At 34.6% G+C, this 70,783-nt stretch overlaps 6 protein-coding genes across 13 annotated transcripts; 3 read left to right on the top strand and 3 right to left on the bottom strand.

Moving 5' to 3' along the window:
* Window positions 1-6,763: 6,763 nt before the first annotated feature.
* Window positions 6,764-9,094, bottom strand: LOC132066077 (uncharacterized). The gene is made up of 3 exons (XM_059459466.1): window positions 8,784-9,094; window positions 7,575-8,733; window positions 6,764-7,417 (listed from the first exon to the last, which is right to left on the bottom strand). Exons 1-3 carry the CDS (start codon window positions 9,092-9,094, stop codon window positions 6,764-6,766), a joined length of 2,124 nt encoding a protein of 707 aa, XP_059315449.1.
* Window positions 9,095-14,736: 5,642 nt separating this feature from the next.
* On the top strand, window positions 14,737-23,378 carry LOC132067395 (DNA polymerase lambda). The gene is made up of 14 exons (XM_059460611.1): window positions 14,737-14,906; window positions 15,922-16,059; window positions 17,323-17,655; window positions 18,020-18,113; window positions 18,225-18,355; window positions 18,617-18,679; window positions 19,538-19,717; window positions 19,796-19,849; window positions 20,633-20,721; window positions 21,388-21,478; window positions 22,121-22,201; window positions 22,705-22,772; window positions 22,864-22,948; window positions 23,051-23,378. Exons 1-14 carry the CDS (start codon window positions 14,802-14,804, stop codon window positions 23,144-23,146), a joined length of 1,608 nt encoding a protein of 535 aa, XP_059316594.1. The 5' UTR covers window positions 14,737-14,801; the 3' UTR covers window positions 23,147-23,378.
* Window positions 23,379-25,964: 2,586 nt separating this feature from the next.
* Window positions 25,965-33,765, top strand: LOC132066076 (probable FBD-associated F-box protein At1g32375). Its single transcript, XM_059459465.1, has 5 exons — window positions 25,965-26,172; window positions 31,747-31,862; window positions 32,329-32,469; window positions 33,021-33,206; window positions 33,700-33,765. Exons 1-5 carry the CDS (start codon window positions 25,965-25,967, stop codon window positions 33,763-33,765), a joined length of 717 nt encoding a protein of 238 aa, XP_059315448.1.
* Window positions 33,766-42,635: 8,870 nt separating this feature from the next.
* Window positions 42,636-44,762, top strand: LOC132067394 (protein PLASTID REDOX INSENSITIVE 2, chloroplastic). The gene is made up of 3 exons (XM_059460610.1): window positions 42,636-42,913; window positions 43,023-43,121; window positions 44,304-44,762. The coding sequence occupies exons 1-3, from the start codon at window positions 42,683-42,685 to the stop codon at window positions 44,496-44,498; spliced, it is 525 nt and encodes a 174-aa protein (XP_059316593.1). The 5' UTR covers window positions 42,636-42,682; the 3' UTR covers window positions 44,499-44,762.
* A 966-nt stretch (window positions 44,763-45,728) lies between these two features.
* Window positions 45,729-50,058, bottom strand: LOC132067393 (uncharacterized). The gene is made up of 3 exons (XM_059460609.1): window positions 49,674-50,058; window positions 47,762-47,929; window positions 45,729-46,445 (listed from the first exon to the last, which is right to left on the bottom strand). The coding sequence occupies exons 1-3, from the start codon at window positions 49,963-49,965 to the stop codon at window positions 46,222-46,224; spliced, it is 684 nt and encodes a 227-aa protein (XP_059316592.1). The 5' UTR covers window positions 49,966-50,058; the 3' UTR covers window positions 45,729-46,221.
* Window positions 50,059-57,985: 7,927 nt separating this feature from the next.
* Window positions 57,986-65,452, bottom strand: LOC132067392 (uncharacterized). 8 transcript variants are annotated; one of them, XM_059460608.1, is made up of 12 exons: window positions 65,287-65,441; window positions 64,455-64,530; window positions 63,840-64,035; window positions 63,672-63,803; window positions 62,797-62,955; window positions 61,868-61,948; window positions 60,344-60,442; window positions 60,017-60,112; window positions 59,796-59,939; window positions 58,728-58,835; window positions 58,449-58,500; window positions 57,986-58,365 (listed from the first exon to the last, which is right to left on the bottom strand). In XM_059460608.1, exons 4-12 carry the CDS (start codon window positions 63,765-63,767, stop codon window positions 58,334-58,336), a joined length of 867 nt encoding a protein of 288 aa, XP_059316591.1. In that variant the 5' UTR covers window positions 63,768-63,803; window positions 63,840-64,035; window positions 64,455-64,530; window positions 65,287-65,441; the 3' UTR covers window positions 57,986-58,333. The 8 variants fall into 8 exon arrangements, with proteins under 8 accessions (XP_059316591.1, XP_059316587.1, XP_059316585.1 ...); XM_059460604.1 differs by having other exon boundaries at window positions 63,672-64,095; window positions 65,287-65,442; XM_059460602.1 differs by having other exon boundaries at window positions 63,672-64,074; window positions 65,287-65,442.
* Window positions 65,453-70,783: the final 5,331 nt, after the last annotated feature.

Genomic DNA, 70,783 nt, shown 5'->3' with positions numbered 1-70,783 from the left:
ATTTTCTACTGCTTCCAACGTTATTTCACTCTACAGTTGTGTGTGGAGACAAGCCTGTTGACTTGAGATTGGCTTTGGGTGTTCTTCTGTAGTTTTTTTGCCAAGGCTGTTTTTTCTTGTTAGCTTCAGTAAACTGGTTAGCTGATCTTTTAGCGATCGATGATTATCGTCATTTGAAACTGATCTTGTGAATACTAAGTTGATTGTATAAAGTTGAAGTTTATCAACACTATAAGTTGCAATCTTCAATACATGGGCCTACTTCTCCTAATGTGAAAAGGGTTGGAGTTTGTATCATGCAACTTCAAATCTCACTTATAATACCTGGGTTAGCATTCAATGTTTTTTAGTAGGAGGAAGGAAAGTTTAGTTTTCATGTTTCACTTTGTCTTCTTCCTTTCCATTGTAGCTCACTCCGTTATCTCGAATTTGGTTTTGATTGAGGCAGGATTTGCTGCGGACAACAGATCTGATGTTGAGCTATATTATGGTGCACAGAATATGAAGAGAATGGCATACCAAGTTTTGTTTGTGTAATCCTCTGTTTCAAGCTTCTTCATAATCATAAAATGTTACAATACTTTGCAGTGACCTCTTCTGCTTGGATTTGAGGGTGGTATTCTACGTTTGACCAGAAGATGACGACAATTACTATTACTCATATTGCTCCCACTTCTTGCACATTTGCAGCCATTAATATGACCATCATGACAACAATGGAGGAGGATACACAGTTTATGAACTAAGCTGGCCATGCAATATATTTAGCAATGTGTGTAGCAGAGAAAATGTTTGTGACACTGATGGAGAGTGTGTGCTTAATTGTTTTGTCTTTCGGTATGTGGAAGAAAAACATTTATATGTAGTCGTGTTTAATTTGTATATATAATGATGATAAAGTTTTCAAAGGATTTATGTAATCTAAGTGTAATAATTTCACCAATCCATATGTCCCACGTCCCCAATTCAGCGTGATCTCTTCCCCCTCTTTTTTCATTTTTAAAATTAAACTATTACAGATAGGGGCAAGTCTTGAAGGATAGCTGATTGTGTCTTTTAGTCTTTGCACAGGTATTGATCTTTCTTCAACTAAAGCAAAAGCAACAAGCAAAAAGACATATTTTGGCTCTCATCCTATTCTTATGGTATCATATTTTTAATTTATTGTAGTTTCATAATTCGCTCTTTCTAAATTATCATATCGTGAAGCGCATTTAAGCCGGAATGTCGGGAGCGCAGGCAACACTATCTAGTCTTAGAAAATAGAAATGACAGTTTTGGGGGACGAACACTGCAATCATTAATTGTACTATAAAGTTGGACCATCTTTTCCCTCCGGATAAGCACGTGTACTTTGTTTCAGCAAACCAGGTGTACATTTTATTTCCTTCTTTTGCCTACAACTGTTTTTTTTTATGGGAAAATAATCCTATGACTATTTAGGAAAAATAATTACCCGAAATAGCTCATGTTTATATTATCCAAAATGACCCAATTTGTATCCTCACTTCAAAAACCTGTTGTATATTTATACCCTCATTATAATAAAAAAAAAATATTATATAGTTTTGTATACAATTGAATTTTCTTGAACATAAACACCTTTTATACATTATTATACACTTTTATATAAGGTTGATAAAAACGACAGCTTTTGAACGCCTTTATGCGGAACTAGAGGAAAAAGGCGGGGATAAGAAATTGTTCAGGCTAGCCAGGGCGAGGGAGAGGAGGGCGCGTGATTTGGATCAAGTGAAGTGCATCAAGGACGAGCATGGCAAAGTATTGGTAGAAGAGGCTCACATTAGACGGAGATGACAGTCATATTTTCACAAACTCTTGAATGAAGAAGGGGACAGGGACACTGTGTTGGGAGATTTAGAACATACAGGGAGGCGTCGCGATTTTGGGTATTGCAGGAGTATTAAGGTTGATGAGGTTAAGGGTGTTGTTCGTAGGATGCGCAAGGGAAGAGCGACAGGACCTGACGAGATTCCTGGAGAATTTTGGAAGATTGCGGGCTCGGCGGGTTTGGAGTGGGCGACTAGGTTGTTTAATGTCATCTTTAAGACGGCAATGATGCCCGAAGAATGGAGGTCGAGTGTAATGATCCCTCTATACAAGAACAAGGGAGATATCCAGAGCTGCAACAACTATAGAGGTATAAAGCTGCTAAGCCATACTATGAAAGTGTGGGAAAGGGTGGTGGAGATGAGAGTGAGGAGAGGCGTATCTATTTCAGAAAACCAGTTTGGATTCATGCCGGGACTCTCAACTACAGAAGCCATCCATCTTGTAAGGAGGCGGTGGAGCGATATAGGGAGAGAAGAGGGACTTACACATGGTATTCATCGACCTAGAAAAGGCTTACGACAAAGTTCCAAGGAGATCTGTGGAGATGCTTGGAGGCTAAAGGTGTGCACCGTGGCGTACATTAGGGTGATCGAGGACATGTATGAGGAGCCAAGACCGAGGTAAGGACAGTAGGAGGAGACTCAGAGCACTTCCCAGTTATGATGGGGTTGCATCAAGGATCAGCTCTTAGTCCGTTTTTATTTGCCTTGGCGATGGATGAATTGACGCGACATATTCAAGGTGAGGTGCCATGGTGTATGCTTTTCGCGGATGACATAGTCTTGATCGACGAGACTCGTAGCGGAGTCAACGCTAAGCTGGAAGGTTGGCGTCAAACTTTGGAGTCTAAAGGATTCAAGTTGAGTAGGACCAAGACAGAGTACTTGGAGTGCAAGTTCAGTGAACCACCTCAAGAGGCTGGTGTGGAAGTGAGGCTTGGTACCCAGGTCATTCAGAAGACAAGTAGTTTCAAGTATCTTGGGTCTATTATACAAGGTAGTGGGGAGATTGACGATGATGTCACACATCGTATTAGGGCAGGGTGGATGAAATGGAGGCTCGCTTCCGGAGTGCTATGTGATAAAAAGGTGCCACCACAACTTAAGGGCAAGTTCTACAAAGTGGTGGTTAGACCGACTATGTTGTATGGGGCGGAGTGTTGGCCAGTTAAGATCTCTCACATTCAAAAGATGAAAGTTGCCGAGATGAGAATGTTCAGATGGATGTGTGGGCACACCAGGAGTGACAGGATTAGGAATAAGGCTATCCGGGATAAGGTGGGAGTGGCCTCGGTGGAAGACAAGATGCGGAAAACGAGATTGAGATGGTTTGGACATGTGAAGATGAGAGACACAGATGCCCCAGTGCGGAGGTGTGAGAGGTTGGCCATGGATGGTTTCAGGAGAGGTAGGGGTAGGCGAAGAAGTATTGGGGGGAGAGGTGATTAGACGGATATAGCGCGATTCTGACTTACCGAGGACATGACCTTAGATAGGAGGGTATGGAGGACTCGGATTAAGGTAGAAGGCTAGTAGATAGTAACGTTTATCCTTTCATATTAGTAGTCACATTATCGCGATATAAGTTCTTGTGCTTTGATTTCTGCTACTATTTGTTATCCTGTACTTTGATTATCTTATTTTATCTGTGATAGCTACTGCTCCTTTATAAACTGCTTCATCATGGCTTAGTCTCTTTAGTTATTTGCATTTTCATATCGCATTAATACCACGTCGTTTTCGTGGTGAATAGTAAAACAGCAGAGTTGTTTGACGATATGCCTGAAATGTGATAAATAATTTGTTTATTCCATAGTGTTCACATTACTTAAAAGATCTATCACCTAACAATCCCAAAGGTTCATTACTACTAACAGACAGAATCATTGAACAATATACTATGTATCATATTATTTCGTACTTTGTTAAATTAATATTTGCTTCCATGTATGTCTATTGCGGTATTTTTTTGCATTACATTTTAAATAAACACACAAAATGTTAGATGCATTCCCAAACTGGGGGGAAACAACATTGTTTAATGATATTTCTTTGATATGAAATGTCAAAATAATCTTGTTCTTAGAATTTTCAAAATTCATTTATATTCCTCCTGAATCCTGGTTCATACAAAAAGTTAACAAAATTGAAGTTTTTAAATTAAAAATTGGCTTCAATGTTGTTGTACAAATGAATCAAGATCCTACTTTTGCATTTTGAAAAGTTTTACAAAGTTCTTCTTAGTCTTCACAGATTTTTGGAGGTGATGGTAAGACAGCTATACATTATTTTGCAAAGACATGACAATCTATAAGTAATTAGTTTAAAAAGAAGACGTCTGTAATGTAATTCAATTGTGAATTCGTAATTTGCGGAACTGGAAAGGGAATTTTATTGATTTAGGGCAATTACAATTCTAACTACTACAATCAACGATCTACAGTAGTAACTAAGGTAAAGGAAGCCGAGTTGATGGATTCTTCACTTGTACTGAGCTAGAATTGCACCTGTAATGGTGAAATTAGGGTTAGAAGAGAGTAATTGGGGAAGAAGAAGAAGGATAGAGAGAGAATTAGAGAGAGGAAATTCAGTTATGAAATTACCAAATTTGCGTTGAATGCCACTGTCCAGCTGTGGTGTGCACTATATTCATGTAAGAATTAATCTCCACCGTTAGATCATATTTAAGTGGGTTAATCTTGGCCTTCCATGTAATCCACTAACTCCTTAATCTCTACCTTTCTTTTATCCACGTCGGCATTTCAGATCCTTCCACGTGTCTAACCCCTCCTACACTATACTTTCGCCTTTATTCTCTAATTTATTCCCCATTCCCAATTCAATGTAACCCTAGTATCCTTACAATACCCCGCCGTTGAAGACTGACCTTGTCCTCAAGGTCAATTAGAGGATAACCCAGCCACAAATTCGGGAAATTGACTGCGTATGTAACCCCAATCCTCCCACGTGGCCTCATCGACCCCCAAATTCGACCACTGAACCAGCACTTTGACAGACACGGCGTTGTTCGATTTGACCATGCGACGCTATAAGATAGCCTGGGGTTGAGCCAAGATCGATCCATCCGCACTACAAGCTGGTGGTTGGGACTGCACCTGGATAGCTGGCCCGATACAACGCTTCAGTTGGGAGACATGGAAGACGGGGTGGATCTGCGACCCCACCGGCAACTTTAAACGGTAAGCCACCTCACCTATGCGCTGTAGAACTTTGTAGTGTCCATAGAATTTTGCACTAAGCTTCAAATTCTGCCTAGCTGAGACCGATGACTGGCGATAGGGTTGCAACTTTTAGATAAACGAAGTCCCCAACTGTTAGAACACGATATGAGCGGTTTTTGTCGGTAAAATACTTCATCCGAGCTTGTGCTTGATGCAAGTTGTCCTTAAGTTGTTGCAAGTGTGCCTGTCGTTGGGCTAAAAAGGACCCCACAGTAGAGGTAGTTGGGAAGGGCAAGGAGCCCAGTGGCACTTAGGGAGGGGGAAACCCATACAGGGCCTGAAATGGTGTGATTTGAAGTGAGCTGTGTTGGTTGGTGTTGTACCACCATTCCGCTAGTGGCAGCCACTTCAACCACTGTTTGGGGTTGGTGAAAGTCATGGCCCTCAAATAAGTTTCCAAACACCTATTAAGTCTCTCTGTTTGTCCATCTGTCTGGGGGTGGTAGGAAGTAGATAGATTGAGCTTAGTTCCCATTGCCTTGAAAAGGTGTTGCCAAAACTGACTTGTAAAGATAGCATCCCTGTCAGTAACAATAGAAGTAGGAAGACCATGCAATTTATACACTTCCTTCAAGAAAAGCTCAGCCACATCAATGGCAGTATATGGATGTTTCAACGCCAAGATATGTCCATACTTCATAAGTCTGTCAACTACCACTAAGATAACATCCTTTTGACCAGACCTAGGTAAGCCTTCAATGAAGTCCATGGCAATATCAAGCCATGGCTGACTTGGGATGGGCAGAGGCTGAAGCAACCCTGGGGACAACACATTCTCAGTCTTCACCCTTTGGCATACATCACATTCAAAGAACCATTTTAATGATGTCCTCCTTCATTTTGGGCCAATAAAAAACTCCTTTAATTCTCCTGTAGGATACCATTTGGCCAGAATGGCCCCCAACTGGTGATTGATGTAAGGCCTCAAAGATTTTGTTCCTTAAGTTAGCACCCCTACCCACAAAGATTCTATTTTTGTACCTGATAACACCCTGTTGTAGAGTGCAGTGCATTTTGCTGCCAGGATTAATAATCAGCTCAGTCACCAGTTGGCTAGTAGTTGGATCATGTTCATAACTGCTAACCACCTCCTGCTTCCAAGTAGGTTCAGATGTAGTAAGAGCACTTAGGGAAAAATCCTTCACGTCCCTTCTAGATAGTGCATCAGCCACCCTGTTGTCAACTCCCTTCTTGTACTGCACCTTATAATCTAACCCCATTAGTTTGGCTAGCCCTTTCTATTGTAGTGCAGTTGTAACCTTCTGTTCCAGCAGGTATTTTAGGCTGTGGTGATCAGTTTTAATCACAAAATGAACACTTTGTAGGTAGTGCCCCTATCTTTCTACTGCAGCTAGCACTGCCATGTACTCCTTCTCATAAGTAGACAAACCCCAATGCTTGGGTGCTAAAGCCTTACTAAAGAATGCCAGCGGTCTGCCCTCTTGCATCAAAACTGCCCCCATCCTTTTGGAACAGGCATCAGTTTCCACCACAAAAGGTTTAGTAAAGTCAGCTAAAGCCAAAACAGGTGCACTTGACATGGCACCTTAAGCTTATTAAAGGCCTCTTCAGCTTCCGGGCCCCACTGATAGGAATTTTTCTTCAATAAATTTGTCAGTGGTTTGCTAATTATCCCATAGGACTGAATGAATCTCCTGTAGTAACTAGTTAAATACCCAGAAATCCCCTTAAGGACCTAATAGATTTAGGAATTGGCCATTCCACCATAGCAACAATCTTAGAGGGATCAGTTGCCACTCCTTCTCCCTTGATGATGTGCCCTAAGTATTCCACTTGAGGTTGGCAGAATGAGCACTTAGATCTTTTAGCAAATAATGTCTCTTTTCGCAGTACCTCTAGAACCTTTTGAAGGTACCAGGCGTGGGTTTGAATGTCAGGGCTGTATACTAGAATATCGTCAAAGAAGACTAGTACAAACTGCCTTAAATACTCTTGAAACACATGGTTCATTAAACTTTGGAAGGTAGCAGGTGCATTAGTCAACCCAAAAGGCATGACCTTAAACTCATAGTGACCTAAATGGGTTCTAAATGTTGTTTTATAGATGTCACCTTCATGCATCCTTATCTGGTGATACCCCGCCCTTAAATCAATTTTGGAAAACACGGATGAACCATGTAATTCATCCAATAGATCATCTACCAATGGTATAGGGAACTTGTCTTTGATAGTCATGCTGTTAAGTGCCCTATAGTCAATACAAAACCTCCAGCTCCCATCCTTTTTTTTGACCAGCAGAACAGGGGAAGAGAAGGGTGAGTGACTAGATTGAATTGTGCCACTGCTTAACATGTCCTTGATCTGCTTTTTAATCTCATATTTTTGATAAAAATTATATCTATAAGGCCTGATACTTACTGGTGTTGTGCCAGGCTTGAGGGGAATGAAATAGTCATGTTGTCTTTGAGGAGGTAAGGTGGTGGGTTCTTCGAAACACATCTGAATACTGAAGAAGTACCTCTTGGATGTTAGCAGGTAAATTCTCCTGTTTATCCCCTATTTCTTTTGCAGATATAATGAACAGTTGTCCCCAAATATCTTTCCTTTTTCTGATTAATTGTTTGATGTGGCTGCCCGACATGCTTTGGAGCACTGATTGATGGTAGATACCTTTCAACTCCACTCTCCTACCATTGTGTGTCACCTTTGCCTTGTAGGCTATAAAATCCAACAACACTGGATTGTGTGCTCTCATCCAATCTCCACCTAGAACCATATCAGACCCCACTAATCTAATCAGCCTAACGGAGTCTTCAAATTCCACCCCTTGAATCTTCCACTTCAACCTAGGGAATGAAAAGAGACTCATGAGTATCCCTCCATTAGCTACAATGACCCTCATGGGTCTATCTTCTTTTATTACACACCCAATTGCTTTAGCAATTTCCATGTCAAGGAAGCTGTGTGTGCTTCCTGAGTCAAGTAGTATAGTTAGGACCTGCTTTTTGGCTGTGCCATTAAGCCTAATGGTATTTAGTACTTCACACCCTGAGAGTGCATTAAGGCTGATAGCCTCTTCTATCACTTCCTCATTCAAATAGTTCTCCATGATGGGTGCATCTTCTGTTGTAAGCTCCATAGGCCCCATTTCTTCCTGTTCCATAGCAGCTGACATTGCATTTAATTGCTTATTTTGGCACTGGTGGCCTTGAAACCATTTGTCACCACACTTATAGCACAAATTGTGAGTCTTCTTTTGTACTGTCCCACCTGCACTAGGTTGTCCTTCCTTAGACCAATTCCCTGCTGGTCTGGTAGTGTTGGTGTTGTGATTGTCGCTGTAACTATAGGGCTGATTGTTCACTCTCATCCCACTCCATGGAGCTTTGTTCTTCTTATTCCACCCATTGATAACCTTCTCCTGATGTCTTGCCTTCTCCACAGCTTGAGCAAAGTTGTAAGGATTAAGCAACCTCACGGTATTCCTGATGTCATCCACCAGTCCTTCGATGAAGAACTCTAGAAAGAATTCCTCTGGTATGGTGGGATTTCTGATTAGGACCCAGGTTTTCAAGTCCTCAAATTTCTCCAAATACTCATTTACTGTTCCTGTTTGCTCTAACTTTTTAAATTCTCTCACCAAATTGAGCCTACTGTTATCTGCATCCTCGAATCTCCTGCATATCTCTTCACAAAATTCTTTCCAACTAACATTGCCTTTACTCACTTGGTAGGAGAAGAACCAGGCTTCTGCCTTGCCTGAGAGATGGAGCACTGCTGCCTCAAGTTTTTGGAAATTATCCTTGATGCCATTGTACTGAAAGTACCGGTCACTTTTCTCAACCAGGAGCATGGATCTACTCCCTCAAAGTATGGTATCTCAAACCTTGCCCCATGATGGTTCCTTCCCAACGGTGCTTCTGGTCGCTCCTGAGTTGAAGAGCGGTTACCAGTACCCTCTGAGCTATTCGAATCATCAAAATTTGCTTGTGGTGCACTCCCCAAGATCCCGTTCTGAGGAGGAATTAATTTCTCCATTATTAAGTCCAATTTCTTGTTAAGTTTATCAAATTTTGCATTCGAATCTGTAATGTGGGACTGTAACTGTGTATCTAGTTTTTTCATGCTTTCCTATGTAGTTTTCGATCGAGTCTCTGTAATCGTCATCTCGTCCAAGGAAAGTGCTCTGATACCAAGTTGTAATGTAATTCAATTGTGAATTCGTAATTTGCGGAACTGGAAAGGGAATTTTATTGATTTAGGGCAATTACAATTCTAACTACTACAATCAACGATCTACAGTAGTAACTAAGGTAAAGGAAGCGGAGTTGATGGATTCTTCACTTGTACTGAGCTAGAATTGCACCTGTAATGGTGAAATTAGGGTTAGAAGAGAGTAATTGGGGAAGAAGAAGAAGGATAGAGAGAGAATTAGAGAGAGAGGAAATTCAGTTATGAAATTACCAGATTTGCGTTGAATGCCACCGTCCGGTCAAATGTGTGCAATATATTCATGTAAGAATTAATCTCCACCGTTAGATCATATTTAAGTGGGTTAATCTTGGCCTTCAATGTAATCCACTAACTCCTTAATCTCTACCTTTCTTTTATCCACGTCTGCATTTCAGATCCTTCCACGTGTCTAACCCCTCCTACACTACACTTCCGCCTTTATTCTCCAATTTATTCCCCATTCCCAATTCAATGTAACCCTAGTATCCTTACAACGTCTGAGAGTTGATTAGTGTCCTTAAAGTGATAGTAATCTATGAAATGGAAAAGAGGTTAAAAGAATTTACCCAGGCATGGGATAAAGGGCAAGAGGAGCCGAGATCAGAGGCGGATGGAGCACTATAACCGGGGTTCAATTGAACACCAAACTTTTGATGCGGAGTATAAATTTATGTGTAAAAATTTATTAAATTACAATAAATTGTAGATATGAAACCATAACTTTAGAAATGTAATTGTTTGATGCTAAAAAATTTAAAATGTTGAACCCCTAGAGTTTAAATCCTATATCCGCCTCTGGCCAAGATGGGAAATAGAGCACCCTGAACCACCATGTAACATAATTTATGGTTTAAGAGTGAGCTATAACAGTACTGCTACGTACTAAATAAATAAATCTAACTTGCACATAAGTCAAAAATGCCATGATAGTGATGTAAGGAGGGAAGAATGCCCGAGCGCTCTTTTAAGTATGCTAATTGCTTATATTGACGCTCTCAAAGATCATTTTCCACTCAAAAAGGACTTGTTATTGTTCCTATCCCGTTGTAATATTATTCTACATATTCAAAGCTATGCCGGAATAATAGAAATTTGGTCGTTCTCTTTCTCTGTGCAATAATAATGGTAACAAAAAATAAGCATGAATAGGTTGAGGATGTGGGTAAGCAAATGCCGTATTTATTTATATGGACGGATAAAACACCGAAGAGCTATCCTCTAATTACTCCATACGTTTCTGAGATTCTTGGGTTTCTTATGTTCACTTGGTAAAATTGTTCACCTTCCCAGTTTGTTTCAGTCTTAATTTATAGTTTCGATCCTATTGATACTCATTTTCTGTGTAGGTGCTCAAATTGTTGCTGGGCTAACAGGTGCCCTACGTAGTGCAGAGGTATATCTTTGATTGACTATCTAAACAACTTACTGGAATAAAATTTCTGATGCAGTTCACTAAACTTGATGTCTTTGATATAATGGTACTTGGTACTGAGGTATATCTTTAATGGATATATTTATCCATATCTTGTGGTACAGTAATTGCGTTATCTATACTTGAAAAAAAAAAAAGCGGTAGACTTTGAGAAGCAATTGAAGCATGGTTTGAAGAATTCTGAAATTGTAAATTTTAGATGATATCTGAGCTTTAAATAGTTTTGAGGCACTTATTTAACGTACAGATGTTAGAGGTATTAAACATTTAATATTTGGGGAACTATGCTATGTGTACTACGTAGGCGATGTGAACTCTTCAAGAAAAGGCAGAATATGAAGAATCTAAGCAGCCTGAAGAACGTTTCATTGGAAAAACTAAGTTACTACATATTTAGTTCACTGCTTAACGAAATGAAACAGAAAAAAGATTTTGAAGGATGTCGGAAATACTTTCGAGAGTGAGAAGTCTTATTTTTGGTTCAAACCAAAGAATGTGAAAAACAAATGTTGATGTAAGACATACACGATGATCTTGCCGCATGAATTTTCTTAAGTTTTACATTTTCTTTTCTAATCTTCATATATTATTAAATCTGCATGTGAGAAGACATTGTGGCATTGTGTTCCCTTTGAATTCATCTATTGCTTATGAGTGGTTAGGTATATTATGGTCATAGTACTTCTTAGGACTATGTAAATAATTTTTCATCTACCTATTATTTTATAATATGTATCGTGTTGTTGGGCTTATTTGCTTTTTGAAGGTATTGTAAATCTTTGAAACTTCCCAACTCTGTTGTTTTCGGGATAGGGAAGACTCAGGCTCACTACCAAATTGGTGACTAAGCTGATATAGTTGAAGATTTAACATGATGTTTGAACAGTTTATGGAAACTTTTGGGCTTTAGCCTGTATAATTTTTAATGGCACAACTCACATGTCTTGGTAAGAATAGTAATTTAAACGTTGCGAGAGGTGATTATTTTCACTGCCTTTCTCTTGACGTTTCTCGAGGTACCATTTTTTACCATGGATCTTACTAATGTGATTGTTGCTTGCTAATATGACTTCGAAAGAAAATAAAGTTTTAGAGATTTGTTCAGTACTCTATAGTTTTTTTTTTTTTTTTTTTTACAATAAACGTATATGATAAGTCCATTTTGCATCTTTGTGATTTAGGTTCAAATTCTAGCAACATATGCTCTCTTAGAATATATACTTTTTTAGTATGTGATAGAGTTTTGTAGAATTTTGGTAAGATGCTAATCTGAGAAATGATGCAGTGATCAACCAATCACCAGCTTTGGTTGAGACACAGGCAGAGATAAGCAAACAAGTTTACCAAGGTTTGTTGTTTGATGATTACGTAATTTTGTATGTTGAATTTTCAGGCCAAGGTTTGCAGGCATGAAGGCCATGGCAATTGCACCTGCTTCCAATTCAAGAGGAAGAGAATGGAGTTCTAGAAGAAAATGAAATTTGTTATGAAGTTTTAGGAAGTTAGCTGAACAAATTATTTGTTTTCCTTTTGTGCTATAAAACAAGCTATTCACAAAGATTGTGTCTTTGTTGTATATAGTAAATAGTTCTAAGATTGGAGTCTGTCCTAATGTTAGTCCGTGCTGTGCAGGGATAACACCATGCTAAGGGGTGCCATGCAAATATTTTCATTACTTTTGAGTATGATCGTACCTATTTCAATATGGATCAGTTTGGCTGCTATTATCCACTTAAGGATGCGATGATGGAGATCAATGTTATTCAAAGGGCATAGAAAAGCCTATTTATTTTGTAATTTATGCTATTCATAACAGGAAAAGTTCAAACTCCCATTGCACAATTTATCATAGAACTAATTTCATAGTGACTAGATCATAAGTGTTGGGCCTGTGCTCACATCTAGTCTAGTCTCTTCTTAAATGAAGAGAGGGGAGAGGGTGGAAAAGAGAACTTTTTGTACCCATTTGATTCTGATTTTCATTTGGAAGGATGAGTATGACGATGAACTACACCTTTCATAGATGCTTGCAGTTAAGGTTCTTAACACATCAATCTTAAATCTTTAATTCTCAAAATTATTAAAAATAATGATTCAGTTAAGTTTTTAACATCCATTAGTTAGAGGGATCGATATTGCACGTATATGTTGATTGATGGTTAAATGTGCTTAGTCGAATTACATGAGGACCAAAACTGGAATAAATCTATAACACAGGAACTAAATCGCTATTTCCCACATTGGAAAACAAAAAGAAACCCTAGAATAAGAAAATTGTTCTTCCTCAACTTCTTAACACTTTTGTATGATTTAGGAGTTATCGAGCTACTCTTTCAATAATTTTAATGCCACAAAAAACGGGCTTAAAAAAAATCAAAAATTTAACTTAGTTGTATAAGCTTCAAGCAATTGAATGGTTGGAATTTAGTAATTTCAATATCTTGAATTCCGTAGCCTTTCTTTCTTTCAGTAGATTTTAATAGAATTCATATTATTTAAATACATAGTACAAAAGTTTATATTCATACTACTCTCTCAAAAGTTTATATTCATACTACTCTCTCCGTCTTAAATTATCTGTCACGCTTCTTAAAAAATACTTAAATCAGAAGATATTTGCCTACTTTACTCTTATTTATGTTTACTAAGTTATAATCTCTCTCGGTTAAATATTCAATTTATTTATGTATCATCTCTATTAATGAAAAAATCTACTAATAATAAAATGAAAATAATATTAATTAATTGCTTCTCAAATGTTAATAATATGAGACAACTATTTTTACTAACCAAAATGAGATAATTTGAGACAGAGTGAGCAGTAGGTGTGTACATGGATCGGTTCGGTTCGAATTTTTTAAACACCAAACCAAACCAATTGCGTCGGGTTTTTAAATTTATACACCAAACCAAACCAATAAAATTCGAATTTTTTGGAATAGTCTTGATACAAAACATGCAACTTTTACTTCAAATATTTCTTTACTCCTAGTAAGATACAACTATGTAATTAAGGTGTTTGATAAGAAAATAACACAAAATGTGAGAAGAGTGATGACATTGTATTAAAATATTCAACAAAAGGTAATAAATCGATTAAAATAAATATTGCTAATTAATAATCCATAAAGAAAATGACAATAATCTAAAAATACTAAGTCATGCTAACATAAGTACGGCTAATAAGTATTAATTACATGACAAGAAAAAAAAAACTTAAGTTGTGTCATTCCTAATGGTAAATTGAATTTTTTTTTGTTAGTATTAGTATTGAGTTGGTTTTAGTTTGGACTTTATATGAACGACTAACATCATAGGACATAAAACTTATTCACATTCAAAATTCTAAGTTCAAGCTTGAATAATATGATAATAGATAAAAAAACTACTAAAAAATTTAATATATATTTATAAATTACATTGCAAATAAATATTTTTATGTAAAAAATATTTTAAAAATTAAATACATATAATGTGGGGTTAATTTAATTTGGCTTAATTTTTTTTAGCTAAAGCCAAACTAACCAATTATGATCGAGTTTTTTATAACATCAAACTAAGTCAAACCAAATCACTAATTGAATTTTTTTCAATTTGACTCGATTTATGAGTTTGGCGCGGTTTATCGGTTTACTTCCTACACCCGTAGTAAGCAGTAATAGTGGGTGTTTATTACTTTTTGCCCTTTTCGACCGTTTGTTATTTATACAGTTATGGGTCGTTTGGTGCATGGTATAGGCTGAAATATCCCAGCATTAATTTTTTATACCATATTTGATAGGAGTTATAAATTTATCCTGGGATAAATTTATACCTCAAGATCAAATACGGTACAAAATGAAGCCTTATGCTATAGGTGGGATATCTTACTTATCCCACTTATGCTGGAATTATTTTATCTCATCTCTCAAATGGGATAAAATAATCCCAAGAAGTGGGATAAATTAGTCCGGGGATTATAATCCCGGGATAATTTTGGCTAACTACCAAACGGCCACTTAATGTATATACTAGAGCATTCCTTTCCATTTCCAGCGTCGACATCAAAACTGAAACCTTAAAGAAGAAGATTGTTATGTAATGGCGCCAAAGAAGGATAAATCTCCACCGTCGGATCCTAATGGAATATTTTGTGGTATGATTGTCTTCTTGATCCAAACAGGAGTTCAATCCAGACGGTTACAGGTTTCAACATACCTTAACTATCAACCACTTCTCTTCTCTTCAAACTTTCCTTTTTTCTTTATTTCTATTTGTTTCAAAATTACGCTCTATGTCTATTTTTTTAAAAATATTTACACCACGTAGCCCATATTTTGAGTTTGTTACCCAGTTTAGCCCCTATTTGTGCATAAGCACCTTTTATACATTAAGGGGTCGTTTGGTAGAAGGTATAAGCTGGGATATCCCAGCTTATACCTTCTTATCCCACTTATACTGGGATTATTTTATACATCCCACTTATACTGGGATTATTTTATACCATCTAAAAGATGGTATAAAATAACCCCAATAGATGGGATAAATTAGTCCCGGGATTATAATCCCGGGATAATTTCGACTATCTACCAAACGACCCCTAAGCGTAATGCTTTCCCAGGTATAGTGTTGTATAGTATTTTATATTAGGCTAAGTGGGGTGATATTTTATGTTGGGCTGTATATTCTTGAAAATTTCCCGTATTTTTTATTTATTGGGAAAATTACGCTCTAGGTCTACTAGGAGAAAATATTTACGCGTGTAGCCCATATTTTTTAGTTTGTTTCCCGGTTTAGCTCATCTTTGTGTATAAACACCTTTTATACACTTATACAAGGTTGTTGATACATTATGTATAATGCTTTCTCCCCAGGTATAATGTTGTATAATATTGTATATTGGGCTACGTGGCGTAATTTTCTTAAAAAGTTGTATATTTTTTAAAATATTACGCTCTATGTCTACTGGGAGAAAATATGTACACCCGTAGAACATACTTTGAGTTTGTTACCGGGTTTAGCCCATATTTGTGTATAAACACCTTTTATACACTTTTATACAAGCTTGATACATTATGTATAATGCTTTCCCCGTAGGTATAATGTTGTATAGTTTTGTATATTGGGCTACATATGTTGGGCTGTATATTTTTTAAGATTCCCCCCCCCCCCCCCCTTTTTTTTTTTTTTTTAATTGTTTGAATATTTCTTTTTGTTGTAGATATGGAAGCAGAAATTGGTGCAAATGGGGGCTAAAATAGAGGATCGGTTTACCAAAAATGTTACTCATGTTTTTGCAATGGATGCAAATTCGCTTCTTCAGAAACTTGATAAAGAACGTCTGATTCGCTCCAAAGCTGTGAGCTTTATTGACTCTTATGCTATGTGGACTCTTTAAATTGAGACTTTCAATGTTGGTTTTGGGTTATATGGTTAAACGGGTCTACTAGGAGATTTTTTAGTTTGTTTGGACTTTGGAGCTATGTTACTCGGACTCTTCACAAATATCGACGGGTGCGTGTCGGATCCTCCAAAAGTAGTGTATTTTTGGAGGATCCGACATGGGTGCGGCAGCATTTTTGGAGAGTCCGAGCAACTTAGGTTTGGAGCATTACAAAAAAGAATAAATGTGTCCAAATGGAACCGGAATTGATATTTGTGGATTCATATAGCCATTCAAGCTAGTCCCGGTTTGATCAGTTGTAGTTATAGCAGTAGCAGCAGTAGTAGTAGTTGTTGTTGTTGTTGTGTTGAATTTGTGTTAGTAATTTTCCATAAAATGGATATTAAGGATTCATATAATCACACACAACTAGTTTGGGACTGAAGTGTACTAGTAGTAGTAGATGTTGTTGTTATAGTTGAATTTGTGTTAGTTATATTTCATAAAATTGATATTGAGTGTTCCTATAACCACACACAACTAGTTTGGGATTGAGGTGTACTAGTAGTAGTTGTTGATTTAGTTAAATTAGTCTTAGTATTCCTTCGTTATGACTTCTATGAGTCGTATTTTAAAACTTTCAAATCTTTGACCTGCACCTACGGTTAAGATGGAGGTGTTAGGTGAGATACCATTGAAGTGATTATCTATAACGAAGAGAAATCATTTTAGAATTTCTGGTGATAGGCAGTTCCACTTTGCTAGTAAGATGTGCAGTTCCATCTGTGAATATGCCTTCCTCTGTCGGTCAGTTGGATTCTAGTTTATCATTATTCTTGATTCACTGACTTCGTTCGTTCTTCAAATGTCAATGTTTTCCACATATAGGGTTCTGTTTGTCAGACTTATGATCTTGCTTGCTGCTGTCGTTCTTGTCCTGCTGCATTAAAGTATTAATCTTTTGAACAAGTTGCTTAAGGTGATATTTTGTTATATCAGGACAATTGAGGATTCTTAAGTTCCTCTACATTACTGCTAACCTTTTAGGAGCGGCTTGTGATTTTCGTATATCTAAGAATTTCTGAAATCCTTTCGGATTTGGGCCTCGGTGACCTGAATATGTTGTTTTACACAAAATGTCCAAATTGTCTGTTTCGCCAGATGATGCATTCAAATGATTGATCCAAAATATGCTTTTTTCTAACTACCTTGGTGATTTTTTTTTGGGGATTTCTACAGAAACTTCTCGCTTATCAGTGGCTAGAGGACAGCTTGATAGATGGACAAAAAGCATCTGAGGATCCGTATGTCTTGTCCCTGCAATCGGAAGGAGGAGACTCCCTTAGTCCTAAAGCTGATAATGATGGTCATTCTAATAGCAGCGGAGTTACACTAAAGAAAAGTCGAATCTCTGCTGAAGATGCCAAGAATTCAAGCCCAAGACACATGAATGACACTAAAGACCTTGCTGTAGATGATTCACGAGATACTAAAAGTGCCTCTTTACCCGCATCACGTTCTTCAAGCCCAGAAATGGCAAGTCCTGAGGCCATTGATTCTCATAATAAGCCTGTAAGTTCCTGTTCAGCAGCAAATTTCCCTTGCTCAATCCTTCCTCCGTCCCAATTTGTGCGAAGGTGTTTGACTGGGCACAAAGTTTAAGAAAGAAAGGAATACTTTTGAAACTTGTGGTCTAAAATAAGCTATAGATTTTTGTATGGCTATAAATCATCTCATTAAGGGTAAAATGAATATTTTAAAGCTAAATTGTTACTAAATATAAAAAGATGTCATCCTTGCTGGGACTGACTAAAAAAGAAAGAGTGTCACATAAATTGGGACGGAGGGAGTCTGTTTTTCTGAGCCAGAGGTACATGTGTTACCATCTGGAGGATTCTCACCTGATTCCTCTATGTTTCTACCATTCTTTGACCAGGTTGAAACACCAGACTCATCTTCACTATATAAGCCTCCAGATTTAAACCGAAATATCACTCAGATATTTGGGAAGCTTATCAACATATATAGAGGTAGAGTACTTTTTCATATGATCTATTTTTGTAGCTTCTCTCTTGTGAATGCCTTTGACTTAGAAGTTTGAGCTTTCAAAGTAAGATATGATGACTGATAGTTGATTATAGCACTGGGTGATGACCGGAGATCATTCAGCTATTATAAAGCTATAGCAGTTATTGAAAAATTGCCATTTAAAATTGAGAGCGTGGACCAGGTTAAGCACCTACCTTCTATTGGAAAGTCGATGCAAGATCATGTAAGTGAATTCCTCTATTTAAAGCTTTACTAGAAAGTTATTTATTTCACACCATTTCAGGTTGATTTTTACTTGAATGAGGTTAACAGAGGTTGGCTTCTAGCTATTGGAACCTTGTGTGGTGAATGAGATTGATACGACAAGCAGAACCAATTATCCATTAAATCACTTTCTTGGATTTTTATCTCCAGGCCATGATACCTTGGCCTGCAGTTTACAGTTAAAGCTACCAGATAAGAGAATAGTGTTTTTTGACTGCAGATTCAGGAGATAGTGACAACGGGGAAGCTGTCGAAATTGGAACACTTTGAGAAGGATGAAAAGGTGATGTTATGGGGATCTTTCTGGTCAGAAGCTCTCAATATGTTATCAGTAGCTCAGGGCACTAGTTAATAATCATTATGAGATGTGTACCTGATTTGCATTTTTGTAGTGAACTGTGAAGACGCAATCTGTCAATCATCTCTGAATTTGCTCTATTTTTTGTGTGTGTGTGTGTGTATGTGTTTGTGTGTTTACGTGTTGCTCCTACATATTATTGGACTCTGGCTCAATAATCAATCTTTGCCAACATGTTGACAGAAGTCAAAAGCTTTCAAAATCCTGCTATTATGGTTCATTTTTTCTCTCTGTATCCTTGTGCTGATTTACATATGGAAGGAATTGAACTGGACACTGTTTAGTATTCTAGGAGTATTTAATATAGGGAAGAAAAAAATAGCATAAGCTTCATTTGCATTCAGACATTTTGTTTGGCTATTCTAAAGTAATTTGAGCTGAAGAGCTAATTTTTACCATAAGTCATTTTATTTATGGTTGCCAAACCTGCATTATGCTGCTCTCTGGAAAGCTTATTGGCTTAATTTCCCTGTAGTGAGAGTTTAACCTAGGTGTTGCAAGTTTTTGTCTGTATAATTTTTTGGAGCACATTCAAGTGCTTTATAACTTTCATTAGGAAAATGGATATGACTTATGATATTGAAGAGATTATTTCAGCTCTAACCTGCCTGTGTCAGGCCCGGTTGCCTAAACTCAGAGGTTCCGGAGCTTAGTTGCAACAAAACCTCCCTTCTTCTGATCCTTAGTCTATTTCCGTGAAGTTTACAAAGTATCTCTAGAGTAACCTGAACTAAGCAAGCAAAAAACCGGTTCCCTTTTTCTAACCTTATCATGATTTTACAGGTAAAAACAATCAGCTTATTTGGAGAGGTTTGGGGTATTGGTCCAGCCACTGCTCTAAAACTTTATGAGAAAGGACACCGAACTCTTGATGACCTTAGAAATGAGGAGTCATTGACTCATTCTCAAAGGTTGGGGTTGAAATATTTTGATGACATCCAAACCAGGATTCCACGGCATGAGGTAGCCTATTATGCTTTGCAGTTTTATCAATCATAACTACTTACTGGTTTTTCTAAACAGTGATGATTGATTATGTAGGTTGAAGAGATGGAACGTATGCTACAGAAAGCTGGAGAGGAAATTTTGCCCGGTGTAAGGCTTTTGTCCATTGCTTGTTAAATGTTACTTTCATGTATATTAGGCCCTTCTCCTACTCCCTTTGACGTACGTGTTATTGTACCAATTTCTGGAAATCTCTCATTCCAGTCTTGAAGTGCAAAAGAATGCTTGTAGGCTTGAGATATTGAGAATAAATGGAATTGGAGGGCCTATAGACATGGTCCCATTTGCAAAAAGATTATCGATGCTGGTCAAACTAATAAGCAATGATCGATAAATTTTTCTGAAGATATATATACACACTACTATTTAGATCTTATTCTGCATTTTCAGCATGGAAAATAACTCAAATTTAAATGTATATCCATTTCTTAAGGGGAAAAATAAAAACAGTGAACTGCTTTGCTTTCAATTTTGGGAAATTCAGTCATTTTGGTTTGACTCTCTTATTAAGATAATTGAATATTATTATTGTGGTCTTAAGTCTGGTTACTTTGGTCTATATGGTTATGAATTTGTTGAACATGGCTACAAGAAGTTAGAATTATAATAATCAGGTGTGCTTTAGGTAGAATCAGTACATGTAAGTTCTGCAGCAACTCCAGTTTATCTTTGTCGGTTAATATTCTTACTCATTTGTTTGTTAAGAAATCTCAAGAACTATCGGCATTGTCTTTTACTTGCCGAATCTTACACTAATCTGTTCAAGCTAGAAACTTTGTTTACCTGCTCCTTTAAGGTATCAGAACAAGAACTGCCAAACTTTAGTTTCACTGTAAAACATGCAACCTTTATATAATGAATCCCATGCTTCAGGTGATTGTTGTGTGTGGAGGATCATATAGACGTGGAAAGGCTTCTTGTGGTGATATGGACATTGTTATTACTCATCCTGATGGAAAAAGGTGAGGCTCACTCGTGGCTGATCTCGTAGAAGGCCTTCCATTTTAGCTGGCTGATTTCAAGTGTCTGCTGGTTTTACTTCTTGTTGGGATATACATATTGCATAGAGTTTTTTTATGTAGTTAACTTTTCTCTATGAATCCAAAGGTAGTTTGACAGATAATTTTACAGGAACACCAAACCACTGACTTTGATTCCTTTCCTGATAAATTATAGAGAAAACCTGAAACTTCGTACTCATAGTAAAGATGAAATAAATTTTCAATATGATGTTGTAGTATAGAAAAATATATGTTTTGCGGAAATTGCTGGTGCGCTATGATGTTTATGCCTTCTATATTTAGATGTTCAAATATCTGCAGCGTTCTTACCTGTCCTACGTGAGATTTCATTTGATCAGAAACCAGAATCCAGTCCATGTTTCTTTTCACAATTATTCCATTAAAACTTACCTGAAATAGGATTGAAGTTCTTCCAGTGCTTGGTGGCTCTTTTCCACCTTTTAAATTTTCTCCATTTGTTCTTTTATATTCCATTTGTAGTTGTCTCTGCTTGGTCCGCTTGCGGATTACCTGTGATATTTGTGCTTAGATCGTAAATTTTGTTATAAATCTCTTTCTCATGATAATTTCATTTCAGATATGTAATTGAAATATTTGTTCTTTCAGTCATATAGGCTTTCTTCCCAAGTTTGTAAAGCATCTTAAGGACATGAAGTTTTTGAGAGAAGATTTAGTCTTCAGTGTTCATAGCACAGAGGTGACTACTTATTTTCAGTTTACAAATATCCTCTTCACATTTCTTTACTAGTCACGTTTTATGCGACCTTTCATTTTGAGCTTTTATGTTTTCTTGGACTGGAGCTTCTAAACTTCCAATATCTCCTTTGTTTAATCTCCCTTCATTAAAGTTCAGGCGTCTACTTAGGTGCACTCGAACAGTCTATTTTGTTCTCTTTTCATTGAGGAGTAAACAATATTAACTCCACTTCTATGGGTGACCTCGTCAATCCAAATCTTGGATCATATACCTTGTCAATCCAAAGTTTGGTGTCATGTTTCTTCTTTTGTGCCTTTCTGTTGTCACAGTGGTATCTCTGAGCTGACTCCAATCTTTTAGATCTTATTACTATCTAGATTGTAGGCGATGTTCAGGAATTTGACACAGAATGTAATGTGATTTCACTTATTTGCTTTGTTCATTCGACAGACACAATATTCAAAGTGTGTTTTCTGTTCAGACAATTTTGTGGGTTCATGGCTTTAGTTTTCATGGAGTTCTCTATGAAATAAAAATTAATTCTAATAGATTTCTTTTTCATTTTATTGATTGAAGGTCAAACTAAACTAAATCTTTTTCTAGTCAACTGCCAAACTTAAGTAATGTTTCATGTGGTCACAGGGTACAGATTCAGGAGTTGACACATATTTTGGTCTCTGCACCTATCCTGGTCGAGAATTGCGACATCGTATTGACTTTAAGGTAATACTGATGAGATGTCATTTGTTTTGGCAAGTAATGATCTTCATTCTTCAGATATATGATGTTTACAGATATAGTGGTCATTTCAGTTGAAGACTAGTACGAGAATTGCATATCATCATTGCAAAATATTTTTGGTATTTTACAGATGTAGTGGTACAATCCCATTGATGACAAGTATGAGGAGTTAATATCCTCCTTCCAGAATTGTCGTCAATCATTTTTCCAAAAAATGATGCCAAAAAGATGTCTATGATATATGCGTTGCATTATCACTGTCTTTGTTCATTCTCAAGAAAAAACTGAAAATAATCAGGATAGCTTAGAATGAGAATAGCTTTTGCCTCATATTGGTGTAAGTCCTATTAACTGTTGACAATGTGTCATACATTATGTGTAAGATCTGGATCTACTGTTGTTCATTCATTGCTGTTGGAAATAACATGCATCAAAGATGATACTTCTTATACGTAAAAGTTGAAGCCTCTTGACTTTTCTGTTAGGTGTATCCAAGGGATATATATGCATTTGGACTGATAGCATGGACTGGAAATGACGTCTTGAATAGAAGGTACGCCTCTTTTACTTGCTTCCCAGCTATAGCAGGTGTTCTTTTTTGCCACTTCTCTATAATCTAATTCATCTTCCAATTTCTTTTACAGGCTTAGACTATTAGCAGAATCCAAGGGTTTCCTTTTAGATGATACAGGGCTATTTCCAGCTACTCATGGTTCTGGTGGAAAACGGGTATATAGTTTGTTTTGATGGCTGTGCAAGATATGTTTCACTTTGTTCCTGCCTTTCTTTTCTCCATTTTCATGTTGGTGTAATTCGGCGTCTACTTCACAGACTAAAGGTTGTGCAAGCTTGAAGTTTGATACCGAGAAGGAAGTGTTTGAATTCCTTGGATTTCCCGCGCTGGAGCCAAATGAAAGGAATTTGTGAGCATCCCTAAGAAAGACTTGGATCCTGAGCTGTGCCACTTTTGCTAACTTTTTGCAGGACTTAGGAACCGGGAAAATTTGATCAAGCTGATATTTTGACTTCCGTGTCTCAATTGTATGGAACAAAATGTATGAGACGAAAACAGTTATTACTATGTATATAGGTGTATTTAAGGGCATGTATATATGTAAAATAGTTACTACTTTGGAGCCAATGCACTTCTTTCTTTTTCTAACTCTAGTTGAAAGAGTTTGCTTTCTTTTTGCTCTCTCCTTTATTTGTTTGTGCCTTTAATTATATCAACTTTTTCTCATATAATCCTTTTGGACAATCAGAAAAAAATTAAAAAAAAGGAGAGAGGTGTACCCTTGTAATCCCTTGTTGTAGTCAAGGTCGTCAAGGTCAAACCATGGGTTTTGGAAATAGAAAAACATAGGAGTGAGGAAAACACTGGAAAAAGAAAAGGGAAGAGAATCCCTGAATAAAAGGAACATATTTTGGTGAATAAGATAGAGAAAAAGACATAAATGGTCCCTTAACTACGAGAGTAGGTTCAGAATAATTCCTTAACTATGCACTTAACAGTTTTGGTCTTTTAAGTTTGTCACGATTTAACAAAATTGGCCCAGGTTGGTTAAAAATAGTCCCTTAAGTATGAACTTAACAGTTTTGGTCCTTTAAGTTTGACACTTTTTGTCTCGACAAAATATTCATCGAATTTTGTTTGTTAGATTTGAGTAGAACTATGTAAAAGGAAAAAAAAATAGCTAGAAATCACATTTAGAGGTACATATTATTAAAAAAAAAAAGGCGAAATACCTCGGGACAAAATCGACGAACATCAGTAGGTTATAGGAAAAAATCAAGAAAAAAGCTACAGACTTGATAATGTTAGAAAATAGTGTCTTGGAATACAAAGATCGACGGACTCTGTCGATTAAAACCGAGGGAGTCCATCAGCTAAGTAAAATGCACTATAGTCCATCGATTAACTTTTGGCAAACTTAAAGGGCCAAAACTGTTAAGCGCATACTTAAAGGACTATTTTTAACCAACTCTCATAGTTAAGGGATCATTTTTGTTAACTGTGACAAACTTAAAGGACCAAAATTGTTAAATGCATACTTAAGGGACTATTTTGAACCTACTCTTATAGTTAAAGGGACCATTTATGTCCTTTTCTCGAATAAGATAGTACTACGTATACTAAATATAGATTGGAATGCTTTTTTTGTTCATTTGCTTCCAAAAAGTAGGGAAAATGTTAAAGGAAAGAATTAATCAATAGAGAGGGGAAAATGTCAGAAATAAATCCCAGTTTTAGTCCACCAATTTAAGTCAAGTATTGAGTTATTCAAAAAATGTGTGCTTCGATGTAGCAGTTTTCTGTTATTGGTGAAAAACAGAGTACATAATTTCAAAATTTTAAAAAGCGTGGCAAGCAAAATAATGAATACTATAGTATTTATTTTAAATGACAATTTGTAACTTGGCATTATCCTTTTTATTTTGTTTGTTTTATACAGTGTACTCCCTCCATTTCAGTTTATGTGACACTCTTTTATTTTTGATGGGGAAAAAAATGACGTTTTTTTTTTTTATATTTAATAATCCATTTGTTCTAATTTATGTGAACGTATTTGACTAGACACGGATTCCAAAAAAATACAGAAAGGCTTTTGACGCTTATGATCCAAAATAATTTATAGATTTTTGTGTGGATATAAATCATCTCATTAATGGCAAAATAGGTATTTAAAAGTTAAATTGTACTAAGTATGAAAATATGTCATTCTTTTTAGGATAAACTAACTAATAGTGATAGAGGAAATAATAATTTTATTTTAAACTTTTCTTTTTATCCTTCATGAGATGAGACGAATTATAACCACACGAATATTTATAGTTTGTAGACCATAAATTTTAAAAATCTTCATTTCACTTAAAACTTTGTGTCCAATTAAATACCTTCGTATATTTTCTTAAGGGGCATCAAAAAAATACAAGTAAAATAAGTGTGCACTTACAGCACACCCCTAAAGAAAATAAACTCCTACAAAAAAGTAGATATTTTGAATAAATTATTTTTGATTAAATAATATTTATTAATATGATTTTTTGATTATATAAAAATTCACTTATCTAAATTAAGATAAATAGGGATAATCTTGAAAGAAAATATAGTTAGTTTCTGAGTGGACGTTTATTTGATTTTTAACTGAAATAAAAAGCTAGTGGACACTTGTTTGAAGGATTATATTTCTGGAAAACTTACAAAACCAACATATTTTGGAAGATTCTAACAAATTATAGCAACTTTTTCATATTTATCATTTGTAGCTACTTTTTATTTATTTACGGTGGTATTTCGTTTTTATCAATGCATGTATTTTTTTATTGTCCCTATTTTTTTGGGTGTAATTATATACCAAATTCTGGATGAAATCTTTTAAAAATGAAAGACGTCATAACACATCTCATAAATTATGTTTTGATCATATCTTATTAATTGTAGCTATAATATGTAAGTAAAAATGATTTATAGTTATTACTAATAAATAAAATAAAAGATAATTATTATTTAGAAATAGGTCTTAGAAATAGTTACGCTAAGTAAATTTTTCTATATTTCTTATCTCTTACGCTACTCCCGGACATGTCATCTAGTTGTCCGACGTGTATGTACAATACAGATGTCATCTTCTCAACTACTTATGTCCCATCTAATCAATGACATATATATATATTTCCTCTATATAACTATTCTCAAACACTCATTTCCAAAAACAAAATTTCACTATCAAACCTCAAAAAAACTATGGTAGAAGTAATGAAGAAACCCAAAGCAATAAAACCACTCACCGAAGACGATGACGGAACACTAGTTGACCGTATCAGCGAGTTGCCGGACGCACTCCTCATTCAAATCATGTCTCTTTTGCCAACAAAAGATGCTTTCATTACACACGTCATCTCTAGCCGATGGCAGTATCTCTGGACTTATGTTAACAACTTAACTTCAATCTGTTTATTTTTTTATTCAAAAGACTTAAAACTTTATATCCTTTGTCAACTTTGTTTTATCACAACATAGTACCTCATCACACTACAACATAAGGCATCTATAGCTACGAAACACATTGTAGCTAAATATGAAAATTTTTGTGGCTAAACACTTTAGCCACAATATTTTTTTCCGTAGCATCGGTAGCAAAATGTAGCGTGGCTAAAGTTAATTCTGGACTTTACATGATCCGTGGCTAAGGACTAATACTTATTGCTACGAATATTTTTTTGTGTTGTAGCTGTGAGTGTAACATATTCTTGCCACGAAAAATATATTTATAGCAAATAATTATATCCTTTTGCCACGACAAATAAAACTTTTAGCAATATTTATATAGTAGCTACAATGTGTTCTTTTGTGGCAAATTTTTTTAGTTTATTTGCCATGAAAATACAAATTTGGTGGCTATTTTTGATACTTTAGTCTCGTGGCAATAATATTGTATTTAGCTACAAGTTTAAGAATCTATAGCTATAAATTGAAGTATTTGCCACAAATATTTTTAAATGTAACTAAGAATCCATTTTTTTTGCCATGAAATGTATAAATTATAGCTAAATGTTTTCTTCATATGCCACGAAAAGAAAAAATGTGTGGCCCTATTTTTGGTGATTATATATATAATAATTAGCTACGAACTAAAAAATTTCATCGCTACAAATTAAAGAATAACCCACAAGCAATGTTAATTAGAAGAATTCTTCTATACAAATGAAAAAAATTGGATTCCAGAGTAAGTTTCAATTTACATATAGAGTAAGTTTCAATTTACATATAGTTACATATCTAAAATTTCAAACATTCACAATACATAATTCTTCTATGACACCAATTACAATAGTAGTATCTTGCTTGAGACTCAAAGCCGCACAACCTTACGATTTCTCTCCTCCCACGCGGCCTCCAATCTTACTTTGATCAATATCTACCCTCTAGTTTGTCATTGCTTCTGCTATAGTAATTCCATAAATGTACCGTTAATTTTGATAAAGTAAATTAATATCGAAACATAAATTAAATGATTATATAAGTATATGTAACGATCGATCATATATTATGACAAATACATGAATGAACTTCTCATGAAAAATCCTCATGTATTTTCATCATGAAACTCTCACTAATCTTAAAATTGATAGAAAAACTCCAAATATCAGAATACATTTCGATCGTTACCACTTGATAAATTGCGAATATTAAGTAGAAAAATCAATAACCACCTACCTTGGAGAAAGATCAAGACAATTCTATCAAAAGCGATCAATAGCATCTCCTTAATCGCATTTCAGAACCTTCAACCAAAAAAAATATATTATTGGTATATCAATCTTACAAAGGAACATAAAGTTTCAAACTTTTCTCTTCTCTATTAATAACTAAGAGGAAGAAAAAAAATGTTTCTACCGAATCCAACAAAAGTTACAAATGAAAGTTGAAGTATACATTAAAAACAATAAAGAGGATGATAGAAAGTAACCAATAAATAGATCCGCATGAAAAGAAAATAGACAAAGAATCATATTCAAAAAGAAAAAAGACCTGCTTCAAATTTATGATAGACCATTTATGGAGTTCTTTCTTGATGTAGATTTAATACTGGAGAGAAACCATCACTTAAAATATAGGCAACACTTTTGCCCCTCCATTCTAAAAAAATTGATTAGTCATTTACCCAACTCCATTACATAACACCAGAAAACCCCTTATGATTTTTTGATATGGAATAAGATTTGGGGTGGAATTGACAAAGGGAATAAGGAACCGTAGAGGGTTGTGGCTGCTGGAGGTAAAAAAAATATGAGGATTAGGTTTTGGATTTTTAGCTTTAGTTAATTGCCATTCTTTTCTTGTTTTATATATGTCTTCTATTTTTTTTACTTCTTTATATGCAAATACGATAATGTAAATAAGATAACAACAATGACAATTAAGTATACCTATAAAAAAACAAAAAGAATCATAACTACATTAAGCAGGACAAAATAAATTAATTATGTGTATGAAAAAAATTATGAAATATATTTGTTGTTTTTTAATGTTCAATTAGATTTATGATAACTAGTAAGTTATTAATATTGCATTTACATCATAAAATCAATAATGTATATGATAATTTAAATTTAATATAATTAGTGATCAATGTAGTTAGATACAAGCACATGGATATTAATTGTGCTATAATTAGATATTCAAAATCAATTAAATAAAATTACATAATTATTTGTTATATTAAAACTTACAAGTAATAATTTATTAAATATAAATTATTATATATTAGTTAGTTTTGATGTACAACCATACGTATAATGACCTGCTAGGCCGTTACGGGGTGACTTAGAAAACTAGACCTCCGTTGGGAATTCTGAGGCTGCGGTTGAGTCCGTAGCGTGTTTTTATATATTTGTGCATGTTTTGTTTGCGTCTGTAAGGCCTTGGATTGATGTTGGATTTTGGGTGAAAAGCGGTGCAAAAACCCGAGCTACTGGTCAAAATGGACCGGCTGCAGCATGTTGTTTGGTTGCACAAATGTAATTACACAGTTACTTTAATTTAAAAATAACATTTAATTATGAAAAATTAAAAATCAATATTTGAAACACATGTGCCTTTATAAATGATATTAAATTAGGCATTTTAACAACACATTGTTTCTTTAGGTATTTAACAACACATTGTTTCTTGAAAATATATTAATTAATAATCATATATTTGTAAGCGATATTGTAACAAATAATTGATACATACTTTTTAAATTAATAATATTATAATTTTAATTAATTTTAAAAATTAAAAACAGACTTTTTTGTGAGAACGTCATGGATTGGATGTTTGACAAAAAAATTAATATTTATAAATATAATTCCTTAACATTATTCAAATGTTTGACCGAAAAAAAAAATATCAACTGTAAGTGAAAAATAAACATTATGGAATGCGAAATAACAAGTCAATAATACTAAAGCAAATAAAGTAAAATCAAAAACATAACCTAAATTCAAAATCCAATAGAAAAAGCTTAATATAATAGTCTTAAGTCAAATTCAACATAACATAAGTAAGTTCCAACGTAAAGGGGAAATATAAGTATATTACTTTATTTACGACGAAATTACTTTTAATAACATCACTCATTATATGCCAAGTTTGTTAATGATTCATTCCTTCTAATGTTAAGAGGTGTAGTTTCAAAAATTAGAATAATAGCACAGAGCACCCCCCCCCCCCCCCTCCGAGAATTGGAGAGTGTAGTTACATCCTCTCAATTACGCTCAATTCCCACCTAACCATGTAATTACTTGGTCAAACAAAAATGTCAAGTACTGTGTAATTACACCTAATTACACTCAATTCCAATTACACTGGTGGCTTTCTAAACAGGCTCTAGATCTGTCATTTACTGTGCAATTTGTAGATAGTGTAAACGGATATGAAAAGCCAAGAAAGATAAAAATGGGGTGAAAACGTTGTGCAAAATTATTACTATTAATGTGGAAGATAAAAGAAGCGAATAGTGATCCAACTTTCAATTATGTGACTTCCCACTTTTAGTATTATATGATTAATAAACTATTAAAGTAGTAATAGACCAATTTTTTTATGTCTAGATTAAATTAGTAAAGCACCTATAAACATAGTTGTTTAAATTCTTTATAATTTGTTACTTAAATTATTAATTGGATAAAATTTTATTGTTAATTTAATTATAATTGAAACTTATAGATAATACTTATTTAATAAGTATCTTATAATATAATCGTTTTGTTAATGGACTTACATATTCAACCACATTAAATTTTTCATTGTTAGTGTAACTAGGTATAAGAAAACATATTCTTATAGTTTACATAATTAGAAAATTATAGTCTATATGGTGAAAACAATATTGTCTACAAACAATTATTATATATAATATTGTTAGCAACGACATTTATTTTTAAAATATTAGCGTCAAATTAGCGATAGATTTCATAATTAAATTATATTTTTCTTTAAAAACTATTTTCATCTTAAATAATATTGCTAGTTTGTTATATGCTCATTTGTCAATTATATTAAAATTCTTATCTTTTTTAAGCGCTTTAATTAGATTCTTGAATAACTATCAAGTTATTAAAATAGCATTAACCCATTAATTTGACAACTTTTGTTTATTTAAATTAGATACAACAGTGATCAACAAAAATACAAGAACATAGTAGTTTGAATCTAATAACACTTTCTATTGTCCAAATTAAACAAATATAATATGTTATACAATGCAATTATACAAGATTATAGTTGTTTAACCTCTATATGTATTTAGTTATTCACACGTTATTAGATAAGGTTGATGTTTTTTTAATTATAATATTGATATTACCAAAACTGATGTCACCTTAGCTAATGATACTATTGAAGACATCGAATCAAAACTTGGAACTGATGATTATAGCTATTAAGTCAAGTGTTCAACGCTTTATTAGTACTCAAAGCAAAAATATTTATTTAGCTATGATATTTTATTTTAAATAATTTTTTGTGGCTAAAAGTTATTATTGCTACAACAAGTTTCAACTCGTGGCAAAAAATTAATAATTAGCTACGAAGTTTTATTCAACAAGAAAGTTTGTGCCTATATCATTGGACTATTGCCATAATTTTTTATAACTTGAAGCAAAAATACTTATTTAGCTACAATGTTTGTTTCAAATAATTTATTGTGGCTAAAAAGTTACTATTACTACAGTAAATTTCAATTCGTGGCAAAAATTAATAATTAGCTACGAAATTTTATTATAGCTAAAGTTTTGCGGCTATATCATTTAACTATTGCCACAATTTCTTATATCTTGAAGCTAAAATATTTATTTAGCTACAACATTTTGTTTCAAATAATTTATATGGCTAAAAGGTTAACTATTGCTACGGAAGTTTAAGCTCGTGGAAAAAAGTGATAATTTAGCTACGAACTTTTTCATAGCAATAAAGTTGTAGCTATTTAGGTGTTTATTGCCACGATTGTTAGCATTATAGCAAAAATGAGAAATTAGCTTTGTCAATTTAATTTCGTGGCTAAATTTTTTACGAATTTGTAGATAGCCACGAAATTTTAAATTTTGTGGCTATTATTAGGTATTAGCCACAATTTTTAAATTCATAACTAAGATTTCGTAGCTATAGATGCCTTATGTTGTAGTGGATCAAAAATCAAGAAATTCCACTTAAAAGTATCCAACAAGTGTTGGTATGACTTATAAATAAAAAAATGGCTTAGTTATGTATTAGAAAATAAAGTGGAAAGTATCGCATTGGAATCAGTGTTTATGATTATGAATAAGTTGCCTAGTTTTTTCTACACGTGTGATTCGTTGATCGAATTATATTTGACTCGTTGTGAGTTTGATAAAGGAGTTGTTATATCGTGGAATAAGTTTCTAAAGATAATTAAGTTTGATCATGTCGAGTTAGATGATGAAGTAATGTGTCGTCTTTGGTCAGTGGTGAGCTTACTTTTAATTTGATACTAGATGTGACATTTGGGCTGATTTTGAAGATGTGGAGGATTACAAATGTGGTGATTATCATCGAATTGTGGAGACCCTTGTCGAAAATTATCTTCAGGAAGTGAGTAATGTAACAGAGCTAACAATCGGATCTTGGTTTGTAGAGGTATGTTTGTCTTAAAACACTAATTTGCTCCATTTGATTTTTAGTAAACAGTTTTGTACCCATGAAAGTTTTTTTGCAAAAAGAAAAAAAAAAAAAGACTTGTATTCACCTTTTGTGGTTTTTGCCAATTTTCATTCAACTTTTGAAGTCAGATAGTATTTGTTTTGTCATACTGTATGTTATTGTCATAACTACGTTGACTGCTACACTTGAGCTGAGTATCTTTTGGAAACAGCCTCTCTACCTCCACGAGATAGGAGTAAAATCTGCTTACACTCTACCTTTCACAGAACCTATTTGTGGGTTTTAGCTGTATATGGTATGTTGTTGTCGCTTAATATCTACCCTTATTATGGAACTATCTATTTGATGTGAATTACTTCCTATTTTGTTTTCTGTTTCTCTGTTCTTTACTAGTTTCACTGATATTACTACACCAGGTCATGTTCAAGCTGCAGCTTGACAGGGTGCCGCTGCGCTTCCAAAACTAAGATGCAAATGTCTAACACCAAAGTTGCAATTGTTAAATTGTAGTTTGTATGGAGTAGCTAGCATACGGCAGGCCTTCCCTCACGTGGAGACACTCAACATCGACATGCAAGTTGACGTAAGTGCCCACATCTTTTATTTTTTTCTTTGTACATCCATTCATCTGTTGGTGTTTGTGACGTGCCCTCTTTCCTCCCCATATTGAAAGTTTTCTAGAGGAAGAGGCAAATATATTATCAATAAGAATCTTTTGTCACTGTAAAGTTTTATAATGATCTGTTAAAGTACTTTCTATTTTCACCGTAAAATGGCGGGCTAAAAGGAAAAACGATGGTTAATAGACTCAAAGTCTTCATGCTATGCTTGCCTCTCCATGAGTCTTTAAGATAAAATTTGTTGTGAATTTTGAAATTCATTCCGTATGAGATACTTTACCATGAAAATTTTGTTGATACTTTAGTGTAATATAAATTTCATTAGGTGATGGACCTATATTTGATAAGAATTATATTGTCCATCTCCAGGATCATCATTATCACTGCCATTATGAGCGTAGTTTTTTTGCACAAAGGAGATAATGTCGATTTGGAGAGTTGGATTTCGGACTTTGCATTTTCCAGCCTCAAGAGTATTATTATTATCTGCTCCTTTGCGATGTGTTGGGAGCAGCGCCGTCATAATCTGTTTGAACTTTCACAATTCCTATTAAAGAATGCATCGGTTTTGGAGAAGTTCGTTATCATATCAAAGAGAAGAAAATGCCAGCAACGTTCACAGAGATGTGTGTCCCCATATTTGTCACAATTGGCTGCAAAATTAGAAGCCTACAGGAGAAGCTCCACCAAGTGTATGATGGTTTTTCATGAGTCAACTTTGATGATTAGAATGCATGTGGTTTTGATTATCGGCACACTAGAAATGGCGCTTCATATTCTGTGTTTCGATTCACTGCTGATGACATTATTAATATTTAACTTGTCTATGTAAATAACAATGTTCCTTCTGCAATCTTACCCCAGTTGTATTTGTGCACTGTCATCTTCTTCGACATTGGTTTTCAATCAGCTATCTTATCTATTTTTAGATTCTTGAAGTTCAGTGCAGTTGTTCTGGAACTTCTTTTCTTCTTTTTCTGTTTGTTCCTGTCCGTGTAAGCCCTTCACTATAGATGTGGCGACCAACAAATTAAGATAGTTGTTTAATTGTTTGTTTGAACTTTGCCCATTTGGTAATATTTCATCGCTTATGATGAACCATATGTAATGTTTCAATAACATAGAAATCAAACAAGAGTTGCTCTCTGTTTGACCTTTCTTGTTTTAGTCATTTTTGAATGAAAAAATGACAGCATGTTCATGGATTGAATCAAGGATTACAGTTTGGTGGATACTCGGTGGTGGCTCTGAAGGAGTAAATATATTTGGTGACTGCTAAAACGTAACAATTCAAGTCTTATCTTTGCTTTTAAATGTCAGCTTCTTTATATTGCATTCATCTGCTGGATATATTACCTTTAAAGATGCATCAGAGGTATATCCCTCGCGCATGGAATGTGGTAGCTCATAATATAGCTAAATATTCTCTTTTGATTTTACATAGGATCTCTTGGGATTATAATTTCCCGGGCTGGATTGTAATCAGTGGCGGAGCCACATGTAGTTGAGGGGTGTCAACCGACACCTTGACACCCCTTCGTTGGAAAATTACACTGCTTAGCTAGGTAAATTTTTTATTTTTATGTATATATATTACAAATTGACACTCCTTGGCTTCTTCGTGAAGTTACTTCTTTATATTTTGACACCTCTTAGTGAAAATTTTGGCTCCGCCACTTATTGTAATTGATACACTAGTATCTTATGAATATGTAAGACATATTATGAAGTAATATAATGCAATTGTTTAAGGGATTAAAAAAAAAAAAAGATATATCAGAGGTAAGGACGGTGTACATTTAATTGTGAGTGAGCAAGGGAATAAAATTTTAAAATGTTCGTCTGAGGTTATAATTCATAAAGCTTACAACGAGCGAAACGATTTAACCAAAAAGAAAAAGAAAAAGAAAAAAAAAAGAGTATACATTCTCTATAAGAAAACGTTTACTTATTGAAACCAAAAAAAAAAAAAAAGGCCAACAACATTGAAAGATAAAACCCCGAGGGAAGTTCTAACCCATCCGTTCTTTAGCCATGATATTATTAATCGGTGTTAAATTGGAGGGTCGGGTGAAATTGAGCAAGCTAAATTAAATTGTCAACAGTAAGATGAAAGTTCACTCCCCTCTGCTCAATATCATGTTTCTATTCTTTTGATTGTTTTCGTGTCTAATTTGTAGTTAAGCAATTGACCTCTGAAAATATGATGCATTTTTCCAAATAACAAACATAAAAAGATAAAAATGTCCTTAACGTATTAGAAATAGCTTAAAGATGCTCTTTTTCTACCCATTGGTTCAAATTTGTTGTTCCTTACACCCATTTGGATAAAAAGCGTCCTAACGTTAAATTTAAGTTAAAATTTTCCCTCCTTTTAACAAAAGCATATGTGGAATAAATGAATTTTTTCATTAAATATGTGATATTATTATTTAAGGAATAATTAATCTCTCTATCAGGGATAATAATGCTATCAAAATTAACCTACATTTTATCTTCTTTTGCAGTTTAACCCACTTTGTATATAACTTGAATTTTCTTCTTCATTCCTTATCCCAACATGAAATATCTACTTATTATGTTTTCTTTTTCTTTTTCTTCTTTCTTCTTCTCCTTCATTGTGGACAATTTTTTTCTTTCTACATTTTTTTTCCCCGGATATGAATACTCTTTTAACAAAAAAAAGTTATGAAAGAAAAGGGAAATGACGATTCATTGACAAGCTAAAAAATATTATTCACTGGCAAAGCAAGCATCTCTCTCTCTGTGTGTACATATATATTCCAGTATAGAAAATGAACTTAGCGAAGAGCATTCTACTAGTTGCTCGATAAAATGAAGAAATCAACTAAAGGTGCCTTAATTAAAAGAGTTGGAATGTAATTTGTTAGATGTGTAGATTGTGTGTTGTTTCAATCGATTAGAAATATGAAGAGGAGTTTAAAACTTAAATTTCAAGTGAGTTGGAGTAGATTTGAATTAAATTTCATACCTGAATTTTTCGAGTTTGTTAGTTATTTTAATTGGGTGTTATTCTAACCAATTGGAAGTAGCAGGAGGAGTTTGAAACTTAAATGTAAAATGTACCGGCCCGTTTGGCCGTTTAGGCTTTTACCCCGTTTACCCCTGTCAATATTTTCCCTAGCTTTATTGGAGTGTATGTGACTCGTAGGGATGGGTAGCGCGGTACCTGAGATGATCGGGTGGGTCTTGGTTGATTTTGAGGAATTTAGAAGCCTTTAAGTTGAATAAGTGAAAAGGCTTTAACCAATAGTTGACTTTTGAGTAAATGAGTCTTTTTGGGATTTTCATCAGTCCACTAGGTCCAGAAGGTCGATTATAACTTGATAGGATGTTTGGTTTGGTTCCCGAGGCGCTCAGGGGTATTTTGGTCCTCTGGTTGGAAACCTTGTCTTTGGGTGTTTGGGGTTTAGCCGGGTCAAGATGACCTCTTTTGGAAATTCCAAAGGCGCGGATGAGTTCGTATCGTGTTTTTATAGTGGGTTGCATGTTTGGTTTGTATCCAGGAGTCTCGAATGAGTGTCGAGTTTGGGGTTGGACTTAGTGAAAAACCAAAATTTTCTGGTTTCTGGTGTGCTGCATCTGCGAACTTGGGGCCTCACCTGTGGGCCGACCTCTTTGGGACTTGGTCTGCAGATGCGAGACTGTGAAATGTCAAGCAAGGCTGCATTTGCTAACATTTCTCCGCAGATGCTCGCTGCACCTAAGGAAAATTGTCCGCATGTGCGGAATCGCTGAGAATCAGAAACCTTAAGTTCCAAATTCGAAGCCATTTCTTTTCATTCACAAATTGGAGACCTAAAGGGTTTTGTGGGGCGATTTTGTGGAGCTTTTTGAGATTCATCCTTGGGATAAGTTCCCTACACTCTTGTATTTCTTTTATCATGTTTTATTTACGAAATCTATGGTAGAAATCATGAGTTAGTTGGGGGTTTGGGGTCATGAACCCTAAAATGATTTTTGAATCATTTTTTATCTAAATCGAATTTTGTTGGAAAATTTCCTAGTTTCTAAACATCTAATCAATGGGAAACTAGTTCCAAAGCTTGAATCCTTCTATTACTCAAGATTTTTTATTATGGCAAATGAGGTCTTCTCTCTGAATTGGGGGTTTTGATGAAATAGTGAAATTATTGCCAAATGAAGATTAGTTTGTGATGAATCTTGGTATTTTGACTCCCTAAATTTTGGGTAAACCGTTTTCAATGTATACTTTCGATTTTGGCCTTATGGGCTCGAAGTCACCTTTTAAGCTCATTTTTTATTTCGGATTGAAATAATGGCATTATAGGTATCCTTAGCTTTGTAATCTAATGTAAATTAACTAATCGATAGACTTCGATTGTTTGGAAGCTATTCGTAAGGAATAGGCTCTAGTGAATTAGTTCGTGGCACATGTTCGGCTTTCGAGGTAGGCTACGACTTACCTATTAGTTAAGACTCTGATTAGTGAAGCATATGTATTTGGTAGTTATTGACGGGGAAAAGCGTGCTAGGCCTTCGGGCACAGTGTGGAGGTGATTCCAAAGACGAGGGTACATGGACTTCGCGGATCCCCGATGGGTCATGGCTTTGAGGCACGGGCGCCCTTAGCATGTGTGTACAGATATAAAAAGTTGGCCAGTTCATTGCATTGCATTGCATGTATCTACACTCATTCATTTGTTCTTGGTTGTTTACTTGACATTTTATACTCTTCATCTGATTTATATGTGTTCGAACATGTTTCATAATTGTACTTGATTGCTTATCTGCTCTATATGTTCGTTTTTGTCCATTTATATGTGTGAACAAATTGTTGTCGGCTTATGATACCTACAAGTACATGTGTTTGTACTCATACTACTCTTGTTATACTTTTTCTGGAGTGCAGAGTTCGTTGCTGTTTCTACTTCCCGACCTCGTGAGTGATCCGAGGCCTCTTTGCCGGAGATTCTAGGGTGAGCTACTTGCCAGATCTGCAATTCGAAGACTCCTCTTTGATATATATCTGTCTTTTTCTACTCTTGAGACACTATTTCGAGTTTGAGACTTGTATTTTCTATCGAACTATGTATTATTATATTAGTAGCTCTTGTACAAGTCAGACCAGGTTTTGGGGTTATATATATTAGTACTTCCGTACTGAGTTTATTTATATATACTGAGAATGTTAGTATGATATCTAGTTACTTCCGCATTGTTGAATGATAACTAAAATGAGATAGCTTTAAGAAAGGGTTCGCCCACCGGGGGATAGTTTGGCCGTATGAGCCACGAGTTGGGTCGTGACATAAAGTGATTCGGAGTAGATTTGAGTTAGATTTAAGTTAAATTTTAGAAGAGGCTCAAGAAAGAACACAAGCAAGTTTTGTATATTATTGTATATGCGTGTATAAACAATGTTTATACACCTTTATACATAATATGTTGGCCTTGTATAAAAGGGAATTACATTGTATAAAAGTGTATAAGCGCTGTAGACGAACTTCTTTTATGTTTTTCAGTTGCAATGTGTGTTCAAAATCAGTCCAAATCTCCATTAAATGACTTCAAGTTTTATATACAACATCCTTAGACTATTTCTAGCATGTCTAGACAATTCCCACTTCAAATTTCTCACAACACTAAATTTAAAATTTAAACTCACTTATTTAAGCTTGTGTCAATAATGATGGATCACCTTTAAAAATCTACTTTTTACCACCCAAATGTTTTTGGTTTGTGAACTAATGTTTGAGTCATTCGGAAATTGGATTAGAAGTTCGAGATTTTTTTTTTTTTTTTTGAATAGTGATTTCAAGAACCTATTTGGAGTTGGATGTTAAAAATCCAACCTGCAACTTTGTATATTTGCAATGTACAATAGACCACGAGTAAGAAGCAGAAAGAAGTTTTGACTCTCTTCCTTTTGAACGATTCCTCCATCTACACCATTCATTCGTTGAATTGAATTTAATAATTCATAAATAAATAAATAAAATCATTTGTGCCAACTTTCCTCTCCTTCTCCCTTCTTCCGTTGCCATTTTCAACTTTCAAGAGAACTGGACCTGGAACTACGCCTTAGAAAAAGGGGTCATTTGCGCGATTATCCTTCAAAGGCACGTGGTCTTTAATTTTTGGCCCTCAAATTGATGGTCTTTAATTTTTTATCTTCGCCTACTATCATGAGATTTGGAGTTGAATTAAATTTCATTTTAAAAAAAAATTATAAAGCGAGTTTAGTAAGTAAAGTTAACTATTTATTACCAAAGTTAGGCGCCGACGAGTTTTAATTGCGAAGCCAAGTCTCTGCCTTGTGAATTTTTTTGTTTTTTGTTTTTAATTGAATTGGGATTCGAATCCAAAACTTCAAGTATTAGGCAAAGGATAAAAATTAAAGACCACCAATTTAAGGGACAAAAATTAAAGGCCAGTAAATTAAGGACCAGTGCCTTTGAAGGGCAATCCGCACAAAAAAATGTAAAAAAACCTTTTCTTGAATCTTTCGAACATCACAAGTTTACCCTTTACAATCTGGACCCATTGTGTCTGAGCTACACCTTTGCAAAGTTGTATATGGGCCATATTATTGCAATGTATGTAAGTAGGTTACATAGGTGGCAAAGTCACAAGCAGCTCCCTTAACTTGTTCTGAAATTCCCCATGATCATCTAAACTGACGCTTATTCCAATTTGACACCTAAATCATTCTAAATTTGAACCACTTACACTCTTTTTGCTGACATGGCAAAATGTGTGCAATGCACATAAGTGAGGCGCGTGAAAGTGCATTATTTAGCCAAAAAAAATTGCTTCTTCTTCATTGTGCATCTCCTTACTGCCATTCCGCCACCGCCATGGCCGACGTCACTCCATTCTCAGCTCCTTCCCCTTCTTATCGATCTCCATCCATTCACCTTCTCCACACCACCTCATTTTTCCTCCAGATCCGTCGCCACCACCTGCACTGCTCCTTCCCCTTCTTTCTCCGGTCATCATCTTCTCCACACTACCTCATTTTCCTCCATATATGTCTCCTTAGCCTTTCAAACGAACAACTACAACCATATTTTTTTCCGACAAAGTTCAATCCCAGGGTGTACTTATAATCTAACAATAATGAATCACCATAAAGAAAAATTGATCGGCAAAAAGAAAATTAGATCTGATAAATTTCCGACATAACCCCATTTTTTTCGGCGAGATCGATAGGAATTCACTTATTTTTTTTTCCCGATGAGACTCCATTCATGCTCCTTGTATCAATGAAAAATGAGATGGGAAGGAAAATGGGATGGGAAAGAAGGTTAATAGTTCGGATTTGAGAATTGAAATGAGGAAGGTGAAGTTGGGGTATTGCTACTGTTGGGCAGTCTCCGACGGTGGGTTTTGGGTGGGGTGGTAATTTAGAAAATAGGTTTATTATTTTCTTTTATTATTGAAAATAGTTTTTTCTTTTTTCTTTCTTATAATTAATTTTTTAATAATTTTTTCAACCCAAATGCCACATGTCATTATGTTATTCGTCACTTTGCCATGTCACCCGCTAGTTTAATACACGCATCTTAAACTTTTGGCTGCTTATTATAAAAGTTTGTAAGTGGTTCAAATTCGGAGTGATTTAGGTATCAAATTAGAACAAACGTCAGTTTAGATGGCCATGAGAAATCTCAGGATAAGTTTAGAGGGTCGCTTATGGCTTTGGCCTACATAGATGATCAACGTGTAAAATTCAATTCATTAACCCAGACTCATTTTTTAACAGAACAACAATTCTTCCTCTTCATCCATATCAAATTTATAACCTATTTGGCCAAGCTTCTAAAAACAGCTTATTTTAAAAAGTACTTTTTTCAAAAGTACTTTTTAAAAAATTACTTTTGGCTAAAAGCAGTTTGTGTTTGGCCAATTAATTTAAAGAGTACTTTTGAGCAGCAATTAGTGTTTGTGCCAAGCTTTTTAAAAGTCTTACGTGTATTTTTCTCAAAAGTACTTTTCAAAAAAGTGCTTTTGGGCAAAAGCTATTTTTTTTTAGCTTCTGAAAAACGAGAAAAAGACCAAAATAATACATTATCTTTGGGTTTGGACCTAAAACCATACATGTTCTTTTACGTGGAGCATTAATAGTCCATTATGTTTCCATAAGTGGTGCACTTTTAGTCAACTCCAAAGAGTTTGTTAAAAAATTAATTGAAAAGGGCAAAAATGCCCCTGAACTATTAGAAAAGGTCTAAAAATACCTTCATCCATCTATTTTGCTAAAAATATCCCTTAGTTCAACTTTTTGGTTCATTTATGCTCTTTGACTAACGGTCAACACTAAATTAAAAAAAAAAAAAATATATATATATATATATATATATTTAAATTACACATGGCATTTTATTACTAGTCCGATTTTCTAAATCTGAAAAAATTGGATTTTTATAAACTCCGGAACAACTAATTTTTTAAAAAAAATGTGGTAAGCCCCTTTTTTAAAAAAAAAAAAAAACTGGATTGGATTTTTATTAACAAATGTGGAATTTTTTAAATCTGGAAAACTGATTTTTGGGTGGAAACCCCTTCTTTTAAAAAAAAATTATATGAAAAATTGAATTTTTTATTAAAATTTTAATTTTTTAAATCTGAAAATTGAATTTTTTAAGTAAAATGTGCAAAACTTATACTCCGTAGTTTTCTTCTAGATTTAAAAAAATAGTTTTCTGATTTTTTTTTAAGCACGGTTTTTCCACACTTTTTTGTCAAAAAATCATTTTTTTTCCAGATTTTTATAAAAAAACCAGTTTTTCAGATTTTGAAAAAAATTCACTTTTTCCTTTTTTTTTAAAGTGTCCTAAAAATAAAATCATGAAATCTAAAACTTTTAGGACAAAAAAAAAAATCAATTTTCCTGATTTAAAAAAAATAATATTTTTTTAGATATTTTAATTTTAAAAAAATCACGTTTTCTAGTTTTTTTTTTAAATCATTTTTCCTGATTCTGAAAAAAAATATTTTCCAAACTTTAAAAAAAAAATCAATTTTCTAGTAATAAAATTTCATGTGTAATTTAAATAATTTTTTTTTTAAAAATTTAGTGTTGACCGTTATACAAAGGGCATAAATGAGTCAAAAAGTTGAATTGAGGGGTATTTTTAGCAAAATAGATGAATGAAGGGTATTTTTAAACCTTTTCTAATAGTTCAGGGACATTTTTGCCCTTTTCCGTTAAAATTCTTAACAAAATATTTGGGAGTTGACTAAAAGTGCACCATTTATGCAAGCATAATGGACTATTAATGCTCCATGTAAAAGAACATATATGGTTTTAAGTCCAGACCCAAAGATAATGTACCATTTTGGTCCTTTTCTCTCTGAAAAACTGCTTCTGCTACTCCCCAAAAGCACTTATTTTCTCCCAAAAGCTTAACTAAACACCTCACTTTTTTAAAAATAAGCATTTATTAAAAAAATAAGTACTTTTGGGGGAAAAATAAGCTTGGCCAAACAGGTTATTATTCAACTAACTTCAGGTGCTTTGACTTATATATCTATAACCATGACATATAAATTAATTGCGTATTTGATTTGATTTTTAAGTTTAAATATTAGTATGATAACGATTTGCTGTTACACACGATTACCTTATAAACAAATTATGAGGTATCTATTAAGAATTAAGTTTTATTAAATATAATTCAATAACTTTAATTAATTAAAATATAAACTTATATATATCGTAATATACATTTATTCTTCATATCTGCAGCCGGATCCCAATAAATACTCGTGTATTCTAAAATTTATGTGAGAAAGAATCCGATCTTTAAATTTGTACTCGAATTTGAGGAAGATGGGATAAAGTGGATTATCTCATAATTAAGTTCGAGATTAACCTTATATTATTACGTTCGATTGACGATACAATTATCACAGGATAAATTTACACTCTTAACCAAACACAATATAAATTTAATCCAAACTTAATCCTACATATTCATCAAATTTAAAATTATTTTATCTCACCTCCCAGGTAAAATAGATTAATCTAAAACTTATAATCTCGTGATTGTAATATCAAAATAATTTAGTCCGCCAACTAAACAATCCCTAAATACTTTATTTCCCACATTAGTGGGTGAATAGAGATTTTAAAAAGGAGCTAGAAGATAAGAGGCGGAGGAGAGTGTTTAACACTGAGAGCTAAAAATGGCTTCAGCAACATCTCTTGTCTCTTCTTCCATTCTTCTTTCTTCTTCTTCTTCTTTGCCTTATATTTATCTTCCAATTTCAACTTCACTCAATTGTGTTTCATCTATTTCAAGTTGGGTTTCTCCCAAATGCTTTATCCATAGCACAAGTAGTAGAAACCAAGAAAATCTTATTTGCAGAGCTGCTGAATACAAATTTCCTGACCCCATTCCTGAGTTTGCTGATGCTGTGAGTTTGATTTTTCTTGTTTTTAATTTATTTGTTTAATTGGGTCTGTTTTGTTTTCCTGTTTGTTAAACAAGTTTGGATTTTTATTGGGTTTTGTGGGGGGTTTTAGGAAACGGAGAAGTTTAGAGATCATTTGCTTAAGAAACTTCCAAAGAAGAAGGATGTCTATGGTGATTCTGTTGATGAAATTGTTGGAATCTGCACTGAGGTACTTACACTATTTCTTTAGAGTTCTTTATAAGTTTATTTGGTGTAATATTTACTTTGCTGCTGGCTTTTTGTTGGAAATGTGATTCAAGAACGTAGAAATAGCGTTCACTGACCACTTTTATGTCTTACCCTCCAAAAATAACCACCATAGTGAAATTTGAGAGTTGATTTCTCAGATGGTCACTCACCTAATGGAACAGTTATTAATTCAGAAAATCACTCTCGACGGAAATTATAGAATCAAGAAAAAATGTGACTTTCTGAGATAATAACTATTAGTTGAGTGACCCTGGGAGAAATCACCCCCTGAAATTTGGTTTCGAACTTCCACATGTAAAATTCCACTATAATGTGGTGAATTTCCACTTGTGAGAATTATATAGAACTCCATGACTGGTTATTTTTCAATTACACGGGCTTAAAAGTGGCTATTGGTGAATTTAACACTTCAAGAGTGTTGCGGTGCCCAAAACATTGCTTCTGCTGTAGATGAAGTTATGTAGTGAGATGTTATAGTACGTTCATTCTTCGCGATTCTACTATCAATATGTGTCCCTCTTTTGCTGTTAGATAATCACAGTACTTATCAGTTATCACCCCTTGTAATAGGAGTTAATAGCTTCAAGGCAATGGATTTTGATGATTTAACAAAGAGTTGTATTAACGAAATAAAACTACCACCTTCTAGTCAAAAGGGTGACTCAATGTTAGGCTTCTTTTGCAATTGATACTGCAGTTTCGTGTACTCTCTTCAAATACTTCATTGTCCTATTTTATTGCCACCATTTGGACCTGAATAGAGCTGAATAAATATAGAGGATTCATATAGTTTCCAACAAACTTGGGATTGAATTTGAGTTGATTGGTTGATATAATATGATTTCCAATTCTTTCCGAACTCATCTAAACTGGACTAAGTTCTTGCTCGGGAGCAAATAGACAAAACAGTGAATTTTATTTGAGCCTATGTTACACGGTTTAGTATGAAGGTTACCAATATACTTGGAAGTTGAATGTAAATCTTTTGCACAGCATCTTTTTCGGCTAAGAGTAACCTTGGCCAAGATGCTTTTTCCCTTGTAGCTTTTTGAGGTTGCCCTTGTTATTTGAAGCTTCAATCTCCAGCACCTGAAAGTATACTGATATGTAAATACATTGGTTCAAATAACTTTTTGAACAGATCCTCAACGAATTCTTGCATGCTGAGTACGGTGGTCCAGGAACACTACTGGTTGTTCCATTCATCGATATGGCGGATACTATAAACGAGAGGGGTTTACCAGGAGGACCACAGGCTGCGCGAGCTGCAGTCAAATGGGCACAAAGTCACGTTGACAACGATTGGAAGGAATGGAATAGTGGCAAGAAAAGATAATCCCACAACCAAAATCCGTTGCCGGAAGTTTTGATGCAAGCTAGTTACATTTTTTGTTTTGACATGGTGGGAGAGCAAACTTATGTTCCTCCCTTACAATAGTTTGTGATAGTATAGGACTAGCGGTTAGAGGATCACATAGAAAACTAGTCTGCAAGGTTTCTCATTCTCATTATTTGAGGCTGGTTTAGGCGATAATGCTATTATGTGTACACTATGGCACTTTGTTATATTTGATGCACATTGTCAATTTCTAAACATTGCTACTCTCTGCTCAATGTTCACATATTAGATGTTATACAAACTGAATAAGGTGTAACGCAATGTTCAAGAAGCTCCGTGTCTTTAAGCCAGTGCAGTCCAGACATAACTACATGTGATCCGGAATCTATTACCAACATGTATATTCACCTTAAAATGGTGCAGCAGCAATAGCTAATGTAATGAATGGGCCCAAACCAGAGGGCAATTTGCAGGATTGCCCTTCGCTGGAGGTGGTCTTTAATTTTTACCCCTCAAAATAGTGGTCTTTAAAATTTGCCCTTCAGGCAGAAATTTCACGCGCATGCAAATTCTGCCTTTGCATGGGCAGATTTGCAAAAATTCTGCCACAGGCAAAATTTAATTCTGCCTAGCGAAATTTTAGCTTGCGATTTTTTTTTTTTTTTTTTAACTGAGTTAGGGTTCGAACCCACAACTTCAAGGTGTTAGGCGAAGGGCAATACTTAAAGACCACCAATTTGAAGGGCAAAAATTAAAGACCACCCCAAATGAAGGGCAATCCGCGCAAAAAAAAAAAAGTTAATAAATGGGCCGGTGGAAATATTGCATAGGACCCTCGGGCAGAAGCAGCCCAACACCATATTAAGTGGTTATGTTTGGGATATGCGAATTGTTTGAGAAGTGTCTGATTCCTCTCATCTCCATTCTTAGTCTGAGGTCTCATCTCCCTTGTGTCTATCCTGTATTTTCAATTCAATCATTCCAGACCAGTGCCATGGTCTTTGCAGTAGTTTACATACATTAAATTGAATTGTAATTCCTTTTCGTTGTTGGAGTAACAGAAGAAGTGTTTGGTAAACTGGTTCATCACAGCTAAGTCCATCAATAGATAGAAGGAATTTCCTCCAACAGCATGTAGATGAGAAGTTTTACATTTGAAGATCTCTAAGGTCGATAGAATTTGCACGCGACTTAAAAAATTTTCAAAGACGAGCAAAGAAAAACATCTCCAGTGCAAAGAATTCAATGAGTTAAATAATGAGACACCGCTAGTAGAAAGTAAACGAGATAACATAATAACAAAATAAAGCAAGACAACAAAAAGGTGAAGAAAGTGCCACGGAAAACACTACAAAGTAAAGGAAGGGAACGAAGACACAGCCATGGAAACCATTATGAAACGAAAGTTGCTTTGAATTGATTAAGCACTCAACAGCCAAAAGGTTCAAATGTACAACTGAATGCGAGTGGCTAACCAACATGGCAAAGCACCTACTATGAAGAAAGCCTGTAGAAGTAACTAGACAGTGTCTTCCCCTTGAACGTGTTATACCTTCATCAATGACAAAAAACGAAGGTATCCCCAGTGCTCCACACTCATGCTTAGATCTAGTGTATTAAGCAGTATACTACTGATGACTCCATACTAAAAACTCCAAAAGAATGTCAATTGACAATTCCTTATGACTACCTCCACTCTCTAACTCATTGAAGCAGCTATTCACAGAACTGATCGGCTACGTTCAAGCAACTCTTCCCTATCAATGAAGCGGTCAAACAAGTCTTGCTCCCGGAGGACCAAGCATTCATCACTCTTCCCAAACCATTTATACCGCTTCTTGGCAACGTGATCGTAAACAGCATCCCTTAAAGGTTTAGGTACAATCATGAGAGCACTCAGGGCAGAGTAAGGTAATGGCAAGTGAGCTAGAACCCTCAGTGCAGCTGCAGCAAAAGTCAGATACATTACACTTGTGATTTGCACAGCATTGTCACAGAAATGTTGGAAAAATGGGCAAACGAATAAACCAGACCATTCCAATTCTAGTTACGAAACAACAAAAGCAGCAACATATTGTTTCATTCTAGGAAAGAACAACTAAAGCAACATACTGCTTGATTGTGCAAGAATAAAAGAAGCTGCAGAAAAGCTGCTACTCACACTGGATTTCCACGTACAGAAAGCCAGCAGTCTATGAAACTCAGTATTCCATTTTCGAGTTTAGATGAACCATGACTAGCCATAGAAGGGGTTGATCTAGCCAATAATTATTACCCTTGAGATTTGATTAGTATAAAAGTTCAGACAATTTTTTTTTCCCACCAATTTATGACTGGTAAGTTACCCATCAAGTTATTCCAGGATTTTCAAACTATTGAAAACTTTAAAAAAGCAAAACGACAAGTCGTGACTTGTGACAGGAAAAATAATGTATAACGCCAAAACTCTCCTTGCGACCTTTCTCACCTCTCTGATCAACTGTTTTTACCTGACACAAGACCATCTACTTCAGACTTCCTTACCAAAAAAACATCTAATTCAGACTCATGGATACTGCCTTCCAATATATCATATTACTAGCTATCAATTCTTATCTCCTACTAAATGAGAAAAGGAAAGTATGCGGCAGGAGCACGGACAGGATACCAACAACTTGTGATTCTTAACTCCATTCCACTAAAAAAACTCAAGACAACAATCAAATTCCCCATAGCCACAGCCACGTTGATTTCCCAAAATACCAGTTCAGATGACCCTAAATGCTCTAAATCTCGTTGTTTATATGCGCCTTGAAACAAAGGGTAGAACAATAAATTACAATTTCGATTATATCAGCTGGAACCACATAGACAGCAGCCACGTCCGAAATCATGGTGAGTTAAAGTTGCCAAAGGCCTGGCAGTAGGAGCTAGCTCATAGCTCTTCATGCTAGCAATGAGCTCATCAATATCCACGTCACCAGAATTTTAGGTTCACTTAGAGCAAACTGCCTAAAATAATTTTATCATAGCTATTTGTCATAGTATATTTGCCAACAACTTCCTGTCTTCCAAATAAGAATGATTGTGTAATTCATGAGAGGACAACTCAGAAAGCAGTCAGATGCACTTCCTTTACAAGTTGGCCAGGCTCCCGTAGAAATGTTAGATGCTACTCGGATATACAAATAAAGAAATAAAAATATAATGGCAACAATTGTGAAACCACAATGAAGAGATAGTCAAGTTGATACAAGTAATACAGGGGGAATGGTTCTAACCAGTGGAGCCTTGATGGTATAAACCTGGGCCTTCAATAAATAAGAAGCGACGACGAACGTCATCTCGATCAAGATCACACACATCCATGTAAGGTTCAGCAGCCTTTGACTGCAAGCAACAGAACTTGATTTTCCTATCCCTGTCAGCTTTAATCACCCATTTCACACCTACACATAAAATGGCAAGAAACTCAAATAAACTTAGACCACCAATTATGCATGTTCCCCCCGCTCCCCTGTCTATGCCAACAGTAGTTTAGACCTAAAGACAACCATTCCCGCATCATCCAATGATACGTTCAAGCAACTATGCTTCAATCCCAAACTAGTTGAGGCAATAAGACACTACCGAAAATTTAAGCTTTCTGTTTGTCTGTATGTACAAGTAAGCTTCACCCAATCCAAATGCTCGCCAAAATACACTACTAGGATAGTAAGCAAGCTATCTTGCTTGTGTTCCCGAAACGGTAAAGATTGTGACAAATGTTGAAATCCTATTCAATTTGATTACATATGTCACTGAAACATAGTGGTTCTGTCCATATATTTTTTCCTTTTAAAAGAAATAAAGCAGTTATTAATGGTTGAGGAGCCTGGGTCAGCGGAATACAGCTCAGGAACATCAAAATGCTCACAGTTCAAATTATGCATGCTCGTGAAAAGCACAAGATAAAGCTAAATACTATAGGCCCGTTTGTCTTAGCTTAAAAAAAGCAGCTTATAAGTTGAAAACAGCTTATAAGCCCAAAATGGCCTATAAGCTGGCCAGCCAAACACTCAAAAAAGCTAGAAAAAGCTTATAAGCTGTTTTCAGCAACTTATAAGCTAAGCCAAACGGGCTCTATGTCTTGCTTAAACCAGGGGAAATTGCTTGCTATTTACCTCAACAATCCTGCTGTACAACTCGTACATGATCACACGATACATTGTGTCACAAACAGGACAGAGAATACACAATGCAACAACTTGAGCTTGCAAGTGTGCATCGGATGCTTTTTTCACGATGACTGAATGTTAACCATTTCACATCAGACAAGCAGAAATCCCTCCATTAGACACAAGAAGAAATTCAAATTTCAAGTCGCCAAGCTAAAAAAATCACTACGAAACATATGACTGGAGCCTTAAATGTAAATATATAGCTGTGGCTGTACCAACCTTAAGAGTTCCTCATACCAGATTGATAATTTCACTTTCAAAATTTAATTAACGATTGCAAATGTAACTAGTAAACACAGTACAATACTTGTTTACAACTTCCTAGACACAGTTATAGTAAGAAATCAAAGCAATAAGCAAAGGACAAATGCAATATATAGCGAATTCAAATTTCAAGTTGTCAAGCTCAAGAAAAGTTCACAAGTGAATATATGACCGAAGACTTAAATGTATATGTATATCCGTGGGTTATACCAAACTCAATAGAACTTAATTAATGATTAAAAAAAAAAAAATGTAACTATAAACACAAAAAAGGTACAATAATCGCACTCGTACACTCAGTTACAACATCTGGTACACAATTATAGCAAGAAATCAGAGCAATAAGCAAAGCACAAATGCAAATATATAGATCATTCAAATTTCAAGTGAACATATGATTGGAGACTGAAAAAGTATCAACCTCAATAGTTCTTCATGTCGAATTGTTAATTTCACTTTCAAAACTAAAATGAAGACCGCTAATTTAACTAGAAACACAAAAACGGTTCAATAAACGTAATCAAGTAGTGATTTACAGCTTCCGAGATACAATTGTAGTAAGAAAGCAAAGCACATTCGCAAAAGCACGAATAAACAAACACACAAATAGAAAATTTGAGAATACCGTTGGTACAGTCATTTAAAGCTTCCAATACACAAATGCAATACATAGCTAAAAGCACAAAAGATAACAAGTAGTCGAGAATACCGTTGTGACAGAGATGACAAACGCCGTCATAGACAATGACACCTGGCTGAAGTAAATTCGGAGCACTACTCTCCGCTTTCCCACCTAATTGCACGTCATCTACCGCTAAGTTAACGGGAGCCGCATTTAACGGAGACGTCGAGAAAGAAGAATAACGACGGTAAATCAACGGCGAGGAGTTCAGATTTCTGGTACTCAGTAACCGTAAACCTCTCTTCATCATCATCAGAAGCATTGGGAATAACGTCGGCGCTTTCTCTTTTTTTATGGAAAGGGAAAACTCTGGACGCATACGTGTCAACCATCGAGGGTTCTTCAAACAACTTATCTAACGGTCGAGGTTTACTTCATCTTCTGAAGTTTTTTCTAGTAACTTCGATATTTATGGACCGGTCATCATTTCCAAGAGAGCTGGAGCCATAATTGACTCCCTCTCCGTTTCATTTTACTAGACTTTGTACTCAAAAAAAAAAAAAAAATTGGCCGGTTAATTTTAGCAAATAAAGAAATATATATTACGCCTTCCGTTCCCTTTTACTTGTTTAGTATTTCAAAAATAATTTTTCACTTTTACTTGTCACTTTTAGCATATTAAGAGAAGATAATTTTATTTTTTCTGTTTTATCTATAGTATTAATTACTCACTTTAAATTATTTTTTAAAATTCAATAAAAATATGCACTAATTAATATGGATATATTGGTAAATTATACATTTTATTTATTATTTATTAAACCGCGTGAAAAATTCAAAAAGGAACAAGTAAAAGTGAACGGAGAGAGTAGTTTCTTCCATGTTATCCTTATATATATATATCTATCTATATTATTATAAAAGTATGAATACAAATATTGATTGATCAAAATATCGTTCAATATTGAACGACTTTTATACCCTTAATAAACTAAAATCCTATTTCTTTTGGACATACTTCTTAAACCAAAAAATCTAAAACTATAAACCCAAAAGCACGTTACTAATATCTAGGACTTTACCTATTGGTATTTGAGTTAGAAGTCAAATTACGTGCTGAATTAAGTCTTTGGAGATGACATATAATCATTTTTATTATAGTAAAAGATTTGAGCAATTACGTTTGCACAAGTTAGGATTATTGTAATGCTAAAGAGACATACTAGTTTTATAAGTCCTTCCTGATAGTAATAAAAACTAAAGAGATATATGCATTTTTTTTTATGTTTTTTAAAAAATGATTAAAAAAAAAAGATAAAGAGACCAACTATCTTTATAAGTTTTTTCTAAAATTAACAGTAGATTTATCCTACCTTTTTTTTTTTTTTTTTTTTTTTTGTTTAATTGAACTTCGCACTAGAATGAAGGTGGAGATGATACAAGCCTTCATATTTCTTAGGACATATATATATATATATATATATATATATAGTGTGACAAACTATATCAAATAACGAAACAGCCCCATGCCTTCCATGATTAATTTGAATGAGAGAAAACTGAAATTTATGAAGTTTCATTTCTACTACTTTGATCTCTATTGCATAGTTCAACTACATGTTTTAAAAATATTAATGCAGTTAAAATTTACTACATTTTACACAAAATTTATAATAAATGATAAAATTTATGTGGCGAGATAACATGTTTGTATAATCTCCTACTCGCTCAATAATTTTAAGTAAATTACACGAGTGAGTAGATACGTGGTAACACACTAAAAGCAAGTGTTGGTTTGCAAAAATATCCTTGAATAATTAATTTCATATTAAATAAAATTATAATAATGCACACTTTGACTTCAGTTGGAATTACTCCTACTGTTTTGAAGAATCCAATTATACAATGAAAACCTTTTGCACTTTGTGTTATAAATCTTATTTGGTCCATAAGTTCGATTTTTTAATTAATGTCATGGCTCATTGGCTTTAAATATTTGTTTAAACAAAGTAATTTAATTAGCAATAATATTACCTAATTAGCATCTTCTTGTTATTATTGGAATTGACAGGAAATAACGTGTTCTTAAAACTTCAAGATATTCTAATAATTTAATTTTTTTTTTATTAACAACTTTCAACTCTTTTATATTTGTAAATAACAATAAATAAATATCGTTACATAACGCCTAATATTGAATATCTTGGTCGCAGCGTGTTTTCACTTATGGGAAAAAAAACTATACACCAAGAACATCATTTTCTAAAAAGTATTAAGTCGATATAATCTTATATTATAGTAACATTTTTGTACCTCATAGAATAAATATATGTAATTTTAAATAAGTGCCTTGCATAATCGAGATTGACAGGTAATATCGTGCAAAGCACGATTATAGAGACTAGTCTATATTATTTTAAAAGCATGAATATAAATATTGATTGACCAAAATATCCTTTAAATATGAAATGATTTTTATGCCATTCAAAAAATAATTACATGTCGGATAAAATCGTAATATCTTAACTTCGTCTAACAATAGATTTTGGTTTCATCAACAAGAATAACTGAGAATTTTGGTAAATTTAAATTCATTCTTTTTAACCACTCAAATTGATTCCTATTATGATTCATGTTCCTCCTATTCACATAGGAATAATTTTGAAGTTGTGTGGATTGAAACACTTCATTACAAGTTTAATTAATTTTGGAGATGACGAACCAAATACAGTTAATTTTACCTAGGAGTTTTTTTAAAAAAAAAAAATCTATCAAGCTAAGTGTAAATCTCTCTCTTTTTTTTTTTTTTTTTTTTTTTTAGAGTATCGTTTAGAGCTTGGACTTTCTTTAAAAAAATTATCCTTTTATAAATTTTGGTTGACCAAAAAGTCCTTCAAATATGAAATAACTTTTATACCCTTTGAAAGTTCTAAAAAATGAGAATACAAGCTAAAACTAAACACGTTTGGCTTATTATTAAATTTTTAGTATCAGGAAAAATAAGTTTATGTTGGAAATTTTTTTTTGAAACCACTTTGCTCATCGATAGCTATCTTGTGTAAGCACACAATAAAATTTCGACAATCTGCATTTGTAGGATAAGGTATGAGTTTCTTTTTTCTATTTTTTTGTTTTTTTTTTTTTGTGATTGGTTAAATTACGTTAACTTATTTTTCTAAATTTGTTTAGATGTACTTTTTTTTTTTTAATATATGTACTTGGTTTTTTTTAATAGAAAAATATTAATTACTATATCGGACTTTGTAATCAACTTATATTTTTTTTAAAAAAATAAGTAACTAAATATTCTTAAAACCGATTGATATTTTTATAATGTAATTTTGTTTAGTAACGATTTTTAATACTTTTATTTATGTGAATGACAATAAATAAATATATGGTCACTTAATCTTTAATATTGAATTATCTTAGTCGTAAAAAAATTTCTATATGGGGAAAAAGAAGAAAAAATAAATACCTAGAAAATCAATTTCAAAGAAGTATTAAGTAGCTAAAATCGGGAGAAATTCGACCAGGAGGAGCTAATTCAAACCCCTATCTTATACTATAGTAAAATTTTGTAACACATATAAATACATCGAATTATAAATAATATTAACTAATGTTTTTAATTATGATTGAAATTGATTGGGAATAACATGCAATTGCACGTTTATGGAGACTAGTATTATTTTAAAAGCATGAATATAAATGTTAGTTGATTAAAATATTCTTTAAATATTAAACGATTTTTATACCCTTAAACTATTAACTTTAAAATTCTTTAAATATTAAACGATTTTTATACCCTTAAACTATTAACTTTAAAATCTATTAAAAAAGGACAGAATTATCATTAAATGAGGGCATAACGTAGTCAGTTACCAATATAATCACAAAATTTAAATAGTCCAATCCTGTTTAGGTTGAGTCTGTAGAAGTTGTTTTGGTCTCTACAACTGCATGGCAACGTGTATATGTATGGTCTGGCCAAGTGTATTCGAGATGTCCATTAGCCAAATATACAGACTCCTTTAAAGTTGAATCACTAGAGATGGATTGGGTTTATTCAAAAGTTTTGGCTCTAGCTTTTAAGACTTTCCAAGAACAGATAGTACATGCTTAGCTGATTTTGGAAATCAAAACTAAAATCAAAATTTAACCAAACCGAATAAAAAAATCGACATTTGGTTTGGTTTGGTTAAATTTGAAAAACCGATAATATTTGGTTTGGTTATGGTTATAGTAAAAAATAACCGAATAAATAAATTAACCAAACCGATAATTATATACATAAAATTTATAATTATTTATATGTATAATATTAACTTTTCATAAATAATTAAAGATATTTTATACCTTTTAATTATTAATTTAATTTTGGTCTACTTATTTTTAAGACGCCCACGTCTTAAAAGAATATGTCCAAGCCCAACAATCCAGTTTCAACTCTAATAAGTCGAAGCATAAGGGGTAAAAGTAAAAATCCTACTATCTCTTTCATTTTACATTGCCATCGGATGTCTCTTCCTCAATATGCGTGAAAGTTCGCCCTTGTGGGCCGTGAGGAAAAAGAACGTAAGAAATTTGAAGAATGTAGAGAGAGAATATTTGAATTGTCACGGCTAGTCATAAATTGAAAAACCGAACCAAATCGAACCAAACCGACAATAACCAAACCTGGTTATTATTTTACTTGGTTTGGTTATGGTTTTAGACATTTAAAAACCGACTAAATTGGTTTGGTTATGGTTTTAACCAATAACCGACCCAAACCGAACCATGAACACCCCTAAGAACAGAGATATGCCAAATATTTATCTATTATTGATGTGCAATGCAATGATACTAGATCTTCCTTTCTAATAACTGTTTTTATCTTATATTTGTGCTACTTTTTTAAATGTCTGAACATATAAGTTAATATGACAAATTTACGCAGTGAATGAATTATTGATTCATGTGCTTACATTACATTACTGCAAGAATGAGCTGAGAAAAAATCCAGTCAAGTAAAATTGGGTCAAGTAATGTTCAATAGTCTTATAGATCTATGCCATGTGTATCATTAAATAATTAATGGTTGAGATCCATTGCAACTCATATGCTTAACAAAAGAATTAAAAACGACAAAATATGCTAACGGGATTTGTTAACTGTAACCCACATTTCTTACCATTTAAAAAAGATTTACTTTCTTATGTTTTCAATAAATCACAGCAAAATCAACACATGTGTTTTTCCCAAATGCTCAATTATACTTAAAAAAAAAAAAAAAATCAAACTTAAAAATATCATTGAGTTCGGAACAATAATTCAAGTAAAGAAATAATGGGATCATACATTAAAAAAATCATAGTGCAACCTGATCTTGTTTGGAACTTTTCAAATGAGGTATAAAAATATATATAATACTAGATCAATTTTTTTTTTCCAGCCATCTTAATTTCTTTTTCTTTAGAAAATTGTTAAGATGCACTTTGCTTTATTTTGCAATTTAGAAAGAGATAATATGTGTTGTATTTTGTTGTAATTTTCAGTTGAAAACGTAAGAAAGTAAATCTTTCTTAATTGGTAAGACATGTGGGTTACAGTTAACAACTTTTGTTAGTATGTTTTACAATTTTTAATTTCTTTTGTTAAGCATACAAGTTGAAATGGATCTCACCCATTAATTATTTTTATGGTACAGGTGACATGGATCTACAAGATCATTGAATTAGATCCATTGAATATTACTTGATCCAATTGTACTTGACTGGATCTTTTTCCAAATACATGTAGTGATAGACAATAAGTGCACCTTGTTTTGACAACTGATTTTGTTTCAATTATGTTTCTTCTTCCGAAAATCTTGTTTGATCAATAATTAATGTTGGAATATTAGTAATTGGTATGATTTCGTGTTCTTCTTTATGTGAATCATTCGTGGAAATAATAAATAATATGTAATTTCGAATAACGTTACATAACATTTGTTATTATGATTGACAGGAAATATCGTGAGGGGCACGTTCATAGATGCTAGTATCAATAAAAAGGAACACCCGCCAATTAGCCATTCTTTAGGAGCATTTGATTTAGCTTGAGTGCTACCATGTCCGGTAAAATTGATAAACTGAATAGAAATCCTTTTGCTTGGGTCGAAAAAGAAGGAATAAGTTTCTATTTAGCCTCCTCCAACTCCACGCTTCTCTTCTCCTAGGAATCGCTCAAGAAAGAAGAATACACCAAAATGCAAGTGTTGCACCAAACACTGGTGGTTGTTTCTTGTTGCAAGTGAATGCAACGAAAAGATCCGAAAATAATGAATAACGAAACAATTTATATATTGACATTTCGTGCTCATTTCCAAATTTACCTTTGTTATTCCCATCATCCAGGTAACCACGGGATGATCCACAAAAAGGTAAGCGATTCGAACCTATGGCCGCACCGCCCACGACACGGCGAGTTGGTCCGACTATATAAAGTAGTTAAACGTAAACTTTCAAAGCATAATATATAAGGATAATTTAGTAAAATAAACTCCTACTAAATACTCCAACAGTACATATTTACTTGTCCACGTTTAACTTGACACACCCCTTAAGAAGGAATAAATAAAATGACAATTTTACTCTATCACTCTTAATTATTATGTGTTGAATAGAAAATAATTATAATACTTAACAATGATGGTAAAATAGGTAAACATGGTAATTATCTCTTAATTTTTCAAACAGGACAAGTAAGTAGATGCTCCCTCCGTCCTAAAATAAGTGTCACCTTAGCAAAAATTACGCTCATTAAGAAATTAATAAATATAATGTGAAGTTTACTAAACTACCCTATTTATTAGATGTTTTTTGAGATTGAGCAATATTAAAGAGAACTATTTCTTTAATGCTAAGGGCAAGTTGGAAACACATCTCAATTTTTGTCTTGAATTTTTAAGGTGACACTTAAGGACCTGTTTGGCCATAAGAATTATTCACTTTTTTTTGGATTTTTTTTTTCACTTTTTTCAAAAATTAATGTTTGGTCATGAAAATTCCAAATGCAACTATTTGGAATTTGAAAAGCAAGAAAAATTTGTTTTTAAAGTTTTTCACTTTTTTTTTTTTTTTTTTTTTTTTAATGTAGTTGTAGGTTGAGTAGACGGGTTCTGAGCAAGAAAAACCACTGGCATATCAATGATTAATATCAAAGACAAAACGGCTTTAGGGTTTAATGCATCCATGAATATTGCTGCTATGTGCGTTAATTACTTGAAATTTATCATTACAAAGTTGTACGTGGATGGGACCCTGCAAATGTATACGTGCATTTCAACAAAAAAATACTATTTTGCAAAAACTATGGGTAAACCAAACTCTAACTCCAAAATTCCAAAAAAAAGTAATTTTTTATTTTATTTCTATGGCCAAACGCATGCTTATTTTGTCTTAGTTTCTTAAAATGAGTGTCAAAGTCCACAAAAGCCAAGTAAAATGAAACAGAGGGAGTCCTTTTTTCTTACGTTAGCTTCAAATATTTTTTTCTGCAAGATCAATCAAATATTAGAAAAAATGACTACTATTGATCGTGTTTTAAATATCTTGGTGCAAGACAAAATTACGATCATTAGATTGAAACTCTATATCCTCATTCATATAACTTAGATCAAGTCTTGATGTCTTCTCTTGAATCTAGTGTGATTTACATATTCGCCAGAACCACATATTTTCAACTTGAATTCTGTGTCGACAAAAATAAGTATGAAAAACTGAGTACGGTAAGTATATATTTTATAATCCACATTTTTAATGAAAATATCCATCTAACTTCTGAATTTGCCATTAAAGTCCCTGCTACATTAGAGCCCCAATAGAGCTGGTGTAGTCTCTTCTGTTTGCCTCAATCAAAGACTCAACCTCAAATTCGCCATCTTTATTTTTTTTATGTTAAAGAGTTATTTCTAAATGGTGTTCTTATTTAACAAGAACTTTGTACTTTTCAATTTATTTTTTTCCCCAAGACTCCACTTCAGCATCGGAAAGATTCACGTTTATACTGCCTATAAAAAGGATCAACTTAGAAAGTTTAACTTTTTGGCTGTTATATTTGCTTCAACATACAACAACAACATAGCCAGTATGATCCCACGAGTGGGGTCTGGGAGGGTGGGGTGTTCGTGGATCTTATCCCTACCTTTACAGGCTAGAGAGGATGTTTCCGAAATTTGCTTCAACATAGAATCATACAAATTGCAAGAACTAATAACAATTTTATTATATCTTACAACTGGAATCCGTCCTTGAATTTGACAAAGATTTTTCACAATTCAACGAGTCCTCCACTTATTTGATGGCCTGGCTAAGACAGTACTATTATTTATTGTTTAAATACATACATAATCTTACGTATGACAGACACGATTTGCATAAATATTTCCATGATCTTTCTTGAGTATCTGGGAAACGTAGCTGCTGAGAATTCAAAGCCAATAATAGTAACATTGCTGCTGGTGCCAGTTATCAGGCCACATCTAAGTTCCAATTACATTTACATAATTCCTAATTGCAATACGATTAATCCAAAGCGGACACCAAAACAGTGAATGAACTCACAATAACTGTAATCCACTGGCTTCATAATATGAATTAACCCTCAAAGAATCAAGATTCTGTCAAGAACCGGACCTAGTGGTTAGCGCGTAGAAATCCTTGTCTGTACCATTACTACATTTTTGTCATGTACTCGAAAACCATCTCTTTGTGCATTTGTCATTTCTCTATTTCCTCCTGAACTTGACCCTCTGCATTAACAGATGTAGTTAGATAAAACATTAATCACCGCTCAAAATGACTAATTCCAAGCGCGCAAGAAAGTAACTCTAACCAGGAAGTTCAACAGCCAAGTTTGCTTGTTGATCCGCATCAGAGTTTGACTCCTATTTAAAGAGAGTACGTAACATAAATTTCCACGTAATCAGCAAGAAGAAGATATAGGTAATAATTCCATGTGGGAAAAAGTTAAAGGTAACATCCCAGACAATTATGAGGAATATATGTAGTTTTTATGCTATTATTGAAAAGGATCGTGACAGATAAAATGAGACCACGTCTTGATGAGTTAAGTTGTGCAAACGAAAGAAGAGAAAGGACGTTATAGAATTACCCGAAGGACATGAATGATGCGGAAAGAAAGGAACCTTTCCTTCAGTTGTTTTGCTGTCTCAAACACTGTGGCTATGTTTTGATTTTTAACCTTCCACAGACCTTGGATCTGTTCAGCAAATTACACTCGGATTAAAGTAACTATCAAAGGGATTGTAAGTGAAGAAAACAAGAAACCATAAAATAAACTACGAACAGAGGACAACTAATAAGCAAAAGCTATGTAACATAGCCTATGTTGCTCGGACTCTTCAAAAATTCCAAGGGGTGCATATCGGATCTTCCAAAAGTAGTGCATTTTTGGAGGATCCAACCAATATAGAGCAGGAACTGCTCATCAGATCCTTACAGCTTGTCAACTTTTTTCAACTAAGATAAAAAGAGACTTTTTCTAGGTTCGACCTTTTCTCTACTCTCTTGACCTTTACCTCTTCTGGATCTTTCCTATTTTGCTAACTTATTTCAGCCCATCCTCCATTAGTATCGTCGCTAAAGCATCAAACTTTAATAATCTCGAATATTTATTCAAATTCCCGATTTCTCCAAAATCATATGTTGTCCTGCACTTAAACTGAACTCGAACTGACAGTGGTAGCTGACCTACACATGAATACCTCTTTTTGGGTGATAACTCCTGATTTAACCATAATCAAAGTTATCAAACTTTTCTTCTTTCTTCTCTAACCAGTGGTTCAGTTAGTTCACAAGGAAATTATGACTACAATATGCCAGAGAGGTCAAAACAATCTCATCCCATACAGACGAAAAATATAAGGCAGAAGAGACTTGAGGAAATGGCACTATGGCATGAAATTAATAACTTCAAGAAGTAGTGAACAAACAGTCAGAAAATTGTTAGATAGCTCACTACCAACTTCCTGGAACTTCTAGATAAGGAAAACACTCCACCGAACCAACTAAAAGATTAAAGAATGGGCAGGTCATTAACCCGCCCAAATTCAGCCCAACCCGCTCATTTGACACCACAACTTCAGAGTATCACAAAGGAACAATCTCAAGCTAGGGAAAGGAGAAATACACGACCGAGCACATGATATAGAAAACAAACCTGCATACAAACAAGCTTGGAGTCACCCTGAACACGAATACTTGTAAACCCTTCTCTAAGTGCATGTTTCAAACCCAAAATAAAGCCCCTGTATTCAGCATGATTGCTTGTTGCCACTCCTAAACCTTCACGTAACCTGAGGGTCTATTAGAAGGAAGGTTGTAAGTACAAGTAGAAAGAATCAAAAGCAAAAGTACAATTCCAAAATTAGTGATCCTTACAAAACTTCCATCATCAGCCCGTATAACAGCTCCCGCGCCAGCTTGTCCAGGATTTCCTTTTGAAGCACCATCAAATTCAAGAGTACAAGACCGTTGCTAAGGATAATAACAACTATCAGTTTCTTTGTACCAGGACAACACAAACCATCAAGAAAAATAATAAGATCCCAGCCTGATAAAGAGTTCAGTTTTCACCATTAATTTGTAAAAATTAGGATTTTGCTCCTGGCAACCTACCATTAAGTACAAAGTCATTTTGCTTGGTAAACTACATATATAGAATTTATTTATGCTTAAAGATTAGCCATCATCTTAACAGCCACTCACACTAGATGGTAGAGCCAGAACTTGGTCATCCTTATGTTGTTCTAACTTGACATGCTTTCTTACGGAATCATTTGAAATAACTGCTGATCCAACAGCCTCCTGCAAAGGGAGATGACAATAAACAAAATAATTTCCATAACAGTGTGGAGCCAAACACATTTTATCCAGGCAAAAAATGTAACTGCAGCGTTACAACTATTGTAAGCCAATATACAGAACCATTTTTGCAAAAAGACAGGTAATAGACCACAATACTGCAAAGAATACAATCCACTGATTGCAACTCTATGTGCTCCATGTGCAGTAAGATGTTGCAATTCATCCAGTTATAGAATAAATACCCACAAGATGTTCTATTTCCAATAGGCAGCAACATTTTCTATTAAAATACTTGATGCAGACTTCTCGAAAATATTAAGTCCTTCCATTTTGCTGACAAATAAAGTTACTAACAATTTCCAAATACTCTTTAAACTTCAACTTCAAAATACTCTTTTTTCAATTTCAACCAAACATTGTCAAACACTACCAAGGCTCTAAGCAAGCACATTACAATAATTACCCAATTTCGCTGACTTCAGCTCCAATTTTTTTTCTTTTTTTTTTAATAAAAGATCTCTGTCTAGTTATATAGCTACACTGCATCCGAAAATTCAAGGCATTATTACTCTTAATATCTTCTTAAATAACATTGACCTTATTATATGAAAATTTTCATCAACAAAATTTTATGGAGGAAAGTTCCAGTCTAAGAGAAATAAAGGAAAGAGCGACAGACATCAACCATTAAGCTCTATCAAGGCATAAACATGGTAAAGCATTATCTCAGGCCATCAAAACTTATCAGGTTAATCCGTTCCTCAATTTAGTGATTAGGTCAATGCAATGGTGACAAAAAGAGAGACACAGAGAAGTTGATTAATTTTATGTGACTAAGAAACTTCTTACGAGGAAGAAGACTATTATGTTGTCTTTATCACCCTTTTATAGAGTACTTCCTGTAAGATGGACGTACAAGTAATCAATGCTTTTTTTTCTTTGCTTTTGAAGTCTTATCATGAGAAAATTTCTTGTACATATCTGGTGAATGTACCATTTACCCGAATTAGTATTTTCAGATCTATTCCTGCATCACTAGGCAACGCTGTGGGAATAGGTTCTCAGGAATAAAAGAAAGATCCCTAGGATTCGCCCATGATGAATGAGAAAAAAAATTTAACTTGAAAAGCAGACCAACTTGTGAGAAAAAAGCCTTCCAATTGAATAATTGACATTGTTCTCCTGTAAGCTGTGAAAACATTAGTTATGGCATCTCAAGGAAAATTCTAGAAAGGAATCTATAAACTTGAAGTGCATGCAAGCATATAAAACAAGGACATTTAGTTCCTTAGGAACCAAACAATGTTTGGAAAATGATTGACAAAAGTAATAAAACTTGGATTGTAAAGTGAAAACAACTTCAGAAGCAATTGCTGCAAACCCTGGTAGACTTTTCCACAGCAAAACCATATACAACCATCTTACCGCATATTCTGACCACATTGCTTCCTGTGACCTCTTCTTTGGCAAATGATCAGATATTCCACTTTTTGAAGAAGAAGGTTGCTACAAAATATGAAATGCTAATAAAGTTGTATGAACAATTATAAAAGAAAATGAGGGACGAAGAAACATGTATTATTTTCTGGGCGCTGCAACTTTATGATAACTATCAGAGCATACAACTGACCAGCAATTTCATCTAAAGCAAAGAGTGCAGGGAGAGAGCAAAATCAAAGAACTTTCAGAGAGACAAACGGAGAGAAGAATCAGAGACATAAAGAACAGAGAGGCAATAATTGTTTTGGTCGATCTTTAGTTAACTATATTGCGGACATGAAATACGCAGTAGACAAACACAGAGAAGAATCAAAGACTCACAGTTTTTTCTTGTACCATTATTGAAATGGTAAGGGGTTGTACAAAAATCCTTAACTTTTTCTTTGCTTGAGGAATAAGTGTGTCAGAAAGCTTTTCATTCCTTCTATAACACAAGGCACAAGTCAAGTTTTAAAGGTGCAAAGAATTCTTTCAATCTAGTCATCATGGTTGGATTATGAAAATTCTGATACTTAACAGGTAAAGTTTTCAGCATGACTCTCTAGGCAGAAGACACAATTCAGACAGGCACCTCATGGTTTTGTTTCCAGAGTTCAGCTGCACTTAATACATGACAATTCCAGTTTTTCTTTAGCTCGTTGCTTTTAACATTATCTAGGGATTCCTTTGAAGGTGATATAAAGTATAAACTGATATTAAGTTGCAAAATATACATTCTAATGATCAAGCCTCAAAGCCTCTTTATCAGAGACAGGAAATCTGAATATGAACCTCATTGTAACAAGTATGAAATCAAATATTTCACCTTAAAAAAAGGAATAGATTAATCCAAGAGAACTGCACAGGAACTATACCTGAAAAGGGCATGGGACTAAAGTCCCAAAGAGATCTTCGGTAAGATCTGCAGCTCTGATAGAATATAGAGCATTTTTAAGCCCACAAGAAAGTAGATATTCTTCTGTGTCCTTAGGCATGGCGTAACCTTTGTACACGCTAACAGGAGGATCACATATCTGCCAGAAACAGAAGAGGAAGAAAAAACAAATCATTATCAATTGCAAGTCTGGAAACTTCATTGTGATGACATCTTTCTCTTTTTATTTTTATATTAATATTTATTTACATTTTATTTGTTATTGATTTCACTAAAATAAAACTGCAGCACCAAGAATGAACTATCTACTAAAGTTTCACTGAATTTGACCCCTGATAATATGTGTAAGAAGTCTAAGAATCCACTGGGAAGTCATCTCACAAGCATCACCCTATTACTGCAAAAGTCCTATCCATCCGCACTATATTTTATGTGCATATCTCTTTCTTTTATCCCTCTGAATCTTCACAGATATTGTTTTACAAATACAATGAGACAGAAGAATAAGATTTATTTATTTTTTTCTTTTTGATCAAGGACAAAAGAATAAGACATAGAAGACATAATTGCTTACACTACCCTCCTCTTTTAATTAGGGCATTCCTAAACAATTGTCACTCACTCAATGCGCTTACCTGAAGTTGCAGTTAATAAATAAGGTCGTCAATCTTATCATCACACAAGGTTGTGGCTTTTTGGGTGAATTACCTATGTCAATTAACCATCAAGAATATAAACAAGTAATTTTGTACATAATGTCTCAATAATTTCTGATGAATAGTTTTGTGTCTTTATATCTTCCCTCGGGATTAAAAGTCATTACAAACAATAGAACGATTCAACAACAGTAGTTACCGACGATCCGACTTGGGTCTGGCAATCACTCAAGTTTCTGTAGACTCCAACCAGATCTCCTTTCCTAACAACAAAGAAACCATTCTCGTCCTTCATTGCTGGGGTGGGATCAGAATTCTGTGGTTGAGAACTTGCTGGGGTGGGATCAGAATTCTGTGGTTGAGAACTATCTCCACTATGCTTTTTGGACGAATAGCAGCGAAGAGCACAAAATCTTTTCAAATACGAGTTGGAATCAACTTTTCTAATTGTAGCATGACCAAAGCTTGTCTTCCATGAACGAGCTGGAAATCCACAGATTGAATTCTTCACAATAAGACGGCTAGTCCTTGTTAATATTGCAGTAGAACATGTATGAAACAAGCTGTTCATTCCACAGGACTTCACTCAGATCCACCAGCTTCTAGAAAACAAAATGGAAAAACTGTATCTTTGCTCATTCAACTAATATGAATCCATACGAAGAGACGAAAATAAACTTATTCTTCATCTAATTTTCTTTCTTCCACTTCTACATACACAACATGACCAAGTGAAAAAAGTGTGCAATTAATAATTTGTGGAATTCTAAAGTAAACTCCATTAAGATCAGAGACTAATATTTTATAAGAACTTTTTTATGCTCATTTTCTGCATCTTTTGTTTGTTGAAAGACAAAATGAGAAGCTTTTGTTTGTTGAAAGACAAAATGAGAAGCTTTTCTTTTATGTAAACTTAACTTTTCTTCTATTTTATGACATTAACTGGAAAATAAAGCAAAGCAGAGTTTAAAGTTTAATTTACAGGCAAATTAGGGAGGATTCTTCCAGACATAATCAGACTCAGCTGCGAAGAGATTGAACAGTTCCAAGATTAGAAGCTGCAATTCCAAAAAGGAAATCAAGAGAAGAAAAACCTGTAAAGGTAACTCACAGCAAATCCAAAAGTCCAAAACTATAAACGAAAGAAAGAATTAGTTTCGCTTATCAAAATACATGTTATATGTGTGTGTGATTTCCCTAAAACATTCAAAATGCCTGTTATGTGTGTGTGTGTGTAATCACCAAGCAAAAATATTTGTACCTAATAAATCCAATAACTCAACCAAGTTCACTGATTGATTATAGGAACTTAATTGCTCATTTTCTGTTTCTTTTATAGTCCAAATACAAATAATAAAAGAATTAAAAGAGTACTAGTTATTTTCCCCTTTTGCATCATTAAAAGAAAAAGCTAATATTCTATTTTCTTTTACCACAGACAGCTTAAAGGTTGAATTCACAAGAATATTATGGAGGAATTTTCTTTCCACCTACCCCAAAAATCCAAACTTTGAGACAATATGCTTTAAAAAAATAATTACTTTTTCATGTCTCCACATTCATATTACCAAGAAAAAAAAAAGACTCAGCTGAAAAAGGGGTTAAACAGTTCCAAGATTAGAACTTTGATCAAACTCCATAAAGGTGGAAACTTTAAGAGAAAAACTGTAAAGGGTATTCACAAAATCTAAAAAGAATATACTTGTAATGAAATCAGAACCCTAATTTTGGGGAAAAAATCAATATGGGTCATCAAATCTAAGGTTATAACAAACAGATAAAAACATAACCATCAATTACCAGATGGAACAGACCTGTTTTCTTGATTAAGCACTTGAAGCATGAACAAGAATGCATAGAGAAAGTGTATGAGTGAGAGATGGGGGTGGGTGGGAGTGGGTGCCTGGGGTTTAGAGTATGGGGTGAGATGAGGGAGTGGGGTAGTTGGGTGCGTGGGGTTGGGGTATGGGGTGGGGTAGGTGTAACTTTTGAGAAAATGACAAAAATATCTCTTATGTTTGAGGGTAGGTTCAAAATAATCCTTTAAGTTTGTACTGAACAGTTTCGACCTTTAAGTTTATTAAAAATTAATACTTGTAGTCTTCGTTGAATATTTAACAATTTATGTTCGACAAATTTGATGAAACTAGTGGAAGAAAATATTTAATAATAACACCAAAAAAGTTTATCAAATCTAAAATATGCAATATAAAAAACTGCACTAGACACTAAGGGTGTGTTCGGTATGGAGGAAAACATTTTCCAAAAAATGTTTTTCAATTTTCTCATGTTCGTTTGTCCAAAAATTTTGAAAAACATTTTCCTCAAAATTAGGGAAAATGACTTCCCTAATAAAAGTAAGAAAAACAAGTTCACAAGTTCATTCCACCAACCACCCTACCACCACCCAACCCAACCCCAACCCCAACCACTCTCAACCCCCACCCACCCCACCACCCCATCCCTCCCCTTCCCTCCCCCGCCCAAAAATAATTTTTTTTTGGAAAAAAAGTTTTGACATTATTTTTTATTTTTTGCAGCCCTCACCCAAACCCCGCACCCTACACCCCCGCGCAAAAAAAAACTATTTTTTTAAAAAAAAAGGCTTTGACTTTTTTTTTTTTTTTTTTGAAAAGACCCTACCCCACCCCCGCACCCCCCCCCCTCACAAAAAAAAAATTTGAAAAAAAAGGTTTTGACTTTTTTTTTGCACCCCCACCCCACCCAGCACCGTACCCCACCCCCGCACCCCTACCCTACGAAGCCCCCTCCCCCTCGCAAAAAAAAATTAATATTTTTGAAAAAAAAATTTTGACATTATTTTTGAATTTTTGCACCCCTACCCAAACCCCGCACCCTACACCCCCCTCCCCCGCCCCCCACAAAAAAATTATTTTTTTTGAAAAAAAAGGTTTTGACCTTTTTTTTTTTGCACCCCTACGCCACGCAAAGAACCTATCCCACCCCCCTAAAAAAATTATTCCTTTTGAAAAAAAAAGGTTTTGACTTTTTTTTGGCACCCCCACCCCACCCAAAGACCCCCACCCCACTCCCGAACCCCTACCCCTACAAACCCCCCGGCAAAAAAATTAATATTTTTGAAAAAAAAAGTTGACATTTTTTTTTGTTTTTTACACCCCCCAAGCCCCACCCCACCCCGTACGCTACCTCCACCCCCTCCCCCAAAATATTTTTTTTGAAAAAAAAGTTTTGACATTTGTTTTGATTTTTTGCACCTCCCAACCCCCCCCCCCCCCTCCAAAAAAAATTGAAAAAAGTTGACAATTATAAAAATTGAAACTTTGCGTGGTTAAAAATTAAAACTTTTGGAAGGGGGCGTAGAGGTGAGTGGTGAAAAGATTTTTTTTTTTTTTTGGGTAGGGGGTGTCTGGGGGTGTAGAAACCAAAGAAAAGACAATAAAAAACTTCAAAAAAAAAATGTTGGGGTTGGGGAGAGGGGGTACTGGTGTGGTATGGGTTCCACGCAAGGCGGGAGGGGGTGATGGGGGATGTGGTCGTGTAGAAAATTCAGAAAAAAATTAAAAATTTCAAAAAAAAAATGTTGTGGGGGAGGATGGGTAGGGGTAGGGTGCGGGGAAGGGGGTGGTGTATGGGTTACGGGAGTGGTTGGGGGTGGGGGTGTAAAAAATAAAAGAAAATAAAAAATAGAGAGGGTGGGGGCGTAGGAGGGTGGAGGGGGGGGGGGCGTAGGGGTAGGTGGGAATGGGGTGGGAGTGGGGGGTATGGGGTTGGGTTGGAGTTGGTGAGGGTTGGGGTGGGAGTGGAAAAAACAAAAAAAAAAAATCAAAAGAATTTTTTTTTGGAAGGGGTGGGGCGTAGGTGGGTGGGTGGGAGTGGGGTGTGGGTGGCGTGGGAGTGGGGGGTATGAGGTTGGGTTGGAGTTGGTGAGGCTTGGATGAGTATTTTTCGGAAAACGTTTTCTATCAACCAAACGAACATGAGAAAATAAGTAAGAAATTCACTTATTTTCCACTACTCAAACTAACATGAGAAAATAAGTAGAAATTCACTTATTTTCTAGGAAAACATTTTCCTCCATACCGAACACACCCTAAAAAGAAATACTAAAAATTAGCAAAACTGCACTTCAAAATATATGCACCTGACTCTATAAATAAATCAAAAACAATAGAAACTATAAAATTATACCTCTAAATGTAAGTTCCCTTTCATTTTCTCTCTTTTTGTAGTTCCTGTCAAATTTAACAGCCAAAGTTCTGTCTAAAAGTGTTAACTTTTGTACAAATTTAAAGGACCAAAAGTGTCCAATGCATACTTAAGGGACTATATTGAACCTACCCTCAAACATAAGGGACCATTTTTGTCATGTTTTGTGTAACTGTTCAACAGCAGTGTAGTACGGTTTGTTGGGAAATAATGATCCCACCCAGGAATAATATCCACGTTAAGTAGCAAGAATAAGAGAGTAACGGCGACACCAAATATTTTAACGGGATAAAATATAATATTCGAGCGAAGCAATATAATATCACTATTACAACTTGGTAGTGTCAAGAGACTACTACTCCTTCAAAAGAAACAACACTCTTTATTACACAACTCACTACAATATTACTCCCACTCTCTATTTCTCACAGACTATAGAAAATAGCCTGCGGATTACTCTCTACTCTCTATTGCTCTCTCTGTGTTGGTGTGTTTACAATGAGCAACGAGTAGCTCCTTTTATAGGCAGAAAAGTCCGCCAAACGACCAATGAAATTGGCTTGTTATCAATTTGGTTATGCAATTGCTTTTGTAAGTTGCATTTGCAATTTGCCCATAACGTAACTTGTCCCCAAGTCAGGCGCCCACAATTGCCTTCTTTTCTTCCAATCAAATTTCTTTGTTCTTTATTTTTTCTTTTCTTTTTATTTTCCCCGATTTTAGTTTATATTAATTTAATTATTTATTGAACCCCACAAATCTCTCCCTTAATTTTGATTTTTCTTCTTCATTCCAAGACTTGATCTCAATCTCCGAAAGTCTTCAAATTTGAGAGCTTTGTAAAAATGTGCTGCGACTTGATCGTGAGATTTCACATACTTGAGTTCTACCTCCTTTTTGGCAATGCATTCTCTGATGAAATGATACCTTGTGTCAATATGCTTGCTTCGATCATGGTACACTGGATTCTTAGCAAGTGCTTGCGCCGATTTGTTGTCAACGCAAATCGTCGTGGCTTCAATTTTTGGCAAATTGAGCTCCTTCAACAATCTTCCAGCCAATAGCATGACACGTACATGATGTTGATGCCACGTATTCCGCTTCACAAGTCGAGAGAGTAACGATTGATTGTTTCTTTGAACTCCAAGAAATAACACAATCACCCAAGAAAAACACAAAACCAGTTGTGCTTTTTCTATCATCAATATCTCCAGCATAATCACTATCACAAAATCCCACAAGGTTAAATTCATTGGAAGGAGTATAAAACAACCCAAGATCTATTGTACCTTTTAGGTAACGAAGAATTCTTCTAGCAACCTTCAAGTGAGTAGAGGTAGGAGCTTCCATGAAGCGACTTACTACTCCAACTGCAAAGAGTATATCTGGCCTAGTGCAGGTCAAGTATCTCAAACTTCCTACAAGACTTTTGAATAAAGTGGAGTCCACCTTTTCTCCATCATCAAACTTTGATAGTTTTGTTCCACTTTCCATTGGGGTGTTCACGGGATTGCAATCGAACATGTTGAACTTCTTCAAAATCTCATTTGTATAGCTTTCTTGAGATATGAAGATGCCTTCCTCCATTTGCTTCACTTCTAGACCCAAGTAATATGACATGAGCCCTATGTCCGTCATCTCGAACTCAAGGGACATAGCTTTCTTGAAAGCTTCAAACAAACTTGGGTTATTACCTGTCAGAATAAGATCATCAACATAAAGACAAACAAGCAGAATATCTCCATTTATATGAACTTTAATGTAAAGAGCATATTCATGGAGACATCGAGTGAACCCATTGTCTTGGAAATACTTGTCGATGCGACTATTCCACGCTCGTGGAGCTTGCTTTAATCCATATAAAGCTTTCTTTCCTTCAACACTTTATCTTCATGGTTTTCTACCAAAAAACCCAAAGGGTTTCTCAACATAGACTTCCTCTTCAAGATATCCATTTAAGAATGTCGACTTGACATCTAGTTGATGGATTTTCCACTTCATTTGCGCCGCCAAGGAGATCAGCAGACGGATCGTCTCCATGCGGGCAACAGGTGCATAGACTTCCTCATAGTCAATGCCTTGCCTTTGTTTGTAGACTTTAGCCACAAGTCTTGCCTTGTATCTTTCCACCTCTCCACGGGCATTCTTCTTTGCCTTGTATACCCATTTGACACCAATTGCTTGATGACCACAGGAAGAGTTGTTAATTCCCAAGTGTTGTTCTTCTCTATTGCCTTGATCTCCTCCTCCATGGCTTGTCTCCACCTTTTATCCGTAAGTGCTTCATCAAAACTCATTGGTTCGTTATCAGCAAAGAGACAATACAAAAAATCAAAAGTAGTAACTTCTTCTGTATCATCATAGAGCTCTTGGATGCTCACTCACCTCTCTGGCCTTTCACTTCGAACCTTCTTGAGAAAAAGGAGATGCAACATTAGCCGGAGAAGGAGGTGGGGTTGCATCTGTGCGTGTGTGTCATGGTCTCTGTTCTTCGTCATCTCCAAAGTATGGAAGAAAGTCATATGTCCCTTCTTCCCGAGCCTCCCAATTCCATGTCGCTTCTTCATCAAATTCAACATTACGACTCACCACCACTTTGTCTTCGTTGGGTTGTATAACTTGTAGCCTTTTGAATTTGTGTCATAGACAACAAACACATGCTTAACACTTCGATCATCAAGTTTCGCTCTCCCTTGATGTGGCACATGAGCTTAGGCTATCCTCCCAAATATTCTCAAGTGCTTGACACTTGGCTTTCTTCCGCTCCATGCTTCTTGTGGTGTTTGATCTCTAACATTTCTTGTTGGAGACACATTGCTCAAATACACCGCACAAGAAATGACCTCGGCCCAAAATTCTTTTGGCATATTTTTAGCTTTCGATACATCTAGCAATATTAAGAATTGTTCTATTCTTTCTCTCCGCAACTCCATTTTGTTGGGGTGAATAAGGTACCGTTAGAGGGCGACGAATTCCATGAGATTGACAAAAGTCATTAAATTCTTTTGAAGTGAATTCGCCTCCTCTATCGGACCTTAAAGCTTTTATTTCATAGCCACTCTGTTTTTCTACAAGTGCTTTGAAATTTTTAAATGCAACAAAAGCTTCGATTTTGCTTCGGAA

Source organism: Lycium ferocissimum, chromosome 8 (genome assembly GCF_029784015.1).
Source record: "Lycium ferocissimum isolate CSIRO_LF1 chromosome 8, AGI_CSIRO_Lferr_CH_V1, whole genome shotgun sequence".
Classification (NCBI taxonomy): Eukaryota; Viridiplantae; Streptophyta; class Magnoliopsida; order Solanales; family Solanaceae; genus Lycium; species Lycium ferocissimum.
Note: the sequence above shows the minus strand (reverse complement) of the source record. Positions and strands in the feature narration are given on the sequence as shown.

What these genes read in the sequence shown, in the direction of transcription:
- LOC132066076 (XM_059459465.1), top strand. Translation starts at nt 25,965, where the DNA reads ATGGTAGAAGTAATGAAGAAACCCAAAGCAATAAAACCACTCACCGAA. An exon ending in TCGGATCTTGGTTTGTAGAG is followed by an intron (nt 31,863 to 32,328) that starts GTATGTTTGTCT and finishes GCAGCTTGACAG; the next exon opens with GGTGCCGCTGCGCTTCCAAA. An exon ending in ACATCGACATGCAAGTTGAC is followed by an intron (nt 32,470 to 33,020) that starts GTAAGTGCCCAC and finishes TGTTGGGAGCAG; the next exon opens with CGCCGTCATAATCTGTTTGA.
- LOC132067394 (XM_059460610.1), top strand. Translation starts at nt 42,683, where the DNA reads ATGGCTTCAGCAACATCTCTTGTCTCTTCTTCCATTCTTCTTTCTTCT. An exon ending in TTCCTGAGTTTGCTGATGCT is followed by an intron (nt 42,914 to 43,022) that starts GTGAGTTTGATT and finishes GGGGGGTTTTAG; the next exon opens with GAAACGGAGAAGTTTAGAGA. An exon ending in TTGTTGGAATCTGCACTGAG is followed by an intron (nt 43,122 to 44,303) that starts GTACTTACACTA and finishes CTTTTTGAACAG; the next exon opens with ATCCTCAACGAATTCTTGCA.
- LOC132067395 (XM_059460611.1), top strand. Translation starts at nt 14,802, where the DNA reads ATGGCGCCAAAGAAGGATAAATCTCCACCGTCGGATCCTAATGGAATA. An exon ending in CCAGGATTCCACGGCATGAG is followed by an intron (nt 19,718 to 19,795) that starts GTAGCCTATTAT and finishes TTGATTATGTAG; the next exon opens with GTTGAAGAGATGGAACGTAT. An exon ending in TCAGTGTTCATAGCACAGAG is followed by an intron (nt 21,479 to 22,120) that starts GTGACTACTTAT and finishes ATGTGGTCACAG; the next exon opens with GGTACAGATTCAGGAGTTGA.
- LOC132067392 (XM_059460601.1), bottom strand. Translation starts at nt 65,315, where the DNA reads ATGCTTCAAGTGCTTAATCAAGAAAACAG. An exon ending in TTCTGGCTCTACCATCTAGT is followed by an intron (nt 60,113 to 60,343) that starts GTGAGTGGCTGT and finishes TATTATCCTTAG; the next exon opens with CAACGGTCTTGTACTCTTGA. An exon ending in GGGCTGATGATGGAAGTTTT is followed by an intron (nt 59,940 to 60,016) that starts GTAAGGATCACT and finishes TCCTTCTAATAG; the next exon opens with ACCCTCAGGTTACGTGAAGG.
- LOC132066077 (XM_059459466.1), bottom strand. Translation starts at nt 9,094, where the DNA reads ATGGAGAAATTAATTCCTCCTCAGAACGGGATCTTGGGGAGTGCACCA. An exon ending in CCTGGTTCTTCTCCTACCAA is followed by an intron (nt 8,734 to 8,783) that starts GTGAGTAAAGGC and finishes AGAGATATGCAG; the next exon opens with GAGATTCGAGGATGCAGATA. An exon ending in TACCTGCTAACATCCAAGAG is followed by an intron (nt 7,418 to 7,574) that starts GTACTTCTTCAG and finishes ATTAAAAAGCAG; the next exon opens with ATCAAGGACATGTTAAGCAG.
- LOC132067393 (XM_059460609.1), bottom strand. Translation starts at nt 49,965, where the DNA reads ATGCGTCCAGAGTTTTCCCTTTCCATAAAAAAAGAGAAAGCGCCGACG. An exon ending in TTGTCATCTCTGTCACAACG is followed by an intron (nt 47,930 to 49,673) that starts GTATTCTCGACT and finishes TTTTATGTGTAG; the next exon opens with GTGTGAAATGGGTGATTAAA. An exon ending in ATACCATCAAGGCTCCACTG is followed by an intron (nt 46,446 to 47,761) that starts GTTAGAACCATT and finishes CTTTTGCTGCAG; the next exon opens with CTGCACTGAGGGTTCTAGCT.